Source organism: Pinus tabuliformis, chromosome 3_1, assembly GCF_031772625.1.
Source record: "Pinus tabuliformis cultivar Carrire ecotype Pingquan chromosome 3_1, CPIR1, whole genome shotgun sequence".
In the NCBI taxonomy this organism is placed as follows: Eukaryota; Viridiplantae; Streptophyta; class Pinopsida; order Pinales; family Pinaceae; genus Pinus; species Pinus tabuliformis.
In genome coordinates this window covers 79,402,072-79,474,160 of record NC_142301.1, presented here as the reverse complement: position 1 = coordinate 79,474,160, position 72,089 = coordinate 79,402,072, and positions in this window count along the sequence as shown.

The window sequence follows — 72,089 nt, the reverse complement described above, 5'->3', positions numbered from 1 at the left end:
TCATTTTGCAAGTTAAGAGCATAACACTTCATAAGTCAATTTAGGAGGCAAAGGAGGAATAAACATGTTAGCAGACATAGTAAGGGAATCAGCAAGCTGGTTCTTCATTCTAGGGATGTAAGAAATGCTGAAACTATTAAAGAACCCTTCAGCTTCCATACCTCATCTCTGTATGCTTTCAACCTTGGATGCTTTGCTTGGAAAGTTTTGTTCACCTACTGAATGATAAGGTCTGCATCTCCAAACACCATCAAACCTTTGATGCCCATTTCTTTAGCAGCGTTTAAGCCCAATATCAAGGCTTTGTACTCTGCTAGGTTATTTGTGACTTGAAAAGTTAACTTGAAAGATAAATGAATGCATTCTTGTGTGGGGGACACAAGGACTACACCTGCCCATGAAACTTCCTTAGAGCAAGCTCCATCAAAGAACATGTCCCAAATTTGTGGGCCTTCTTCCTCTATGATTTGGAAAAATGGTTTCCTAAGCTGCATGGAGGCCAACTGGGATTCTTCAATCTGAAGAATACATGATCCAAAATCAGTGTCGACAACATAGATGGGATGATTAGTGGGATTCCTTTCATCACTGAAGATATAAGCCAACTGAGCTTCTCTGTATAATCTCCTACTCTCACCTCCAAAAACTGGGACAGTAGTATAGGACATATCATTTTGCAATGTTCCAGCTAATCTCTTGATCCAACCTCTGGAAAGAAACGTGCCAAACTTGGAGGGTACATCTGCTACCACAATATCCATCATCATGCTCTTCATGGACAACTGAGACAAGGTGATGGCTAGGTCTTTGATTAGTCCCAAACATTTCACTTTTCTAGAGTCAAAAGAAAATAGGTCATGATAAGACTTGGTAATGTCAAGACCCAGCTCATCCATGACAATATTGGGCATTAGATTATGGCTGGCTCCTATGTCTAGAAGGCAGTTGTGAAGGATTTTGTTATGAATAGCTAAAGAGACATAGAATGATAGGGAGCTGTCATCACGATTTTCAATCATTGGGCTGAGAACAACAGCTGGTTTGTTGTCTTGCAGAATTACATAGTTAGTGGAGGCTTGGATGGCTTTAGGCTCAAGGGCCTCGAGGATAGATCTCTTGAATGACTCATTCTTCACTAGTTCAATTAGAGGTATAGGGATGCTTAGCTTTTGAATTTCTGATTCAAAAATGAAAGGAGAAGGAGACTTGTCAAGGCCTCTTACCTCGTGAGCTAGAGCTTTGAGGATGATGGGACCAACTGCTGGTCATTTCTACTTATTAGATTGCTATGTTGTAGGGACAATATCTCTTTGAACATGAGTTTCCTTGGCATTATTCATCTTCAACCTCAAATCATATCTGTGTTGATCATTAGTTTGCAGAACAGCTCCACCATCCCACTCTTGGCTGATCCGGTCCTTGAATAATGACTTTTCATAGGCAGCTAAGGTAAAAAAGGAGTCACTACCTTTTTTTCTAGACAATGGATCTCATCATCTTCTTCAAACTACTATTCTTCCATGACTACATTTTGGAAAGGGGTCTTCACCCTTTGGTCTTCATTGGCATCTTTTCTTCTTTGCAGAATCTGCAACTTCCCATTAGCTCTTCTATATGGATTTGGATTTCTAGGAGCAAAGGCATTAGGAACTCTTCCTTTCCTAGGGTGCTGCTCAACCTTTAATTTGGAGATTTCAGAGGCTAATGACTCTATCATCTTGGTCATTTTATCTATCTTGGGATCTGAAGATGATGAAGATTCGCCCCTCTATCTCCTTCTATCAAAATTCCCCTTGAGCTTCTCTGTAGCCATGATGTTTGATTCTACTTCCAAGGCTGCATCTTTCATACCAGCGAAGGTAGCACATCGTCTCTCCCTCACCAGTAGACATAAGTCAGAATCAAAGGCACTGGCATAGGTGAGTTTAGCAGAGGTAGTTGTGGGTTTTACTTCAGCTGGTATCTTGTTGTACATGCGATTAAACCTTTTATTAAAATCAGACAACAACTCACCATTTTCCCTCTTTAAGTTCCCAAACTCGGTGTGGTAGTAGAGTAGATCCTTCTTATCCCCCTAATGCTTTAGGAATGCATCATATAAAGCCTCAATATCTGCTATAGACCTTGGGGTTAGTTCTCTAAACCATTTTCTAGCCTCTCCATCTAGACTTTGGACAAAGACTCTCATCCATACATCAACTTCACTAATGTCTAGGTTATCAGCATAGCTATAGAATGATTCAAGATGTTCCTAAGCTATAACACCTTCAGTCCCAGTGAACTTAGGCATATACTTCTAATATTCTCCAGTAGGCATGGAATTCAAAGGAATGGGTAGCACTAGAGGTCCATACCTAGCAACTATGATTCTTTCCATTTTGGTAGGTGCTTGTGGTGCTGCCATAGCTGTGGTGGCTATAAGGGTACTGGAAGTCTGAATGACAGAGGGTTGAGGAGTGACTGATAGGACTAAAGGAGTATGATGGATAGGAGGAGAGACTTCCTTTGGGCTTACAACGAAAGAAGAACCTAAAGAATAAGGATCTCTATGAATCTCTGAGATTTTTTCTTCACTGCTAGTATTAGATGCCAACATGTATTTGTTCTATTACAGGATTTTCTTTAAGAGATATAGAATATTGTTTAGAGCTACTTGAACCTGATGCTCCTTTTTGCAATGCATTTCTTTCTTTGATGATTTTTTCTGATATTTTCAGGGTTAGGTATTGGGTCAGCTCATGGCTTTTGAGGATTTCTCCTAGTATGCCTCACAAATTGAGCCAGAACTATGGAGTGGAGTCGCCAAGAGGTTTGTCCTCCAGTAGAGTCACCAGATAGATTACTACAACCTAAATAGTGTCCAAAATTTGTCTATCATCAAAGCTGGATCTGTGTCGTCCCTCAGGGAAGTTGAGCTTTAGTCTCCTCTCCCCGGCAATGGCACCAATTATGTTAGCACTCTACAAAACTCTCCTAGGTTGTAGCTTGAAGATGCCTAGTAACTTATAAATCTTCAATCTCGTTCTATGAACTATTGGAATGGATTGGGGTTTGGATCAAGTCAGATGATTATTTCAACTCTGTTTTCACTCAAGACATGCATGAACACCCTCAACTTGACAAGGATTTCGACCACTAATGCTCAATAGTTTATAGATTCAATGAATAGATGGAGAATCCTGACTGTACCTGTAGATTCATACATAAACACATATGAATGGCTAGCTACAGAAAGTAAATGAAGCTTGCAAATCTAATTTATCAATGCAGAGATAAGATGACAGTTATCTAGCATTAGACACAGAAGAAGGCATGAATAACCTATTCAAGTGCAAGATTAGAACAGAGGAGAAGATGGCAATTGAACATGTAACAAAAAGAGAGGCTTGTATTACTAGAATGAAGATGAGACGCTGGGAGGAACATAGTATCCACAGTCTCCAAAAGTTGAACCCTTATTACTTCGAACTTTTAGCCATTTATAGGATTTTTATAATACTCTCAAACTCTCTGAGGCTCGAGATGTCTTAATCTATCCCCTCTATCTTCTAACTACTTGATGCCATAACTAGACAAACATGAGCTCAGAGAGCTCTGTTTCTAACAAACATGGTAATCAAATTTTGGTAATTTCTCCGCATTGTCAGGTGGTTTGCTCATGGGAATGATGTTCCATGGTCATTTATATTGGTTTGGCTACATCGTGATGTTTTTTTGCCCCTTTTGGCCATGCATTCTGTTATTTCAGTTCAATTGCCCGAATGTCAAAAACACTGACAAAGCCAACAAATTTCCTCCCTGGGTGACTGGTGGGAAGTGGGGTACAGGGGTCGTTGGATGGCATGGATCAGTAGTCAGGATGTTGGTCAGGTGAGAGAGGATGAACTATGGTGATCGTGAACGAGGGCCATTGGATTGGGAGGAATGGGCAGAGAAGATCAATCGCTAGAGGCTTGAAGTCATGGCCGGAGTGGAATAAGTCCGAGCCGTCAGATGTTAGATGGGTAGATCGAATGGCTATCAGGCAGAGGAGGTGCTTGAAGGAAGCTTGAGAGTGGTTTACTCAAGCAGAAATGGTTTATATCGGGCAGTAAGTGGTAAAGGTCGGAGCCCACCTGATTCCATTCATCGAGCGCCACATAGCAGTGGAGGAGAGAGAGGAAACCGCTTTATCGGGTGGGTATCCCTCTCTCTTGTTGCCCGAGCGATATGCATGATAGCCATTAGATCTGGCGGAAATGATCTAATTCTGGTGATTGGTCGAAGCGGGTGACTGTATGACGTTGGTCAAATGAAGTGTGGACCATCAGATCACTGGGAAGATTGACGATGGGGGACACGAAATTATGGGACGACCTTGTGAAATGTGCTAAGGGGCACATACAAACAGAAAGGTAAGGTTTTTGTGGGGCTTTTGTGCATTAGTGCATGTTTTCATGCACTCTGAAAAATAATAATACATAGGGGGGCAAAAATGGATTAATTCACGTAGGGCCAAGGCGAAAGTGAGTTTTCTTATGATGTGAGGGTTGGGTTAGGACATGAGTGAACGTGGATGGGAGTGGATGAGTGAGAAAAGTGAGGTGATGGACCGTATGGGAACCTCTCCACGACAACAAAATAGACCATTTCCCTCCTTTAGTCTTCAAAATAGTAGCACTGCACCTTAGGGCTAATAGGTACTTCAAGGTAGAATGATCTGTGTACATTTTGAAATGCCCTCCTAATAGATAATGCCTGAAATTTTGCAGCATGTACACCATGGCCAATCCTCCGTGCTCAGTTATTGAATAATTTTTCTCAGCCTTTGATAATTTCCTACTGGCAAAGGCTATACGATGGTCCATTTCTCCTTCGCCAGCCTGCACCCAACACAATGCAAGAGGCATTCACATGTACGTGAAACTCCTTTTTCCAATCAGGGAATACCAAGATCAGCGTGGTGACCATATTTTCTTTCAATACCTCTAAGTTACGCTGACATTATTTGTCCCAACAAAATGTTGCATCCTTCTTCAACAATTTCTCCATGGGCATAGTAATTTGAGCATAATCTTTGATAAATTTTCTATAATATCCTGTATGTCCCAGTGTCGGGAATATGATCCCCCAAGGATAGTTTTGGGACTAAAAGCCCATGTTTTGGGTCAAGTTTTGTAAACAAAGTGTAAAGTCTCCGCATTTTGTGGTCACAGAGCGTGAAGTTGTCATGAATCATAAAGGGTTGTCTGCCCTTATTTTGTAAAGTAAAGTCGGCTGTAAAGATCTACCCATGGTCTGCGGACCATGGGATTGTATAAAAAGAGCTAAGTAAGTAAGCTCTAAGTGGTAGTCAATAAGTTGTAAGAAGTATGAAGTCTTGAGTGATAAGGAGAAAAGTCTAAGTTTTGGGTCTTAGTGTAGGTAGAGGCTTTACAGCTGAGTGCGCAGAGGCCTAGGGTAGAAGTTCGCAACTGAGTGTGTGGACCCCTGCAGTTGTGTGCGTAGGGAAAATAGACTCTGTAATAATATGAAGATATCAATAAAGAGAGCATTTCTACAAATTTCGTGTATTTGTTTCTTGTTAATGCATCTTGTCATATTATGTATGAAGTTCATTTACAATGCTTATGTGATGTGTGAATGTATGTAATTACGTTGGTTAATTGAAGTAAGAATATTTTCTTACGCAGTGCTAACTGTGATTGTGTAATAAGATAAGTAAGAAACTTAAGATAGTTTGGGAATTTCTCCTTGAGAAAATCCAAACTTTTCCTACAATCATCATTCCAACAATATGTAGCATCCTTTTTCAATAGCTTTTCCATTGGTGTTGTTATTTGTGCATAGCTCTTGATAAACTTCCTATAGTCACCAGTGTGCCCCAACGTAGCATGTAGTTGTTTGACACTTCGTGGGGCTTCCAGATTGAGAATGACAACAATCTTCATAGGATTGATCATCAGACCTCGTTTGTAGACCACATGGCACATTACATATTTTGGTCAGTGTCATCTCTAGAATTTTGTTGAATGATTCTACTCTCCCATTCGCTTGCGGATGGTATGGTGTACTGTGCTGATGATACACCTGGAATTCCTTAGTGAGTGCAGTGATGGTCTCATTCAGGAAGTGTGTGCTACATTCACTCATTAAAATTTTTGGGCAGCCAAACCATGTCAACACATTATCAAACAAAATTTTCACAGCTGTCGCAGCCGTGTAGTCCTTAACCAGCTGTGCTTTCACCCATCGAGTCTGGTATTTTGTCGCGGTGATGATGTAGCATGCACCTGACTTCCCCTGAGGTTTGATTGGTCCTACAAAGTCGATTTCCCATTTTTCGAATGGCTGCAGTGTCATCTATGGATTGAGTGGCATCTCATCCCTTCGTGATGGTTTCCCAGTCCTTTGACATATGTCACAGGCCCGATAGTGTGCTTTCAAATCTTGATGTAGAGTCAGCCACCATAGCCTAGAGTGAAGAATCTTATGTGCCGTCACGCATCCTGCATAGTGTCCTCCTACAGCCCCTCCATGTGCTTCCGCGAGGATCTGTCCTCGCTCAAATTCATGTACATATCTTTTCAATATGCCATTGTTTCCCATTTTGTAGAGGTGCCTCGCGATGACAAAAAAGTATGTTGCGCCCACCACCAATTCCTTCTTCTGCTGAACTGAATATTCCTTTGGTGTAGTCCCTATGGTTAAAAATGAATTATATCTTCAAAGTGGCTGTCCCGATGTACACTGCAAAGAGTTGTGCATCAGTTAGTCCTTCTTCCAAATTTGTTGGCTCCTCTCCTGTCTCAATTCGTGATAAGTGATTTGGTCCTACATTTAGGCATCCTGACTTTACAATGACCTCAAAGTCATGTTTTTGAAACAATAGCAGCCATCTGCATATGCGCCCCCCTAACATAGGCTTGTTCACTAGGTATTTCAACGCGGAATGATCAGTATACATCTTGAAGTGCCTGCCAAGTAAATAGTGTCGATATTTCTGGACCGCGTATGCCATTACCTGTTGAAAAGTGTGCAACAAGAAATGCTTGTTGAGAATGCAACAAGATGATGGAGCTTAGTGAAAAGAGTCGCCTTCACTAAGTGGGACCGCAGGCAAATTATGGCGCAAGTTCTATTTTTTATCCCAGCTGGGTGATCACAGTGTGGGTGATCACAGTGTGGGTGATCACAGTGTGGGTGACCACAGTGTGAGTGATCACAGTGTGAGTGATCAAATTCTATTTTTAGACTGGCTGTCAAAAATAGAAAAGTCAAATATTATTGTCTCATAATAATATTTGGAATATAAACTTGATCTTATTCTCTTGGAGCACTTTAGGATGAGCTACGAATGTGGTACATGCAGATCCCAGAAGGAAATACATGGTTACCTATGGGATGACTAATATTTGCACGCAGGACTTCAGTTAGAACTCAAGTGAGTTGAGTTTAGTGGACTGGAGGTGCAGTTGATGGAGTTGTGTTCAGTTTAGCTTTGTTAAACTAGTTGTATTTAGTCTAACTGATCAATAGACTAGAGATGAGTTGGGTGAATTAGTTATTAATTAATTCACAAGTTATTAACTCATAATGAAACTATAGAATACATCAGTTAACTCAGTTGCATGTCAGTGCATGTTTAGTTCAGTAGGGACAGGTGTTAGAGGATCAGATTGCTATCAGTTGTGACTATAGCTGTGCATGATGATTTGCACAATAAGAGGGATTGAGTATGCCAATGAATTGGCCAATATCAAGAATTGTAGCTTGTGCTCACGTCCAATAGAGTGTGAGTGATTATTTGCAGGTCAAAAATGAGTTTGGTAAGCCATTCTCATCAGTTCTTGAGCAGGTATTGAGCTGGAGAGGCAAGCAAGTAGTGGAATAGATTTGGAGATCAGATCTGAGCTGTATTGTGTGTAACAGGTGGAGCTGGTACTGGATTGCTTGTGATAAGAATTGTACTTTGTAATGTTACATGATTCAATCAATATAATATACAGATAGTGTGGGGTTTTTAGCGAGATACTTTCCCCGAGAAACATACTGTGTTAATGAGTTTGATTGATGCTTCTATGTGTGCCTGCGAATGTTTCTGCTTCTGTAAATTGATGATCAACGTAGAGGAGATTATGTATTATACATGTTCCACTTATAATTGCATGATCAAGATAATCTTTGTGAATATGTGTTAAATTATTCAAAATTTCTACATGGTATCGGAGCAAGCTAGATAATTGTAGAAAAAGTTTCTACATGGTATCAGAGGAAGCTGATTTGTAGACAAAGTTCTACATGGTATCAGAGCTACTTGACCTGTAGAAGAGATTTTTATAGGATATCAAGCAAGTATTGATCATTAGATCTATTATTCAGGAAGTGTTTACATTTTATTTCTTCAGGCAAAGTCTGTAATCGGGCCAGGTAGCCTCTGGATTCATCCTTTCTTTGGAAGGTGAGATATCCGGTGAATGCCCATACAGTCGATCTCTGTACAAGAAATACTTTGTTCTCATGAATTATAGATCAGAAGCGGTTGAGTTTTGAGCTGGTGGAATTTTAATTTAATTCCAAAGCAAGAGATAAAACTCAGAAACATTAAGTGTGAGAATGGAGACAGTATGGCCCCAGTATCTCACGAAGTTCACCCAATGCCGGGATGAGCTGGGAAGTGTGGGGGTGACTGTCGGATGAGGATGGTGAGTCTAGCACTCCTTGACCTTCCTAAGAGTTGGCATATCTACGAGGACTCGGTGAATGGAAGGGAGAAACTGCCAAATTTGGAACGACTATGGTCGGATTTGATTGAGGAGGAGATTAGACGGAGCACTAGAGACGGTTCTTCATCCATGCAGGATGAGGAGAACTGTGCCTTAGCGAGTAAGGTGAAGAAGGGGAAGGAGAAGGGTTCTATTTCTGAATCTAGTTCTTCCAGTGATGGGAAGAAGGTTGACAAGTTGAAGGTGAGATGCTTTCGTTGTCATGAGATTGGTTCACGGGTCAGGAACCTGTATGCTCTTGAGGTTCAAGATGCATGAAAAGCCTTGAGTAGCGAGGCAACTGATGGAGACTTGGTGGTTGAGAGGGAGCGTATATTACCGCTCAACATGCAAAGCCAGAAGAAGTCTCAGACGATTGTGGATGAGCCACGATTGGTGCAGCAGCTTCAGGAGGTTGTGGAGGAGCCACAACAAGGGAAGCTGAGAGGAGATCGAGTAGAGACATCTACTCATCCAGAGACCTCCAGTAGCGGTAAACTTCGAGCCAGGTGGGCTAAGGGATCGCATGCAGCCATACCTCCAGGTAGGAGGTGGGGTGATGTGGATTGATCGTCTCAAGGAGGAGGGGCAGGATCCTTGAGGTACCCAACCTATTGGATGAGACCTTGCTACGGGAGCCCCAAATGTATAGTAGCAGGAACTGACTGATTGGGTAGAGACAGATGCGGATGGAGCGGCAGAGAGAGCGACAATACAGGGAATCCCAGGATAGCGCATAGCTAGCAGGCTGCAGAAATGCGAGAGGCACAAATGTTTTTCACAGTGCTAGGTGGCACAGAGAGGTGCGCAATGGTGCGAGATGCATGGAGATGTTGCATTAGCGTAGATGTCAGAGAGGGAGCACTTGTTAGCAGCAGGTAGAGCTTCAACATCAAAGGGTGTTTCTAGCCCAACAGGGAGGTCAGTTGGGAGGTGCAGTGCGGATGCAATGCTGGGAGATAGAACCAGCAGCAGCACAGATGCAGTTAGAGATCAAAGTGACAGAGGCTAGAGCAGTCAGATACTGAAGAGCACAAAGATGCAGAGTTTCAGTCGACAGAGGCAATAGCAGTCAGAGACTTTGATGACAGAGCAAGTGGACCGGCTAGATGTGTTGCATGGAGAACATTCTAGAGTTACATGATCGGGTTTATGAGGAAGCCTTTCTTGTTGAGAGGGAGTGTTGAAAAGTGTGCAACAAGAAATGCTTGTTGAGAATGCAACAAGATGATGGAGCTTAGTGAAAAGAGTCGCCTTCACTAAGTGGGCCCGCAGGCAAATTATGGCGCAAGTTCTATTTTTGATCCCAGCTGGGTGATCACAGTGTGGGTGATCATAGTATGGGTGATCACAGTGTGGGTGACCACAGTGTGAGTGATCACAGTGTGAGTGATCAAAGTCTATTTTTAGACTAGCTGTCAAAAATTGAAAAGTCAAATATTATTGTCTCATAATAATATTTGGACTATAAACTTGATCTTATTCTCTTGGAGCACTTTAGGATGAGCTACGGATGTGGTACATGCAGATCCCAGAAGGAAATACGTGGTTACCTATGGGATGACTAATATTTGCATGCAGGACTTCAGTTAGAACTCAAGTGAGTTGAGTTTAGTGGATTGGAGGTGCAGTTGATAGAGTTGTGTTCAGTTTAGCTTTGTTAAACTAGTTGTATTTAGTCTAACTGATCAATAGACTAGAGATGAGTTGGGTGAATTAGTTATTAATTAATTCACAAGTTATTAACTCATAACGCAACTATAGAATACATCAGTTAACTCAGTTGCATGTCAGTGCATGTTCAGTTCAACAGGGACAGGTGTTAGAGGATTAGATTGCTATCAGTTGTGACTATAGCTGTGCATGATGATTTTCACAATCAGAGGGATTGAGTATGCAAATGAATTGGCCAATATCAAGAATTGTAGCCTGTGCTCACGTCCAACAGAGTGTGAGTGATTATTTGCAGGTCAAATACGAGTTTGGTAAGCCATTCTCATCAGTTCTTGAGCAGGTATTGAGCTGGAGAGGCAGGCAAGCAGTGGAATAGATTTGGAGATCAGATCTGAGCTGTATTGTGTGTAACAGGTGGAGCTGGTACTGGATTGCTTGTGATAAGCATTGTACTTTGTAATGTTACATGATTCAATCAATATAATATATAGATAGTGTGGGGTTTTTAGTGAGATGCTTTCCCCAGGATACATACTATGTTAATGAGTTTGATTGATGCTTCTATGTGTGCCTGTGAATGTTTCTGCTTCTGTAAATTGATGATCAACGTATAGGAGATTATGTATTATACATGTTCCGCTTATAATTGTATGATCAGAATAATCTCTGTGAATATGTGTTAAATTATTCAAAATTTCTACATTACCAACCCCTCGTGCTCAGTAGTAAATTAGTTCTTTTCAGCTCTGGACAGCGACTGACTCGCGAACGAGATCGGGTGATCCACGCCTTCTGCGCCTTCTTGTTTAAGTACAGCTCCTAGTGCGATACACGACACATCAACATGTACATGAAATTCTATGTCCCATTTTGGAAAGACCAAGATGGAAGTGGATGCCATTTTCTCCTTGAGAACATCCAAACTTTTTTGACAATCATCATTCCAACAGTATGTAGCATCCTTTTTCAATAGCTTCTCCATTAGAATTGTTATTTGTGCATAGCTCTTGATAAACTTCCTATAGTAGCCAGTGTGCCCCAATGTAGCGTGTAGTTGTTTGACACTTCGTGGTGCTTCTAGATTGAGAATAATAATAATCTTCGTAGGATCCACCATCATACCTTGTTTGTAGACCACATGGCTAAGCAGGTTTCCAAAGGGGAAGAGGAAGGTGCACTTTTTCAGATTCAGCGCAATCTGGTGTCGTCAGCAAGTATCCAAAATCAAACCTAAGCTTGCTGTATTGTGTTTAACTAACCCGAATACAGTCCAATCGTCCAGATAAACCTCTAAGAACTTGTGGATGTATTCCTTGAATGTGGCCACCACTATGCGCGAAAATATCGCTAGCGCGTTCTTCAGTCCAAAGGGCATGACAATGTATTGAAAAAAACCCCATTCGGTTGCAAAGGTTGTCTTGCTCCTATCTTCTGGCATGATCTTGATCTGATGGTACCCTGAGAATCCATCCATGAATGAGTAAGCTTCCTGACCCCCAACATTCTCCAATACTTCATCTGTAAACGGTGTCAGGAATGGATCGTGAACATAGGCATCGTTGAGCTTCCTGAGGTCCACACATATTCTAATTTTTCCCTTCTGGTTTTTCTCTTGTACTACCGTAGGACTCACCCAATCGGATTCTTCCACTGGTTCGATAATTCTAGCTGCAAGCATTTTGTCTAGTTCCTCACAGACCTTTTCTTTATACTTCGGATTCAAATAGTAAGGTCGCTGCTTAACAGGCTTCGCGTCTGGTTTGAGAGTGATCTTCATCATCCCTAATTCGTCAATGATCCCCTTTAAGTCCGTGATTTTGGTCAGGAATAAATCTTGATATTTGTGGAATAACTCGGCGACCTTATCTACCGTAGCCTCATCCCAATAGTCCCCAAGTGTCGCGTACCTTGGCTCCGTGTCCATACCAATGTTTACCTGCTTTGTTTTTAGCAGCACAGTGATGTTGGGGTCCTCTAACTTCCCGAGTCCCTTCTGTTTCTAAAATACTAATATTTCGGGGGTCATCACCGTCCTCCTCTACTTGCATGTTATAACATTCTAGGGCACTACTTGGTTGGGTTGCCCATGCTGGTTGAATGACTTGTCGTGGTTCCTATGGTATTCTAAAGATGGTGGCTTTTACGGCTTGTAGTGCATCATCAATAGTATCCGACCATCGGTCTTCAAATGAGAATGTTAGCAAAAATCCCTCGCGCAAGACATCCCATTCACCCGTACCATGTCGGAGTTCCGTCTCAGTATACCAATTCATGGGTATGACATCCAGGGTATGGTAGAATAAGTATATCCATTCAAGCTGAGGTTCTTCTCCATAGGCCTTGGTCCATTTTGTGAGGTGTGTGCATGGGTCACCTTGTCCATCGTATTTATCTTTTATCCATAGTTGGGGTTTCCCAAATTATAGGCGCATCATCCTTCTACATCTGCACCAGTTTTCAGAATTTCCTTAATGTGTTCCCCACCAACGTGCAGGTGTCGCGTGCAATGCCCACTTCAACGCATTGAACCGTTGTTGTTTCGGTACTGTGATTTCAAAATTCTCCAAGAATTCATCCACCACTGTTAATTCATCATATGTTGGCAGATCTCGAGTCTGGGTTGTTATGCAACACAGTGATCTAATCATCATGTTGTAATTCAGTGTTGTCACTTCGTTCAACCGATTGTGCCAGCGTTCGTCTTCGTCGTCTGAGTTTGCGGTGCAAGAACTCGTGCGCTCCCACGAAATCCTTCCAACTGTAGTTAGATTCACCCAATCCCCATCTTGCGTAGTTATCTTATAGATACAATCCATCTCATCGTTGCTTCCATCATTGCACACTGGTTCGGTGTAGTGCGCTCCTTCGGCTGGGTCTAGTGGAACTACTACGTGTAGGGACTTTTTCTCGAATATCATCTTCCACTTATTTAGGTTAATGAATCCATTCATATCAGTGGCCCAGTCTATTCCTAGCAATGTGGGATAAGGATTTTTGTCATCAACAATCTCTATTACTTCAAAGTCTGTCTGTGTGCTCGCACCTTCGATATCAACGGTTACCCCCTGCAACCTCCCCATGGGAAAAATCTTTTGTTGGTTCGCCATTCGTAATTGAATAGGGGACCATTGTAACTTGAGCTTGCCCATACATTCCCATGTCTATTTTGGTAACACGTTCGCGTTGAACCCCAAGTCTAGGATTACCTGGTCCATCTCATATTCGCTAATATGTGTTGTCAATCTCATTTCCCTCTCGGTGCGCAATGGATGTTTTCATAGTTTCCAGACTACGCACGGTTCCCCTGATCATGCACACCTGGTGATCAATTCTTGTGGTCCCTTAAATTCCTTATTATCACACAGTAGTTTCATGCATGTCTCTAAAAAGGTAGTAAGCATAGAAGGATCCATCCCTGACTCTCGTTGATCCTTACTCCCTAAAGTAGAGGCCTCCGCGACGCTCTTCTTAGGTTCCATGAATGTCTCTTTTGCGCCTTCTATGTCAAACTTAGGATCCTTTGTAGGAGCCTTGTGAACCCATGCATCTTCCTCAGGCTTCTTCCCCTTATCCTCCCCTATGGTCGCACCACTTCTGAGTAACATATTCACATTTGGGTCTTCTACGCGCGGTTCAGATCTCATCATTTGGATATTTTGAGTCAGAGTAAGCTGGAGTACCCCTTTCTCACGCATCTGTGTGATCAATGCAGGACAATCCATCATTTCATGATCAAACTAATTGCAATATGAACAAGACATTCTTTTTGGATTAGTACAATCGTGAGTGTAGTGCCCTGGTCCTCCACAATTATAATAGATTAATTGTCTGCGGCCCCTTCCTGGCCCCATTCCTCCTCGTCCTCGACCTCAGCCCTAAAATCTAGCACGTGCCATTCCTACAGCCGGGTCGAGGCCTCACATTTATGTTTGCATTCTATAGGCTGGGGTCTGCTCCATCATCAACTCATAGCTGCAACATGTACGCTCGTCATGACCCACTGACCTACAAAAATTACAAAATAGCTGCTGCAGAGTCTGTGTATACTTCTGCAACAGATGGCAATTGTTTGTTATGTGTTTTCCTCCAATCTGATAGATTGTGCACCATAGCGAGGGTGTCGCACTCAGCCCTGCTTGTGCCTTTGGTCTCAGTGGCATTGGCCCCCATCCTACTAAGCAGTTCACAAATACCAGATAGTTATCTTTATTGTGGCCCTGACCTTTGCATTTTATACACCACACTTCCTCGTGTGCCTCCAGCCGTGGTGCCATATCTTGCTTCAAGCTCTGCATTTCCAGGTAGAGATTCTGTAGCTACTCATGAATCTGTTAAACTCCTAGCCATGGATCTTGTATCGGTGTTTCATGCAACCTCATCGCCATTTCCAATGCTTCGGCTTGGGTTGAAAGCTTCTTCTATGACAGCGAAGTCCTCAGGTGGGGTGTCAAAGACACCACAAACCACGTGTGGTGTTGTGCATCCGTTAGCGTCATATTAGCCTCGCGAATCGTACTTTTCAGCCGCTGATCCAGATCCCAGGGGGTCTCACCTAGAAGCATCACAATCTCCTTAAATTTGATGATTGACTGCGTCTCTGATTTCGGCTAGCTAAATTCTCTATTCAGCATTCTGGATCTCCGCTATTCCTACAGTTGGGTGATCATTTGAGTGCTTGATATACCACGTCAATATGCGATCCTGCTGTGTGCTCACCAATGTAGCCTTCTTAATGTTATCATCCGTAACCCCTTGTTCTTCCCACACTACGCTTACCACGAACCAGAACTGATCTGGGTTCTCATTTCCTACTCCTTTGAATACGGGTAGCTTAATTGCGCTCACCATACTGAACTGCTGGTTTGGTGGAGTTGGTGTGGGAAAAGATGGAGGAGAAGGAGGTGACATGAGTGGTGGCATAAGTGGAGATGGTAACTATGGAATGCGTTGCCTTATCAAACTCACCACACTCGTCAGAGAGACCCAAGTGAGCTCTTCCTCACTCTCTCGTGAAGGTGAAATTAAGGGGCTATTTCCTAATTCCCATCCACATCACATCACATCAAAAGCATGACAAAATTGTATCATCACAATAATTTCTTCAAAGCCAAATCTCATAGAAAAATTATCTCCTTACAATTAAACATAATCCAGCCCTTGATCACTTAGATGAGTGGTAAATTTATAGGAAGATGAAGGAGGTTTTGTCATTATGGTGGCATTGAATGGCCTTCCATGCTTAGAATTAGTTCCATGGAGGAAGGGATGAGAGGATAGGATTCACTTTAACTCATTACTCATCCATTTTTGAGTCCATAGGAGTTGATAAGTGAGGGAAACTTCTAGATGTCTCCAAAAGATAAGAATATTCCCCAAACCCTATGTGAATTTCGCTCATTCTTGCCCAGCATAGGTGAAAGGAAGCCTAAGTGCTCTGCAGAGCACCCCGGTAGTGGACTTAACTTTTCTGCAATGCACCTTCATAAGGCCTTACCTAGGCTGGTCCCTCTAGAGGCTATTTCTAGATGTCTTCAAGTCATGAAACTATTTGGGAAGGAGGCATTCAAAGGGGTGACTTGTTTAGGGCATGAAGCAACTGAAATTAGGGTTTGATGAGCCCTAGAGCACTGATTTGGATGTTGGGATTTTATGTGCTCAAATGGATCTGTGACAAGGAGGTGTAGACTAGGAAGGATGAGTAAGGGGTCCCCAAGAAGGTATAGTTATGGTTTGGTTGGGTCTGTAATATGCATGGGATGATCCTTGCATACCCTGATGGTAGGGTCTAGGCCCAAGAGGTATCCTTTGGTTGATGTAGCAAAGCTACTCAGTGACCCCTTCAACTCCTTGATATACATCTTTGAGTCTAGGTAAGGGAGGGAACTTATCTGTGGAGTGGTTTTCTTCATAGACTGAGAAAATCTCAATACAGTTCAATGGGAATTCATTCCTAGGATGCCTCCTGGTGCATTTAGGACAAAAGATGGCCAAGGATCTCTTTGCTTCCTCTTGCTTCCTTTTGATATTCATGGTATCCAATTGCAAGGCAAGGGTTTGCAACATCTCAGTTTTGAAGTCCTCCAACATATTTCCAATTTCACCCTTGATAGATGAGTTGGAAGATGATGTATTGGCCATAGGTTGACTACTCCTACCATTTTTCCTAGTTGCCCTAGAATGGTTTCTAAATATAGGCTTGATATCCTCATAGGGTAGTTGGTAGATATTTCCTCCTATTAACAAATGCAAGGTATCTGGGATATCCTCCCTTACTCCTCTAAGTAGGACCAACTTCAGTGACTCAGGGTCAAGTGTGCACCTGGCCCTTTTGTAACTGAGTTGGAATCTTTCTTCATAGTCTTCTAAGGATTCATCCTGGTGTATGGTCAACCTAAAAATATCTTCTTTAGTGTCCTTTTAGCTACAGTAGTCCCTATATTTGTTGTCCAGGTAAACCCATGAACCAATGCAATGATGCATCCTTGAGGGTAGATGGAAACAATTTTAACTTTTTCTCATCCTCTATATAGTCATAGGTTTGGCGTATAACAAAAAAATCAAATAGAAAAGTGTTAAGGTCATCTGTGGTCAAGCCATGGAAATGAGGTAGAGAAGAGGGGCTTATATTCTTCATTTTAGTGTCCCCATTGGTTTCCCTAATGGGGAAGGCACCCTCAATTCTCTCTCTATCTCCTCTGTCATCTTGGTTTTCAGCCATTGGTTCAGTAGGAATGGGTTCTTCCTCTTCTTCTTCCCCTATAGGTTCTTCAAATATGTCAGGTTTCTCACCTAAAGGTTCTTCCAATTCACAATCACCGAAGAAGAGAGAAGGTTGACTGTTGGATGTAGTGGGGGTATTTGGCAAGAATTTTCCTGAATTATCCCTATTCCTATGAGGCATGAAAGGAAATGTTTTTGGGTTGGTTTTTGTAAGATTTTCTTTAAAGCTGGAAAGTACTCTACAAAAAGGAAATTGTTGATTAAATGAAAAACTACTAACAAAATGGAAACTACTTGTAGAATGAAATTTCTAATTGAATGGAAAGAATTTTGACATAAAGAAAACTACTTGCAGAATGAAATTGCTTAATTGAATGAAAAACTACTAAAAAAAGGAAATTACTTTCTAAATTGAAATCTCTGATTGTAGAACAGAAAGGAAAGCAGATAAATGACAAATGAAAGAAAGAAACTAGACTACTCTTGCAAAAATAAACTAATGGAAGAAAATTGAAGACTAGAAGTAGAAGAAAAGAAAATTAGAGACTAGAAATAGAAGAAGGAGTAGTAATTCACATCCTACTCTGACACCTCCCCAACAATAGTGCCAAACGTGATGAGCCAAGGTATTGCAGCAAAAATGCTGCAACTCTTAGGGCTACTAGCTTTACTTATCAACCCGGGGTTCGTACGAGCTTGGAGGTGACAGTGTTATACGCACAAGTAGAAGTGAAGGTACTTCCTGTTGTCATTGCTCATCTGGCAAGAGACCCCAGGGTTTCCAAGTTAGACTTCTATAGGGTAAGAAAAAGCTTGATTTTGATGGAAGAAGAACAATTCTATTCTAAGGGAGAGCTACTCTACTGCAGTAATGAAGAAAAGAACTTGTAATGCTAACTCACACTAGACCCTAACTAACCATCTAAACAACTATGTGAAGTAGAATTGCTAAAACAACACTAATCTAATGCTGCTATCTAAGTTGCAAAAGTAAAAAAAAAAAACATCAAAACTAGACAAAGGGGTAAGCAAAGGAAACTAAGCTAAGTCTGTGTTTAAGCGGAAGAGCAGTCAGAGATCAAAATTGGTCAAAAGAGGATGTAATGAGCAACAATGCATAAGAGTCATTGGATCAGGTGGGTGAAAGGTAAATGAATGGTTGAGATCGGATTGTAGGAGGGTACATAGATAGATGGGCGAATAGGGTTAACTAACAGGATGAATGGTGGAGATTATGTTGTGGCAGTTGAGTGAATAGATGAACGAACACGGTTAACAGGAGATGGATGACTAAGATTATATCACGGAGGCTAATCCAAGAGATGGAAAAACATGATTAATTGGTAGATGGACAGTGGAGATTAGATTGTGGGAAAAGAAACGTGCAAAAACGGTAGCGGGTTTGTGAAGGTTGTAAGTTGTATTTTGCATGCCCTCAAAACCATAAGTTGTATTTTGATATTTCACGTGATTAGCCTTACCAAGCGACACGTAGCACGAGAAAACCACTTTTCTCGCATGCTCTTTGCCGAATAACAGTTGTGCAAGTGTTCGTGCGAGATTGCGCAACAACCGTTGGATCAAGCAGGGCTGATCAACGGTGGAGATCAGCCAAGCTAGTTGGCGATCAGGTGAAGAAACATCTATTGGATCAAGAGACAGATCGACGGTGGAGATTAAAGAGAGAGAAGAAAATGTGCAGAAATGATGGAGCGGGTCTAGAGGGCAGTAAGCTGTTTATCACGCGCCCTCAAGGCTGTAAGATGTTTTCTAAATTTTACGCAATTAACCTCCCTGGGTGACACGTATCATGGGGAAACCACTCTTATTGCGTGCCATTAGGTGGATAATGATTGGACAAGAATCCATGCGATATCGCGTGATAGCCGTCAAATCTATCAAGGCAGATCAACAGTGGAGATTTCACCAAGCTATTTGGCGAGCGGGTGTGCATTAGCCATCAGATCAGACAAGGAAGATCGAAAGTGGGGATTTTGAGTGCATAAAGTCAGTGTTGAAAATGAATTGGGTGGTGATTGGTCAGGTTTTGCTGTGTAAGGCAATCTACGGATAAATCTGATTACAACGTGAATTAATAGCTTTCGCTGAGGAATTTCATGCTGAAGGAGAATGGGTGTATGAGTGAGGTCTTAGACAAAGGATGAAGGAACAAATGACTAGGAAATGAATGAATGACCATGAAATTAACCATGTAACCACATTAAACAACAAACTCCATGCAAAACTAAAACTCTATGTTTTTGGGGTTGCTGGAGGGTTCCTTCCTCACATCATGGTCCCAGAGGGAGGAGGTGAGGCCGAGACACCTGTGGGAAACCTTGTGGATCTCTTCCTTGCTAACCTACTAATTGAATGAAAGCATAAATGAAGCAAATTGAAACACAACTAATCTACTCTACACTACTGTAATGCGACTACAACTAGTTAAGAAAATGAACAATTAAATAATAAACCTCTGTAACGGAAATGCAACTACTTAAAAAAATAACCAGTTAAACCATGAATCATCTACTCTATAATGTGGTGATGCAAATGCAAATACTTAAGAAATAAACAACCAAACCATGAAGCTATGCTATTTTTTTAATGGAAATGAACTACTTAAGCAAATGAACAAGAAACCATGAATATGTAATACTGCTATAATGAAAATGCATCTAATTAAGCAAATGAATAGAAAACAGGAATCTATGATAGCATAACAATACAATAAAGGGGAGCTTTGGCTGCTAGGGTTGAGCCCTAGCCCAAGAGCTTCAACACTCTGAGCTAACTCAGTGATGGCTCAAAACAAAACTCATCTTCATTATAAATCAAAAATTGTTACAAGACTTGCAGCTTGAAAAGAAAGTAGAGTTCTACAGTCAGAGGTATGAATTCTTGCTAACTCTTTGTAGCTAAAAAGAAATGAGGTCCTAAGCCTCTCTACTTATACATCTAAAATCTCCAATGAATTCCTTCAAAATTAGGGAGGCACAACTCCCAATTCAATGATATACTCGTGCTTTCCCTTTTACTAGCTCAGTTGCCTTCTAGTAGGGAGACTTGGCTCCCAACTCAAGATAAAATCATACTTTCACTTGCTTGGCTACCTTCTAGTACACATGATTTGGCTTGTTTTTCACTCTCACTTGCTTGGTTGCCTTCTAGTACTCCTGATTTGGCTGTTTGCACCTTCACTTGCTTGGTTGCCTTCTAGAAGGGGGGTTGTTTGTACTTTCAGCTGATGGAGGGATATTCGAATGGAGGGGCAGTAAATGAGGAGGATTTACCTCCTGTAATTCCTCTCCCTTGTCCCATTTGATTTTTTACCAAGGTCTTTACCATAGTTCCTTGCTTTTATCTTTTATCCCTGCATTTTCCTTGCTTTTATCCTTTATTCCTGCATTACATGCACATTAGACCACAAAGAAAAATATCCAACTCTACTCATCTCATAAACAAAATATAATCAAAAGTATGCAATAAGTTGTGAGAATAGTTGGTTTGACTAAGCTAGGAGGTGAATTAAGGTCAATTAAGGCTCATATAATTACTCAATGATGAGGATCATCAGTTAGAAGGGATAAAAGAGGCTCCAAAAAGCTGTCAGTAGGTGTCTTGGCCTCACTTCTTCCTTCTAGGATCATGATTTGAGGAAAAGACCCTTATGCAGCCCAAAAAGACAAATTTCCATTTCTTTCATGATATTTAGAATTTGTTGTACTTAAACTAGCATTTGATAAGTTTTGCAAAGTAGGATTCCATTTCCATCTCTTCTATCTTCATCCTTGTTTTTGGGTGTGGAATCCCCCCCAAGGCTTGTTTTGGGGCTTAAAGCCCAAGTTTTGACCAATTCCATTGTAAGGACTCTGCGATTTGTGGGTGTGGAGTGCGAAGTCATAATAGAGTCACAAGGTTGTCTGCCTTTGTTTTTGTAAAGTAATGTCGGTGTTACACAGTAATTTGTCACTGTCTCCCCGTCAGTCACCCTACTGTGTCAAGAATTCAAAATAATCAAGTTCATGCCTTCTGAACTGGCCAAAAACCCACTTTTTCCATAGTTTTCCTCATCAGCGCGTCTGTTTCTAAAATACCCGCGCTGACTGGCGCTTTATAACAAACCGCGTGCGCTGCCAGCGCGGAAGCACACGGCTTTTCCGCGCTGATCGAATTTCATGACCAGCGCAGCCTATGTTTGTATCAACCCGCGCTGACCACAGCTTGACCGTTATTACCTTGCGATGTCAGCGCGCCAGCCCAGTTATGCACCCGCGCTGATCCAGTTTGGGCGAATTTGTTCCAACAGCCAGCCTTCCAGATAACTACAGGCTTGGTTGTTGGCCTTGTGAATGTCGCCTCCCTTCTATGGCATGTCTGTTCGACCCTTTGCAACCACTTCCTTTGGAGATAAGCTCATCCTTCCACCATTCAAGGAGACTCCTTCTCCTATATAAACCTCTACCATTACCATGAGCAGCTAGTTGGATATAGTTTGGAATAGCTTGGGTTGTGTGGAGCTTATAGTGCTCTGATTGCTGCTACTATAGGTAGTTGGTGTGATAAGTGTGGAAGTGCTTGATAGCTTAGGGAAGGTTGTGTTTTGTTGCTTGTGTGAGAGAGAGAGTTTCTTGTCTTGGGAGAATCATTTCCAAAGGTGAATGCTTAAGAGACTTGCTGACTGGCCCCTCCTGAGAAGGATATCGACGTCAGAACACTTGGTTGTACTCTTCTCTGTATTTATCATTAATAATAGATGACTACTATTATGGTTCCATTCTCATTTGTCTCATGATGGTTAATGTGAATTACATCCTTTCTGACTGATGTATAGTTGCTTTTATTAGATTTCACGCTTGTGTTTGTCTTCTCTTCGTGTGTGCAGGTATCTATTCGCGGAGATCGCGGAGGATCGTGACCAGCCAGAGCGAAGGAGCGAAGGTGGCATCTCTTCATCAAACAACAACGTTGGAATCCAAGTAGGTGCTTTTTGCCTACCTTTTTAATTGCAATTAGGAACTTGCGTAGTAGCATTGATTGATTGTTGCTAGACCCATTCTGGGCTAGTAGGGATCGCCTCTATCCGTAGAGGGGATTTACCTCTCCAACAATTTGGCGACTCCGCTGGGGAGTTCAACCTTTTGTCTCTTGTGTCCATTTTTGTGTCTGAATTTGATTGTTCTCTCTTTTCGAGATTGGGGTTTGTTTCTCTGCTTTTTAGACTTCTTGGTTCAGTCTGGGAGGTGTATGAATTTTTTAAAGAGTTCTGGCCTTGGTTTGGGAGTTTTGGCTTGTTTTTGCCTCTTTTTTACCCTCAGCGCGGTTTACATCAAAACAGTTGCGCTGACAGCGCATACTTGTTTCTTTAAACCTGTTGTCATCGCGCTTGTACGTATAACAGTCGCGACGGTTCTGAAAATTGAACCAGCGCGCTTTATCCGTGTCCTTCCGCGCTAACAGTGCCAAGTTGCTACGTGTGACCTAGTTTCAGCGCACAGTTGCTGAATGCTACCCGCGCTGATCCTGTAAAATTGGAATTGTCTTAGTTTTACCTCCTGAGCCTGTGGTTTTGACTTTCTCCAACTCTTTCTACTTGGTTTGTGGCTTGATATTCATTGTTTGAACTGTTGCACACTCGCTTGCGAAGCCTTGTCGAGCGGATTTCATTTTTGTGACCCGTGACCTAGTGCCATCGCCTAGTTTCCACTGGACCGACCTTGTCTTGTTCACTTGTTCGCAAAAGTTCGTTGCTGCTTGCCTTTGCTACGACACGAAACCTTCCTTTTTTGCTTTCTTTGCTCGGTTGTTTAGGTGGTTGTCCTCGAACCAGTCCTTCGGTTGTTTCGGTCACTCCTCACCACCCAGACATAGATCACAATTGCTTGGGTTCAACCAGCTCTTTTCACGCTTGTTTTGTGTTCCATTGAGTGATTTTTTGTGTTCTTTACTCGGTGTTATTGTCTCTCAAAATTCATTGCAAGTGCATTATGTCATTGAAAAGAAAATCGAACTAAAATCTTTTGCATTCGATAGTTAATCAAAGAAAGAGCATTTTGTTGATTTGCATTCTCAAAAGAAAAGCCTCATTTCTTTGTCATTAGCTGCACTAGGTTGTTTGATTGTTTGATTTCGTTTTGTTTGATTGAAAGCTCTTAACCCTCTCATAGTTAGAATTCATCGAACAAAATGGTGTTCTTTGGCATATAGCTTGCATCTAGGTAATTGTGAGAGATCACACGATAGAGCCTGAAATCGAAACTTAAGTCCAAGATCAACTATAAAATGTACCGAATTAACCTAAAAACGCATTGGAACTAAACGCAAACATCTAGAGTTCTAGGTTAGAGACGTGTTCCGGCGTCTTTAAACATAGTCACTATTGTTTCACATTACGGTTGGGTGATTCCTCCTTCTGTGACTCGATAGTGGTCTAACACGGACTGTGCTCCCACGTACCATCGCGTATATAGGGAGACCCCACTAGGCTTTTATCCTTGATCCATAGGAAGCCGAGTCTGCCGCCTTGTGAACCGTAACGCACTGAACACAGCATTCAGGAAGATTGACTGCAGTACGGAAAGTCCTTGGTTCTCATACGATTGCTAAGGTGTATAAGCAGTTTTATGGATCGCTTGGTAAACCCTTTACCTAGAGTCTCCAGAGTAGTCACTTTTGATCCTTTTCGGACTCCCTAAATGAAAAGGTGTCAGTGAGCGTCTTGTCACTTCGTGCTCATTAAACATTCGAAGGAGACTAGAGTCACCTTTTGTCCTTTTCTCGACTCTTAAAATATGAAAAGGTCAAGTTGTGTCTATGCGTCTTAAAATTAATTCGGCCACGATAACATTTCCTGATTAGATCTTGTGTGCGATAGTTTTGAGTAGGGTTTTTATCGTTAGTTTCCCTTAGGTCTTGTTTGGGGTTTTGTCATCCTGGCTGACCCGTCAACTCCTGTTTCAAGTGATCAAGGTTTTCCATCCTCTTCCCCTCCTGAGGTACCAGTTGTAAGCGATACTCTTCCGATTCTCCCGAGTATCCAGCCTATCAACGTACGTGCCCCGGGCGACGAAGATTACGAAGAGGATTGGAACCCTATCTGGGAGCCAGGCGAGGACGATTTTCCATCCACCCCAATAAGTGTCTCGTCGCCAATGTCGACTTCCCCCATGGATGAGACATTTTCTAGTGCAGGCGAGACGCCTGTGGTGTCAAATGTTGAAACTCCCATCCCAGCTACTTCTCCACTCCCTCCAAGGTATTCGTCAGTGAGGGATAGAATAGCTGCCAGAATGCCTTCTACGACTATATGGGATCCTAGTCTCATTTCCACCACGGGACCTTTTCCGTCGCAACCCCCTAATACACCCGTTACCTCAGTTCCCACAAATCCAACCGTTTGTGTAGCGTACTCATCTCCGGTCGTCAGTCCCGTAACAACGTCATCATCGAACTCTGATCCTGGCTCTCCTCGCGGGCAAGTGAGTAGTGGCCAGCCGGAACTCTCGACTAGAGTCATTTACCCTGCACAGAGTGCTCCGCCCTCTTCTGGTGCATTTCCAGGAGCGGGGCCTTATGATGCCCAAGGGCAACCCATTGTGGACCCAGCTTACCAAGGTCCACTCTTTTATTATGACTCTAATGGTCAGTACCTCGAGCACGTTCAATCTGCGCCTCTTCAACAATTCGTTGAAGTCTCGGTACCATTAAACATTGTTTATGATCCCGTCACTCATGTTTTTCATGGGGGCCAGGCTATTCCTGGACAGCCTCAAGGACCACCCCATCTAGGCCAGCCACCTTATGTGCAAGCCCCTCAAGGGCAACCACTTTATGGCCAGCCTTACCCAGGACAATCTGGGGGCCCACAAGGACAACCCTACCCGGGACAACCTTCGGCCATGGGAGGTCCATCCTTTTCCTATCAGAGTCAACCTTCTGGTTATCCGGGGCAACCCGGTATCCAGCAAGGTTATCCTTCTGGACAACCAGGGCAGCCCTACGTTCAGCAAGGCCAACCTGGTTTCCAGCAGGGATATCCCTCTGGGCAGGGGGGGCAACCCTACGTGCAGTAGGGCCAACCCTCTGCTCAGTCTATGCATCCTCCTGGGCAAAGGGGGCAACCCTACGTACAGCAGGGCCAACCTAAGGCTGGCCAGCTTACTGTTCCACAGCAAGGCCAAGCCAGTGTCTGCCCTAATCCTCCATCTAGACAAGCTGGCCAGCCTCAGGGCCAACCAGCCGTCCAGCCAGCTCGACCATCTGTTCCGCAAGGACAACCCTTGGTTGTGCAAAGACCACCCGGCACCCAGCAAGTGCGTCCTTCTGGGCAAGCAGGGTCGTCCCAAATCCAGCCAGGTCAACCTTCGGGCCAGATGATCGTAGCCCAACCCGTTCAAGGACATCTCTCTGGGCCTCAAACTCAAATGAATTATCAAATGCAAGCTGGGCCACGGCCTCAGCCTTCGTATCAGACACAGCCTCTTTATCAGGCTCCATATGGGACCCAACAGACTTATGGTTACCAGCAACCCCAGGGGCAAACTCAGTTTACCCCGTATCAAAATTACCAACAACCGCAGGTCACTCCGTACCAAAATTATCAGTATGCCGCACCTGCCGGGCAAGTTGCTAGTCAATGGGGTGCTGGGGGGCAGAACCAAGGTCAAATGACCGCATACGGACAAAATCCATATGGACAAAATCCGTATGGCCAGAACCCCTACGGGCAAAGTCCTTATCAACCTGGTCCTTTTGGGCCAGGCCCATCTGGACAGAGCCCATGGGGGCAACCACCGCCTGGGTGGAATCCTGGCGCTCCTTCTGTCCCACAACCACAGATGTCCTTCAACCCGCAGTTGCCATTTTTAGCGACGTTGGAACTTCCTGATGTGTCCAAGCTGACAAATGATCCAATTCTTCACAATCCGTATTGGCCACCTGTTCCAACTAAAATACCTGGTGATTGTCCAAAGTTTGATGGTAAGGCAGGGGAAGATCCTCAAGCTCATGTAATGACTTATCACCTCTGGTGCTCATCGAACTCATGGCTTGATGATTCTATCCGGCTTCGCCTCTTTCAAAGAACTCTCACCGGTTCAGCCGCTAAATGGTATATCGAACTTAATCGCGGAACTTTCCAAGACTTCAATTCCTTGGCTATGGCATTTCTTACTCATTTCCAGTTACCCATTCGGTACGAGACTGGGACTCATCTTCTCACGTCTCTCAAGCAGACTACGGCAACGCATATCTCTGATCACATCCATGAATGGAGAAGGCGTCGTCGGTTGATCAAGTTCTGGATACCTGATCAACTTCTCACCGATTGGTTTACGACTTCCTTTGTCCCCGCGATCGCGCGAGACATCGCTATGGGAGCCTGCGTAACTGAAGAGCAAGCTATTGCGCGAGCTCAGTACCTCGACTTGGTGTACTCTCAGTCAGGTACTCTTTATGATATTTTGCCAGATGCCCCAAGACCTGGACAGACCAAAACTCCACCAAAACCATCGGTTGATGGAGTCATTGGTTCTGTGAATTCGTCGTCGAAGAAATCCTCCGCGAACCCTGGAAAGCAAAAGCAGAACGCTTCTAATGAAAACGCTTCTCAGGGCCAATCGAATTCTGGAAGTACCTCAGAGGTTAATGCCGTTCAGTCCACCGCGGCGGACAAATCCTCGAAAGGGAAAGGGAAGGGGAAAGGAAAAGCGAAAAATGAGAATAAACAACCCAAGCAGGACTCTTCTAAAAATTCATCTGAAGATGGAGCTAAGCGAAAACCTAAGTATCCTTGTCTCATCTGTGACGAGGATCACTACACCAAAGACTGCCCTAGGTGGTCCGAGGTTAGTCGGTTATTGAAAGGCGCTCCTGGACCTCCTGCTGTGTTGAAAGAGCCTTTCCCTTCTCAAAAGACTCAAATGGTGGCTGACCCATCTCAATCCTCTTCCTCGTTCGGTTCTCAAGTCTTTATGGCCGAGACGATCCCCATCCATATTTCCACTCGAGCGAAAGATTATCCTTCTCATGCCGGGAAAGAGCCAGAGGTTCCCTCCAGCACTCCTCCATCTAGTTCTGGTCCTCTACATATCGAAAGACCTAACACTGAGACGATCCCCCGACCCCCTCCCAAAGGAGTTCTCCGGAAGTCATCTTATAACCCTAATGCTCGTGCTGCTCAGCACTATAGCATTGTCGAGAACTTAGCTCAGGCTCCGTCTGCTATGTCCGCGTTAGAAGTCCTCCAGAGCTGAACCTCACAGAGGAAGTCCCTGCTATCAGCCATTGGTGGCATCGACCCGGCAGATTCAGATTTGATTACTTTTGATCTCGAGGGATTTTCCCAGAGACTGCCTCACCAAGTAGCCTTCCTTATACAGGTCATCATTAATAGCAAAACGGTTCATCGTACTGTTATTGATGAAGGTGCCTCAACCTGCATCATGTCTGTTGCTTGCTGGAAGGCTATTGGTTCTCCTGCTCTGAGTCAGTCTCCCACGACGTTAGAAGCCTTCGATGGAAGAGAATCCCGCCCTTATGGTATTCTCCAACGTTTGCCCATTTCTTTAGAAGGTAAGACGGTAGAAGTAGAGGTGGAAGTTGTCGATGCAAATCTTACTTACAACCTCCTCCTCGGCCGCAGCTGGACATATGCCATGCAGGCCGTGGCTTCCTCCTTGTTCCGTGTCATCCGTTTCCCTCACCAAGGGAAGATTGTCACGGTGGACCAGCTCTCTTTCTTCGCCTCTTCCTCTGAAGGTAATGTGCCGTTTGTGGAGCATACCTCCAAGTCGTTAGAGAGTGTGGGAGCCGGACTTTTCAAAGATCCTGCTTTAATGGGAGTTTTTCCCCTCCCACCTCCCAATCTCGCCTCCATCAATATGATCTCTGTACGTTCAGATCCATGGGTCCTTCCTCCCCCGAATCAGGAAGACTCTTGGGGCGATATGATGCCGTTGAGTCCTGCCGAGCTCAACTACATCGAGATTGTCGCTGCATCGGCTCCACCCCCTGAACCTGCTCTTCCGAGCAGTGTCCTCGATTCATATGGTCATGTTCCTTGGCTCGGAGAAGATGATACTTCGGACCCGTTGAAGGAAGTTTTTCCCTCTGATGAAGCTATCATAGAGACCATGTCTCTTGAAGAGCCTCCTTGGTCAGATTACCACCATCGCTCTTCATTTCTCCCTCCTCACCAAGGCATGATCGCGTGTCTCGAGCGGTTTGCTCCATGTCTCCCATCTACGCCCCTGCAGACACCTATTCAGATCTATCAAGTATCTTCTGAGGGCAACATGGGAAATATTACGCAAACCCAGCCTATCGACATCTCTGTCAAACCAGGGATCGTCGAGCATATCCATATCGGAGTCACTTGTACTCCTGAGGAAGTTCAGCTTTACACTGACTTATTTCGTGAATTTCGTGACGTTTTTGCATGGTCCTATGAAGAGATGCCCGGCATCGATCCCAGCATCGTCGTGCATGAGATACCCACGTATCCTGGGGCCAAGCCTGTTCGTCAGCGCCTACGCCCTGTGCACCCCCGAAAGGCCGCCGCTATTAAAGCAGAAGTTGAAAAGCTTCTCAAGGCCGGTTTTATCTACCCCATTCCACTGACGGATTGGGTCTCTAATATAGTCCCTGTGAACAAAAAACAGGGTACTATCCGTGTTTGTGTCGATTATCGTGATATCAATAGAGCTTGTCCTAAAGATAACTTCCCTACGCCCTTCATTGATCAGCTTATTGATGACTGTGCGGGAAGCGAAATTTATTCGTTCATGGACGGTTTCTCTGGGTACAACCAGATTAACATTGCACCCACTGATCAACACAAGACGGCTTTTATCTGTCCTTGGGGCACTTTTGCTTACAAAAAGCTACCTTTCTGTCTTAAAAATGTCGGCGCTACCTTCCAACGTGCGATGTCATACGCCTTTCATGACATTCGAAACATCGTGCAACCTTACCTGGATGACCTACTGGCTCATTCAGCAAAGCGTCAGGACCACCCATCACATCTTCGCGCAATTTTTCTCCGCTGTAGACACTATCGTATCAGGCTCAATCCTCATAAGTGTGTCTTCTGTGTAGAGTCTGGCCGACTTCTCGGGTTCATCGTCTCCCGAGAAGGTATCCGTTTGGATCCTCTCAAAGTCGAGGCCATTTTGAACCTTCCTCCCCCTGCTTCTTTGCAGCAATTGCAGAGTTTGCAGGGAAAAGCCAATTTTCTTAGACGGTTCATCCCGAATTATGCCGAGGTGGCCAAGGGTTTCACACGGTTGTTGAAGCGAGACACACCCTTCCATTGGGATGCCATCGCTCAGGAGTCTTTCGAGCAACTCAAGCATCTTCTTGTCTCTGCTCCGTTGATAAGACCTCCGAACTACCATCGTGACTATACTCTCTATTTGGCTGCCGCCGATACCACCATCGGCATGGTTCTCGTGCAGGATGATGATGATGGCACCGAACACGTCATTTATTACCTTAGTCGCAACCTATTGGATACAGAGACTCGTTATGCCTATGTTGAAAAGTTGGCATTGGCTGCCGTGTGCGCCGTCCAGCGATTCCGTCACTATATCCTGTTGCGCACTACGACCGTGATTTCCGACTGCAACCCTATGACGTACATTTTGTCGCGTCAGCTACTGGGGGGCAAGTACTCGAAGTGGATTGTCATCCTCCAAGAGTTCGACTTGGAATTTACTGCTGCCAAGTCAAAGAAGTCTTTGGTCTTTGCTGAATTGCTGTGTTCTCTGCCATCCTCTTCTGCACCCCCTGTTCCTGAAGAGCATATTCCGGACGAAACATTGTTTTTGATCAGTACCCTCGACCCTTGGTATGGGGACATCATCGTGTATTTGCAGACGTCTTCCTTTCGTCCCAACGTGTCGAAAGACGCTCGACGAAGGATTCGTCACCAATCCCAACCCTATCGCATTATTGGCGATACCCTATACCGCCTCGGCGCCGACTCTGTCCTCCGCCGATGCTTGACTTTAGAGGAAGCTGAGCGAGTGTTGAATGATTGCCACTCTGGTGCTTGTGGCGGTCATATGTCCGGGTATCCTACTGCTCAGAAGATCCTCCGTGCTGGTTATTTCTGGCCCTCTATATTTAAAGATTGTATCCTTGCCGTTCGTGCATGCCATGAGTGCCAGGTCTACCACCGGAAGATGCGCGCTCCTCCTGCACCACTGCACCTTGTTGTTACCGTAGATCCCTTTGCCAAATGGGGCATTGATTATACCTCTTGTAACCCTCGCTCGGCCGGGGGGCATGGGTTCATCATCGTTGCCGTGGATTATTTCACTAAATGGGCCGAAGCGATGCCTACACTGACGGAAGACGGTCACACAGCGGCGCAGTTTTTATTCAATCATGTCATTACTAGGTTCGGGGTCCCTCAAGCCATCGTCACTGATCACGGAAAACATTTTCGTAATCATATGATGACGGAATTGACAACCCAGCTCGGCTTGCGTCAGGATAGTTCGACACCGTACTATCCCCAATCCAACGGTCAAGTGGAAGCCGTGAACAAGGTTTTGATCACGATGCTTCAGCGCACCGTCAACACACACAAGTCTAATTGGCACTTAATGTTATTCCCTGCCTTATGGGCCTACCGGACCTCGGTGAAGGACGCCACCGGTTTTACTCCTTTTCAGTTGGTTTATGGACTGGAGGCCACCCTTCCTGTCGAGTGTGAGATTCCTTCATTGAAGTTAGCTGTCGAGTTACTTCCCAACACCACTCCGGTGGAGGAACGGCTTCTGTATCTAGAACGGTTAGACGAGACCCGTCGTTTAGCTTCTCTGGCTATCGAAGCGCAGAAGAAGAGAGTCAAGGCTCACTTTGACCATAATATTCAACCTCGTTCCTTTGTTGAGGGAGATCTAGTACTGCTCTACGATCAAGCTAAAGATAAGCTGGGGGCAGGAAAACTCGAATCCATGTGGTTAGGTCCCTACATTTTGAAAAGAGTTTTACAGAAAGGGGCATATGAGATGATTGACTATGAAGGAAACCCTCTTGACAAGCCCCGTAATGGGCTTTACCTGAAGAAATATTATGCATGATCTCATACACCTAGTTTGTACATACATGTGTTTGAATAGGTGTGTGATGCATGTGTGATTTCGTTTTGCTTTGGTGTGAAGGCGTGCTTGCCTCTCATTGTGCTTTCTACTTCTTGTGCAGATGTCTAGTGCACCTTATGTCGGTTTCGCTGATGGTGCTTCCCGCAGCACTTGCAATTTGTCGTCTGCAGCATGGGCAATCTATGATCCTCACGGAGAGCTGTTAGATCTCTAAGGTGTGTGCCTGGGACGTACCACTAACAATGTGGCCGATGACAGTGCTGTGATTGAACTATTACCTGAGGCAATTGATCTCGGTGTTCGTACATTGGTGGTGAACCTGGACTCCCAGCTTGTTGTTCATCAGCTCAACGAACGTTATTCCGTCAGAGACCAACGTATCCTAAGGTTGTATCTACGTGTAAGATTGTTAGAAAGAAATTTTGATTATATCACATATCAACATATTCCGAGACGATTAAACACGTTGACTGATGCATTGGCAAACCATGTGTTAGATAGGCATTTGCGGAACAGATAAACATTATACAAGAAGACATAGAAAGCATAATGAGACCATAGGCATATGTAAATAAATTTTCCAAGCATAGTTTGCATGCGTGCTGTGTGTGCTTTTAAGCTTGCATTTAAAAAATTAAAATACATGGGTCATGTGTTGTGCAACTGATACATAAGATTACATTTGTATTAGACATTTCGCATAACATACAAAACATCATCACATGTAATAAGATCCATCCAAAAATCGGTATGTATATATATATATATATATATATATATATATATATATATATATCTATATATATATATATATATATATATATATATATATATATATATCGTGTGGCGCACTAAGGCGCTCAAAAATAAATGTATGTGTCAAAAATGGAATCACTGTCCTCAATACATCCGAGACATACGTCTCTCAAAACATCAGTGGAAGTAAACCTAGGCGACTACTGAGCTGGGTTATGCTCTCTGTAGCACACAGCTGCTCGTGCTACCCGCCTCAAAAGGCGGTGCATCCTGGGTGCCACCCCCACTGTGTGGATCTGATGCTCTATAGGGACCTCCTCGACCCCCTGGTAGTCTGGTACCCCCTCCAGCAACCCCTCAAGGTTGCGAGCTATAGCCTCCGTTGTGTCAACTCCTGGAGGAACTAAGGCCAAGGCTCCAGCTCCTTGCCCCTCCCTCCGTGCTGTCGGGGCTAGGCCAATAGGTCTCGTGGGTCCCACATCTGCACACCGTGACATCTATCAAGACATGTACATAAAAAACCAAAAACATCAAAAAATATTAAAATGAGATCAAGTGACATACCTCCATCATCCCAATGCTCTCCTGCGGGCAGTGGCATGTCAGGATCGTTGCGGAAGTCCATACCCGCATATGGCCAGTCCTCGACGATGACGACCTGCCGCTCCAACCACTCTCTGAAATACACCCCCCAAGCCACTGGGCGACCACCACCTCCACGTGGCATGACGCGGGCCCATCGGCTGGCCCTCGTCTCCCGAGGACCTCTAGGTGGATCCACAGCCATCGTCTGTAGCTGTAGGACCGGCACCCGCTCCAGCATGAGCGGCAGAAGAAGCGACCCATATGCGAACTGCTTCGTCTCTTCGCGACGGCAGTTGCTCAGTTGCCTCTTCATGCTCGTCGTCACAACAATCGTCTAGTTAAAAATGGTGGGCTGTAGGCACTCCAGAGCTAGCAAAAGTTGGTTCTTCGAGGCCTCATGGTTGGCCAAAGAACCCGCTACCCGTGTCACTAGGAAGAGTATAATGCGCAGAGGCATGTCTCGCACTGTCAGAATACCAACCTTCCCGCTCTGTGTCTTGACAGCTTCTGGGCATACTCTGGCCATAAGCTGATCAAGACTCTCGCCGCTGGGTCGCTGCCCCTCCAGGAGGGGCATCTGGCCCCGGCGCGACAAACCAATCAGGAAGTAGATATCCGAGGCATCAAACTCGATATCCTAGCCGCGAATGGTGAATTTCCCATCTACGGGGTTCCAAGCTCTGATCAGGAACTCCAGCAAGTCAGGTTGCGCCCTCAGGCACGGAGTCAGGAAGAACTTTAAGAATCCGCATGCCCGCATTGCATTTCGGCATTCGGCAAGTGCATACGCGGCTATATCCTCGTCATCATGGGCTCTCTCTTGCCAAACGAAAGCCATTTTGCCCTGCAAGACCATGAAGAAACATTAGAATGCTGTTTGTGGAAATTTGTACGTTCATTTTGTTAAAAATAAATTTTTTCCGCGCCAGCGCGACTGTTTTAAAAACAGCCGTGCTGAAAATGGCGCCTCTGTGTTTTTTCATTGGGTCAGCGCGGAAGCACACGTGTTTTCCGCGCTGACCCAAAAGGTGGTACGTGTAATTTTAAATCGATCAGCGCGGTCCCGAGCGGGAAACCCGCGCTGACCGAGAGCGCATCAACGCTCAAAAAATTTGCCCAAACGGGCCAAATCCACCATGGAATTGCTACAAAAAGGAACCAAAATGCAACGCAGGGAGAGGAGAACCTACCTGGAAGAAGCTGCCGGATGAATGGTGTCTGCACGGGCTAGAAATCGCTCCGTCAACTTTGCAGCTCCTCAACGTTCTTCACGACCCAAAATGGTAACAATGGTAAAAAATGACTTTTACCCCCCTATTTATAGTAAAAATTCATAATTGATCATGTTTTCTTATCTATATGGGTTTTTGTCACCTTTTTACCATGGATTTAGCGCTAGTATCGCCGTATTATGCCTTATGCATGTTTTAGTATGTTTTTTACACATATCGAACGGATTTATGCGGGTGGTGTTCTTGTGCAGGTTCAGGTAACCGGCGTAGTCATAACAGTTCTTCGTGCACTTGGTCCCAAAAAATGTCGTCTTTAAGCTCTTTTCCGACATGAATCAAGAAAAGATGGCCGAGCCTCCTTTCAGCTCGTTAAAAGGAACGAGAGGCGGCCGTTTTAAGCTCTTTTTCGACCGTTGAACTTAAAAAGATTGTCGGGTGTTTGTCGTTTCACACTCGTTATTGGCTCTAAAATGACGTGCTTCCGACCGCTTTTTTACTTTTTCGGGCCGAAGGCACTATTTACAAAAAGTACTCCTCGATCGTAATGGTCGGGCGGTTCTTTCAAGCATTGTTTTATACTTTTTCGGGCTCGAGAGACACAACGCTACGAAAAAGGACCCCCTGGAGTCTCCTTTTCCTCTGTCTTTTCAGACTCTCTAAACAAGAAAAGATGCCGAGTTTTTCCTTTGTCAGGCTCGTTAAACACTTGATGACATCGGGCATTGTCGAAATGACACTCTCCAAGCATATGCTATCCCCGTCAAGCTTGTCATCCAAAAATAATCGGGGTACCTGCCAGAAATGGTGGGGAAAACAGAACTGTAATAATTGTCGTGTCGGCAGTATGTCGCTCTTGAACATGGCACTGGTCTGCATTCGTGTCGGGTGGGGATTTCTCATTTCGTTTTCACAATTGACCTCCGTGGGTATGGGTTATCCTATTTGGCCTCTCATTTTCTCATTGCCTCGTCATCATACCCTCTGCTCATTTGATGTCAAATACTGCCAAATCCACTGTCGTGCCGCCGATATGTTCAAGAGAAGTTGACCTCTGCACTTGTACAACCTTCGCTTATATCTCACACAAACTATTTTACCTCTGTCTCGTGTCGATGATGTGGGAAACATTATGGCCCACCTTCGATCAAGGTCACTTCCCGTCGACTTCAGCTCATTATCCGGGAAGGCGACTTAGAGACTCCCTTCAGGTGCCTTGGAGCCTGCATGCCTTAATGGCAGGTTCTTCGTGTTCGACGCGAGGTTTACATCATTGGCCTCCGATCGAATGATTCCGTGGGTGTTCGACACCAGCTCATTGATTCACATGCCACGGATTGTACCTATAGTACCTTGAGGGCCATTGTCATTATTGGTGGTACCTCTCGCGTCTGTTAACAGTTTTCATCATTGACTGGTAATCAGACGATGTTCATGCATGTTCGACTTCAGCTCATGTATTCACATGCTTGGACTTGTACTTTGTTCGGGTCGGGACAGAGCGCAAGACCCTGGATCTATGTCTGTTATGGTCCAGGTTGCGATTTTGTGGATGATCATTACATGACTCATTGATGGATGGCTGCGCCCATACCTGAGTCTTCATGGATGGCTGCGACCATACCTTATTATCATCATGGTCTCTTTAGCTGGGTGGCTGCGTCCATTCCATAGACCTTCTTCACATGTATTTTGGATGGCTGCGCCCATGCCTAGACTGCATGTACTTGATTATCAGAGATATTCGGTCCTTCCCGGTGGTGTTCCAGTTCGGCGAGTTTTGTAAAGCATTTCACCCCTCCCACTCTCTCGGTCTTCATGCTTTAGGGGGCATCTGTTACATAGTAATTTGTCACTGTCTCCCCGTCAGTTACCCTACTGTGTCAAGAATTCACAATAATCAAGTTCATGCCTTCTGAACTGGCCAAAAACCCACTTTTTCCATAGTTTTCCTCATCAGCGCGTCTGTTTCTAAAATACCCGCGCTGACTGGCGCTTTATAACAAACCGCGTGCGCTGCCAGCGCGGAAGCACACGGCTTTTCCGCGCTGATCGAATTTCATGACCAGCACAGCTTATGTTTGTACCAACCCACGCTGACCACAACTTGACCGTTATTACCTTGCGATGTCAGTGCGCCAGCCCAGTTATGCACCCGCGCTGATCCAGTTTGGGCGAATTTGTTCCAACAGCCAGCCTTCCAGATAACTACAGGCTTGGTTGTTGGTCTTGTGAATGTCGCCTCCCTTCTATGGCATGTCTGTTCGACCCTTTGCAACCACTTCTTTTGGAGATAAGCTTATCCTTCCACCATTCAAGGAGACTCCTTCTCCTATATAAACCTCTACCATTACCATGAGCAGCTAGTTGGATATAGTTTGGAATAGCTTGGGTTGTGTGGAGCTTATAGTGCTCTGATTGCTGCTACTATAGGTAGTTGGTGTGATAAGTGTGGAAGTGCTTGATAGCTTAGGGAAGGTTGTGTTTTGTTGCTTGTGTGAGAGAGAGAGTTTCTTGTCTTGGGAGAACCATTTCCAAAGGTGAATGCTCAAGAGACTTGCTGACTGGCCCCTCCTGAGAAGGATATCGACGTCAGAACACTTGGTTGTACTCTTCTCTGTATTTATCATTAATAATAGATGACTACTATTATGGTTCCATTCTCATTTGTCTCATGATGGTCAATGTGAATTACATCTTTTCTGACTGATGTATAGTTGCTTTTGTTAGATTTCACGCTTGTGTTTGTCTTCTCTTCGTGTGTGCAGGTGTCTATTCGCGGAGATCGCGGAGGATCGTGACCAGCCAGAGCGAAGGAGCGAAGGTGGCATCTCTTCATCAAACAACAACATTGGAATCCAAGTAGGTGCTTTTTTCCTACCTTTTTAATTGCAATTAGGAACCTGCGTAGTAGCATTGACTGATTGTTGCTAGACCCATTCTGGGCTAGTAGGGATCGCCTCTATCCGTAGAGGGGATTTACCTCTCCAACAGTCGGCTTGAAAGATTTTCCCATGGTCCACAAACCATGGGATTGTATAAATAGAGCAAGGCTATAAGTGTAGAAAATATCAGATAAGGGAATAAGGGAGAAGTATGATGATTCTAAGGGATTGAGTTGAAGTGTAAAGTGTGTCTTTGGGTCGTAGAGTAGGAGAAGGCTCTGTAGCTATGTGCGTAGAGGCCTAGTAGTTTGTAGCTGAGTGCGCGAACCCCTGTAGCTGAGTGCGCAGGGCCAGTCGAGTTTGTAACCATGGGAAGAATTAATGAAGAGAAGTTTTTATCATATTTCTGTGTATATTTTCCTATTTTATGTATTATTTGGTATATTTTGCAAGTGTATCATTTATTTGCTGTGCGAACTGATATGAATGTGCTGTATAAATAAATATAACATAAGGCATCCATTTATCCGAAGATAACTAATTGCTGTAAGAAGATAAGTAAGATCACTGGTGTGACTTAGGGAAATAGTGTAGAGCATTTCTCCAGCAGTGCAAAAGCCCCACAACCATAGTTAGGGTTGCGCGAAGGTGAATATATCAGGGCACAAAGGCCAGGGAAGTGCATGAAGTAACCTGCACGCAGGGACTGACAGTTGGACTGAATCAACGCCTCAGACATCTCAAGGGTGTGGAAACCTGGTTCCAACCCCCGCCCGTGCCCCCCCCTCCCCCCAGTACTACTTCAGGTGAGACCTCAGTCCACGCTCCACAGACTGTTGCCAAAAGGGCCAGTAGTGCAGGGATTTGTTTGGCTAATTAACTCCAAACCTGGGTCAGGCCCCAATAAGCCAACAAATGGTTCTATTGTTAGGACCAAGATCTGCATAGAGATGTCTAATGTCATATCACTGGAATTCAACTAAGAAAGGAATTGAGTATTGGTTGGACAGGAAGATTCAGTAGTTCGCGGTGTAGGAGTACAGGAGTCTACAACTATCAAAAGAAGAGTGGTTACATGGTTACCTGTGCATAGAGATCCATGAAATTTTCTTCGCATCTTTCCCTACAGAGTTGTACGAGTGGATCGTGAAGCTAGCAGATAGCCAAGGAAGGTGCAAGCTCAAAAACCTATTATGTGGACTCCAGAATTGGTGCGTAGATTGGAAGAACCCGAGGATAAGATCGCGTGTGCTGTTGATCACTGGCTTGATTGAATTATAGGAGGATTCATTACTGAATTCGTGGTAGATACTGCAGTCAGCTATAGCGAGGCAGAGCGATGCTTCCTCAAAGGACCACAAGGTAAGTACATTAAGTCTTTGAACACTTGGATTAAAATGCTACTGTGTGAAAAGCAGGTTATGTAAATAGATTGATGTTTGGGGCTACACAAAGTGGGAGAATATATAGAAAAGAAGGTAGTGTAGAACTAGAAGCTAGCCCCTTGATTTCACCTCCACAAGTGGACAAGGAAGAGCTCACGAAGGTCTCACCAAGAAGTGCGATCAATTTGATAAGGCAGAGGATTCTGCGCATACCACCCCCACCCACACCAATGCTAGTTTCACCATCTTCACCCCCATCTTTGACCATACCACCTCCCCCACCCCTGTGAGTTAATATGGCAAGCACGATAAAGTTTCCAATGTTCAAGGGAGTAGGAAATGAAGATCCAGACCAGTTTTGGTTTGTGATAAGAGTTGTATGGGAAGCGCAGGGAGTCACAGATGACAATATAAAGAAGGCAACATTGGTCATATCTCTGTAGGATCATGCGTTGACCTGGTACATTAAGCATTATAATGAAAATCCAAATTCAGGGATCGCGGATATCCAAACTGTGCTAAAAAAGAATTTAGCAGGCCGAAGTCAGAGGTGCAGTTGATCATTAGGTTCAAGGAAATCACAATGCTACTAGGTGAGACCCCTTGGGAGTTGGATGAGAGACTGAAGTGCAAAATTCATGAAGCTAACATGATGTTGACGGATGGAAAACACGCGAATGTTTTGTAGCATCATTAATGCCACATTCAAGGAACGCGCTGTCACATTAGAGGCTAACAACTCAAGCCGAGGCCTAGGAGATCGTGATGAGACTGCATGAGACCCTGATACAAGATCCCAACCAAGGAGTTTAGTAGATTCACGTGCAGTTTGTTAGCCTCCTGTTCCAACAGGTGTTCATCTTTCATGATTGACATTTTTACATGCTAAATATGTCATACTTTGCATGCTGCAATGCTCCATATTTCCAAAAGAGGTAAATGAAGAGACCATGAAAGTGTGCCAGTCTAAATGCCACTACTGTATCCCAATTTTGATGAGTTTTTCCATTATTGATGAGTTTTCAGTAAAGGGAAGGCCAAACAGCTTAATCTTGGCTTCCCTAGGTTTCAATTTCTTGTTTTACAATATAGAGAATCATTATCTGTCCAAAGAGTTTAATCTTGGCAGATTTGTAGATAGGTAGAGAAATAAAGGAGCCCAACTGATTAATCTGGGCCCTTGGAAGAAATAAGTGTAGATTTAGATAGGGGGACAACAGAAAAGAAAAATTGTAAAGAAGGGTCTGCAAGTCTAAGTGCACCCATGCAAAAATAAGAAAAAAATGTTAGGTAAGTAAGCTGGGTAGGTAGTTTTGAGGTTGCAGAATGTTGAATCATGATCAATTTTGGGTTTCAAAGTGACATTGTACTTCAGGTCACAAGTACAAGGCAATTTTCATTTGGAGGAGCTCAAGTGAGGCATGGCTAACTCCCCTTTCTTCTTATTCCCCAGATCACTCACTAATTTCCCTGAAGAGGTCAAGATCTGCTTGATACCTCCTAGTTTCATCATCTTCCATATCATTTGCCTTGGTAAAGTTCTGCTTTAATCAAGGAGTGTTAATACTTCCTCTATGAATCATTTTCTCCCCTATTAGCCTAAGATTCACATACTTAGCGCTTTCTTATCACTTGTCATATTAACTACTAATTTTACTATGTAGCTCCCTATCTATCTCCCCTTCCCCTACTAAAACTATGTTAATAAACTCCCTTATGTACATATTCCCATCCCTTGGCATTATGGCCATATCTATCAAGTCCGGGAAATAGTAGTCCATCTGGGGCTACTACTAACTGTTGTAGAGGTAAATCCTCTCTGCGGACAGAGACGATCCCTACTAGCCCAGACCGGGTCTAGCAACAATCACACAATGCTATCACGCAAGTTCCTAATTGAAAATAAAAAGTAGATGGTGAGAACCTACTTGGATTCCAATGCTAGTGTTCGTCGAAGAGATGTCGCCTTCGTTCATTTGCTTTGGCCAGTCACGATCCACACGATCTCCGTGATTAGATACCTGCACATGCAAAGAATAACACGAAAACAAGCGTAAAATCTAGTAGATACAATTATATATCAGTTAGAAAAGATATAACTCAACATCAAACATGAAACAATGAGAGTGGAACCATAATGATAGTCATCTATTATTAATAAGTAACAGAGAAGAGTACAACCAAAGTTCTGACGTCGAATCCTTCTCAAGAGGGTCCAGTCAGCAAGTCTCTTAAGCATTCACCCTTGGAGGTAGATCTCCCAAGACAAAAACTCTCTCTCACACAAGTTTACACAAGAAAGAAACACTTCACAACCTTCCTTAAGCTTTCTAGAAATCCCACACTTGTCACACCAACTACCTACCAAATTCACACACTAGCAGCAACACTCCAAGCACTATCAATTCCAAACTAGCTGCTCATGGCAATGGTAGAGGCTTAAATAGGAGAAGGAGTCTCCACAAATGGTGGGAGGATGAGCTTATCTCCAAGGAAGGTGGATCAAATGACAAAACAGACATGCCAGAGAAGGGAGGGCAACATTTACAAGGCCAACAACCAAGTCTGGAGTCATCTGGAAGGCCGGCTGTTAGATTAAACTCGCCCAAACTGGATCAGCGCGGGTCCATAACTACACTGGAGCGCTGACATCACAGCTGAATAAAAAAGAAGGTCATGTCAGCGCGATCAGGTATGAATAACAGACGCGCTGGCACATGAAATTCGACCAGCGCGGGAAACCCATGTGCTTCCGCGCTGGCAGCGCATTCCGTCTGTTATGGAGCGCCCGTCAGCGCGTTTATCTTGACAACAGTCGCACTGATAGAAAAAAATTTGGCAAAGTGGGTCATTTGGAAACATTAGAGAGCATGAGCATGATTAACTTGGACTCATGACACAGTAGGAAGACTGACAGGAAGACAGTGACAAATTACTGTGTAACAGATGCCCCCTAAAGCATGAAGCCCGAGATAGTGGGAGGGGTGAAATGCTTTACGAAACTGGCTGAACTAGAACACCACCAGGAAGAACCGGCACGCATGTACAACTGATAGCTCTGATAATCGATTACATGTAGTCCAGGCATGGGCACGGCCATCCAAAAGACATACGAAGGAGGTCTGTGGTATGGACGCAGCCACCCAGCTAAAAAGACCATGATAATAAAGGTATGGTCGCAGCCATCCATGAAGACTCAAGTATGGGCGCAACCATCCATAAACGAGTCATGTAATGATCATAACAATCCACAAATTCACAACCTGGATTGCAATAGACAAAATACAGGGTCTTGCACTCCATCTTGACCCGAACAAAAGTACAAGTCCAAGCATGTGAATGTGGGAGTTGAAGTCGAACATGCAAGAACATCGTCTGATTACCAGTCAATGATGAAAACCGTTAACAGACGCGAGAGGGGCCACCAATAATGACAACGGTCCTCAAGGTACTATAGGTACAATCCACGTCGTGCGAATCAATGAGCTGGCATCGAGCACCCACAGAATCATTCGATCGGAGGCCAATGATGAAAACATCGCATCGAACATGAAGAACCTGCCATTGAGGCATGCAGGCTCTAAGGCACCTAAAGGGAGTCTCTAAGTCACCTTCCTGGATAATGAGCTGAAGTTGACAGGAAGGGACCTTGATCAAAGGAGGGCCATAATGTTTCCCACATCATCAACACGAGACAGAGAAGGATAAGATATTTTGTGTGAGGTATCAGAGGAGGGTTGTAATCTTGCAGAGGTCAACTTCTCTTGAACATATCGGCGGTGTTACACTAAAATTTGTCACCATGACTATTTGCAGTTAGTATGGCTCCATCAACTGTCATACTATCCTCCTTGGCAAGTCTTATACCTCTGTTCCTCATGTCAAACTCCAAGAAAGAGAGAAAGTCCTTTAAAAGTCAATTAACTCTGGTTATGCAGTTTCTCTTAGCCTTACCTGCGTGTATGCACCCCAAGTTCACAATACCTGCGTACTTGTACACTCTGTCTGTAAAGGGGTGGGTGCGTACCCCTGTAAAGGTCAAAAGGCGGGAGTTTCACTTCAAAAAGTTACTTGTGGTCAAATCTAGAGCATTCTAGAAGATGGTTTGACGTGTATTGAGCGCCTCCAGATGGTTCATGCACCCCAAAGAAAGAGGAACTTATCCCATGAAGAGGGGAGCTATCCCATTGAAAGAGGGGCTTATCCCATTCATGGTGGACCTGATTAACTTCCTCCAAAGCAATATAAATATAGGCATTGGGCTAGAGGGAGGAGAGGTTGAAAGCTGAAGATTCATAAGGGTAGATGCTGCTGGAATTAGGACTTCCTTGTAGAAGCTTGTGAGGAGAGATTCCCATCCTTTCTTGTTTCATTTGGAAGTGGGTGAGCTGATCAGAGTAAAGGAGAACTCTTGCTGGACCCTGGGAGGGACCTACACAACACCAAGGCTCAGGTTGTAAGGTTTCTTTTGTTTCCTATTAATACAAATAAGTCCATTCTTCTCAACAATTTGTTATTTATGAGTTGTTTCATATACTCCTTGGTCTGTATGTTAAATATGTTTTATTTTATGAGTTATTCAGGTGCTATTTAATCGTTTGCTTGTTAGTGAATGCAGGTTTCGAAGAGAAGGAGGAGCTCATCCGGATCGACGAGGCTGGACTACTACAATAGCGTTGGACTACAGGTAGGATCTAAACACTTGATTACTTATATTGTAAATGCATATTTAGAGAAGGATAGTTCTTAATTGTCTTGTTTGTCACTAGAAAGCCTTAGCTTCTAGGGAGGTTGGTTTTGTCCGCAAAATTGACTCTTTCTGCATGACAAAATGGCGACTCCACTGGGGAATCCATGAATGTCTTTGAGTTCTTTTTGATTTGTTACTTTGATTTGAGAAAAGTCGATTTCATTCTGGTTTTTGGCTAATTGACTGTGAATTTGGGTGGAATAGCTTAGGGTTAAGTTAGATTTTATTTTTCTTGATTTTGAGAGTAGTACGCACCCTCTACGTTAAGCACAGTGCGTACCTGTACGCACTTTTGATGTGTACACAGAGCGTGGCCGCACCTGTGCAAACAGGATGCCTGCGTACCCCTGTCAAAAGCTTAGAAAATTTCCATTTTTTCCTTTTTCTCCTATTTGATTTTGTTTATAGCCTATTTTTGCTGCCCAGATCCACTGTTCACCTGTCAGAAGCTTTCATCTTGGCTAACTTCATTGAAATTCCTGCTTTAGGCTTTTATCAATTGGGTGTTTTGAAGCTAAATTGTGTATGAGTGTTAATCACCTTTGAGTGTTTTTATTTTTTGATCTTTGGAACTCTCACCCAATTTTCTCGACTTGCACTTGATTGGTTCTTAGGTTACATTAGAATCATCTTGTGTTTGAGAATTCTCTTGCATAGATCACATTTTCATAATTAGAATTCTCATTTTTAGAATATGAATGAAAAATGTGCATAGATTACATTTGCATACTATTCAAGTGAATTGTGCATAGATGACAATTGCATAGTTTACATTCAAAAAAATCAATCATAGATTTAGATCAGTTTTCTTTGATTTGAATTTACACAAAATAAAAATAAAAAAACTATTTTGGAGTTGATTTGCATTAGTTTTTCTTGATGAAATTAGTGCATTAGAGAATTTGTTATTTTTTCTCTTAGTGATCAATTCTTGCATTGTTGGAAGTGAATGGAAACTCTCTCCTTACTTTAGTTAGGATTCATCGAATTGAAAAGATTACATTATCATATTCGATTGCATTCAGTTGAGTCGGGTCATAACACCATTGGTTTCGTATCCATTTACCCCTTTGAGTAATAACAGCCTAAATAACACAGCGCTTAATTAAAATTCATCTAGTAATATTTTTATTTTCTAGGGCTCTGATACACCAACATAGCTTAGGCTAGTGTCTTGGAGTAGGAGAGTAATTAACTCTCCAAGACAGCAAAACCAAACAAGTAGCTCATCTTGTGGTAGGATAAATCCAACTGTTACATTTATGCTCTGGGAAAGATCCTCTTAAAGGAGAAGCACGAGATCGTGTCTGAACCAGTGAGGGGATCAATCCTCCTTCATTGGGAATGACGCCAGATACGCACGTACTACAAACGGTAAACATCGAATTAACCATTGTCGAGGAGCCTGGGGTCACTTGTCGGTAAACCTTGGATTATTGTCAAGGAGCCGACAAGGGGATTGAGCTTGTTACTCTGCCCTTGCGTGCTATCGGATCGTAGACTGTTCCCCCAGGTTTATTTGTTGCTGTTGGTGACCTTAGTGACTATTATCTTTAGGGTTCTACCCAAGGTGACGGTGGAGGGAAGATCCCACTGTACCTGGAGCAGACGTCGGCTAGACTCACTTGGATTTTCTGGGGGGTTCACTTCACTCGAGACGGTTAAAGTGGAGGAACTTGGTCTAGTCTATTCATTAAGCATGTTGCCGGGGTAACTGTTCCACCCGCCATTTCTGTACTGAATTCTGCGATGTTGGATTTCATCACCAACTAGTGTTTTCGGTCCGGAAAGTTACTGTTTGTGTGTGGTTTGACTCTTAGATTTGATAGCACGTGTTAATTTGTTTGTTTTTACTTTTAGAGACCATAGGTGTGAATTGTGAATTTTAATTGTTAAGTGTGAATTGAGAATTGTTAATTTTAGTTTTAAATTGTTAATAAAATTCACTGAAGTTGAATATAATGGAAAATGTTCCGGAATTTACCAACCTAGGAACCCCTCCTAACGAGAATCCTAGTACTTTTCCTTACTTTGGAAATGTTGGTCCTCCTTATATGGCTACTTTTTCATTACCTGGATTTACAATAGGTTTACTGATATGGTTATTTTCAACTTCGTTGGCCCAAAATACTCCAATTGTTCCATCTCAACCGAATGTTTCACCTCAACAGAGTTCACCATCTCAACATCACCAACCTTCTGTTGACCCTTTACCTTCTTCGCCTAATTTTTCTTCCTCCATTTCTTCGTCTTCGCTTGGTAAAAGACTCGATGCTAGTAACTAGGTGTCTAAGAAGAAGAAGAAAGGGAAGAAGAAGAAGAAGAAGAAGAAGCAAGATAAGAAAGAAGTCAACCAACCAATCACGACTGTAAGTGTTGGTTGTGTTGAGGAAAACTCTGACATGCATCGTAAACCCAAATACCCTTGCAGGCTTTGTAAGGGTGACCACTTCCTTGTCAATTGTACTGGTATTCCAAAGGTCTTGGAACTATGGTCAGAAAAATCTCATCAACTTTCCATTGATCCATCAACCAGTGATAGTCAGGTTCCTGGGAAAAAGGGTAAAGTTAGGTTTCCTTGTAAGTTATGCAAAGGGAGTCATCAAACTCAGATTTTTCCTCACATGGATGAAGCCTCAAAATTGTTGGAAAACCTTACTGTTCCACAGCAAGAATTTCCAACTGGTTACCGTAAACTTTCTCCCAACCTACCGTCAACTGACGGAGTGATTGATCTACCTTCAAGTACGGTCAATCACACTCTTCCATTGGAGAGTGAAACTCATGTCACTCAGGTTGATGATCCATTAGTTGATCAAGTGGTCGATTCAATTTCACATTCGGTCGATCCCACTTTCCCTTTAGAGAGTGAATTTAATACCGCTCATGTTCTTCTTGTTACATCAGATTCTTCTATGCCGGGGGGCATTTCACCTGTTTCTACAGAACCCCCTCCAAGTACTGAGGTCTTTTCCTTTGATTGGAATAGACTGAGAGAACCTCGTCTTCCTTCCTCCATCCCTTTCCAAATCATTGTCAAGGCTAGTGGTAGGGACATACATCGTACTCAGGTAGATGAAGGTGCTTTTGTTAGTATTTTATCCTCAACTGTTTGGAAAGCTTTGGGTTCCCCTCAGCTTGCACCTATTACACAGAATCTGAAAGCTTTTAACAGAAACATTAGTGAACCTTTAGGGATCCTTCCTAAGTTTTCTATTACCTTGGAAGGTAAAACTGTCTGTATTGATCTTATGGTAGTTCGAGGTCCCTTGGATTTCAATTTACTCCTTGGGCGAGACTATGTTTATGCAATGAAAGCTGTCGTATCGACACTCTTTTGCGTGATGTCTTTCCCTCACAATGGCCGTATTGTGACTATAGACCAGCTTTCGTTCCCTAGTCCTGTTTCAACTACAAATAATATGACACCCCTAAATGTTCCTGATTCTAAAGTGGTATCTACCCTAGCACAGGTTAATTATGTGGCAACTGGTCCCATGTTTTCAGTTACCAATGTAAGTGAGCCTCTCACTGTTTGCTCATCTTCCTTTGATTTAGATCCGGTAATTGACATGGAAAACTCTATGGGATTACTTGAACACGATGTTCTTATCCCTTTTGAGTCCCTTGACATGTGTTTCTTCCAGAGAAATATTCTTCCTTCTGATGAAGACCTCTTGGAAGCCATGATCAAGGTGTGTCCAATGACATGTCTTTCTTCCAGTTGGAAGCCATGATCAATGATTGCGAGGATAGTTTATTCCTGTATCAACCTCGTTAAAAAATGAAACAGGCTAGCATGAGGATAGTTCTTTTACTGAGTCAACCTCATTAAAAAATGAATCAGGTAGATTTTAGGATATGTAGGTAGATTGTAGAAAGTAGGGCGAGGATAGTTTGTTCATGTCTCAACCTCGTTAAAAAATGAAATAGGGTGTTTCGAGCATAGTTCCTTGTCTTGTGTCAAGCTCTTTTAAAAATGAAACAAGGGTTACGAGGAAAGTTCCTTTTACTTTGTCGACCTTGTTAAAAAATGAATCAGTGAGTACGAGGATAGTTCTTTTCTTGTGTCAACCTCCTTAAAAAATGAAACAACTCCCTTTTCGAGTTGAATCTTTTCAAGAACTTGAATGTAAAACTTCATTCCATCCCCCTGGTTGAATGCAATGAAGCCCGGGGGGCATGTACCTCGCTTTGCATCATTATGCTGGGGGCATGCAAACTTCTGGAGCATAGTTCCTTGTCTTGTGTCAAGCTCGTTAAAAAATGAAACAAGGAGTTTTGAGCATAGTTCCTTGTCTTGTGTCAAGCTCGTTAAAAAACAAAACAAGGGTAGTTTAAGTAGGTAGATTGTAGAGAGTAGTTATGAGCATAGTTCCTTATCTTGTGTCAAGCTTGTTAAAAAATGAATTAAGGTTTTTTAGAGTATAGTTCCTTGTTAGGTAGATTGTAGAGAGTAGTTATGAGCATAGTTCCTTATCTTGTGTCAAGCTCGTTTAAAAAATGAAGCAAGGGTTTGAGGATTTTCCTGTGTCAACCTCACTAAAAAAATGAAACAACTCCCACGAGTCCTTCCAAGGTAAATACAATGAAGCTTGGGGGCCATGTACCTTGATTTGCGTCATTATGCTGGGGGCATGCGAACTTATAACAAGCATAGTTTTTCGTTTCAAGCTTGCGTAAACATGAAACTGGATCCGAGCATAGTTCTTTTCCTATGTCAAGCTCGTTAAAAAATGAAACAAATCCTCCTCTAATTGAGTGGAGAGTTTGACTAGATCTCTGTTGTTGGGAAAAGTATCCAATACGGAATGACCCTATCCCACTCTAAGGGTGATAGTTCCTTAGCAACAATCAAAGCAAAGCTATCTAAGATTTCTTCTTTATGAGATGTAAAAGAGGAGAGAAAGAGATCCACTAACCGATGTCTTCCGCTAATGGTTGATCCAATCTTCTCTCCTTGCTGCTTGCTCCCAGCTCCTTGCTCTTTCACGGGCCCAGCTACACCAAGATCCTGCAAAATGACAAGAGAGGGAAACTACAAGAAGCATACATTCATAATTGATTCAAGGATTAGAATAAATCAAATACACAGGTACAACAATACATCATTGAAACACAGGCATATAGAAGAACCTCAAATGATTTATTAATGGAAGAAGTAAGGTTCAGGAAGTGATACAACCATAAGAGGCCCAATCCAGCATCACCTTCCCAGCAGAAAGAAATCTCCTCTTCATCTCCTTCAAAGCAAATCACCTCAATAGTTCTAAACTCAAACCAATAGCAATTCCTTACATTCACAAAGTTCCCAGCCTCCAGATCTCATAGGAGAGAGATCCTTATATAGAGTTTTGGAGAGAGCATGAGTCAGCCTGAGATGTGACTAGTGTCCTCTCCTACTCCAGTTCTTCTTCAGTTCTTGAGTCCACTTGGAGATCCTTGCTTCCACTTGGAGTTTTAGAACCTCTTACTAATCACTATGCGAATTCCTTGATCCAAGTGTCATTTTGGAAGCTTCCTGGGCACTGACACATTGAGGAATGAGGCTTCCACTTGTCAAATCTCGCTCAACGCAGGTAGCCTTTGTTGGAGTTGACATTCAATGCAGGTAGACCACGGAGCAGTTGACATTCAGTGCAGATGCTCAGTGGAGCAGTTGACATGATCCAGAATTGACTTGTTTTTGAGTAATTTTCAGTGGAGAACTGATTTGGATTGCTGTGGTTTGTTGACCTTGTTCCTCTAGGGGTAGGAACAACATGTTTAGGGACTTCGGATCCCTTAGATTATGGACATTTCATGCTTCATGCTGTAAGGCACAAAAATGTTTATAACAGTTGCCCCCTAAAGTATGAGGTCGTTTATCGGGTGAAATGCTTTATCAGGAGGATCCGAAGTTCATTCAATCTCTGGGAGGTGACCTGTAATAAAATACAATACAATACATTATTTTTCATACTGCTTTCATGATCTAGCTGAGGCGGGCATTCCCATGCTCAGCTTTATAAATACATTTTTCTGTACATAGAACAGACAATCGTCTAATGGTAGACTGATAATTTTCTGATGAAATTATCATCCTTTGAGTAGGATGATCATCTGCTGCACATGTCAATGTCTTTATTTCCTGAATATATATCGCAGCCCGGATGGATGAAACTAGATCCGGGGTCTTCAAACTCGTCCGATCTTCACTCTAAGTACAAGTCGATCCATGTGAGAATTTCTTGGAGTCGAACATGGAAAGACATCGCTTGATTACCAGTCAATGATGTAAACTGTTAACAAGCGCGAGAGGAATCACCGATAATGATGATGACCCTCAAGGTACTGCAGTACAATTTACGTGGTGTGAATAGAGGACTTGGCGTCGAACACCACGCAAAATCTTTCGGTCGAAGGTCATTGACGTATACCTGTTGCCGGAAGTGAGAAACTTGCCATTGAGGCATGCAAGCTTCAAAGTACTGAGGGGGGGTGTTCCTAGATCAACTTCTTGGATAATGAGCTGATGTCGACAAGAAGCGATCCGTCAAAGGAGGGCCTTAAGGAATCCCACATCAGTGACACGGAACGGAGCTAATGATTGTGATGAAGGTGAAAACGATCTGTGAAATATGATTCAGGGTGGCGGTCATGAAAGGATGAAAGATGATGTATGGTAGTGGATGGGACACGGTTGACTCTTTCTGAACGACATCTCTTGAACATATAATGACACTGATACGATGGATCGGTAGCATTACCCCAAATGTGGATGGTATGGCGAGACCATGGTGATGAGACCGGTGAATGAAACAACCCAACCCGATGTGGTACGGAGGAAAAGTGTCATGTTCAAGAGTGACTTGCTACCATTAAAGCTTTGAGATTCTCCCAATTTTTCCCCAGTCATTTTTGACCAGTACCTCTTTATTTTTGTCAAGCTTGAGGAGGATAACATATGCTTGTTCTATAACCTGCCCTTCGGGCAAGCCCATCGCTACGTTTTAACGAGCCTAGCAATAGGGAAACTCGTTCTCGTCTAAAGACAAGTTTGTCGCTATTTAATGTTTTTAACGAGTCTAGCGACAAAGACAACTCGGTCCTTTTCATTTTTAGAGAGTCTGAAAAGGTACGTAAAGTTAACTCCAAAGGTCCTTTTTCATCATCTAATCCCTTAAGTCCGAAAAAGTATAAAACAATACAGAAGGGATGAATGTTCGATAGTTTTATTGAGCCGAACTAGACAAGCGCTCGATCTTTTTGTGCAATAATCCCTCAAGTCCAAAAAGATTAAAATCTAGAGGAGGGATAGCTCTTCCGGTCGCTTTAACGAGCTGGAAGGCCAAAACTCGGCAAACTTTTCATATTTTACGAGTTAGATGAAAAGAGCTCAAAGAAGACTCGTATTTTGAGGAACGAGTGATAAACAGGGATAGCAGCAGATTCCAGGTACAGGTTGGAATTTTCCAATCACGGTAGTGTCACAAGGATGGCTAGGTGAAATCACTCTTCACAACTGTTCCTCAAAATAGGTAAACAATCAAGTGGAGGTGAATGATCGGCCAAATGGAAAGTGGAGGTGACGGTGCAAACACGACCAAGGCTTTTATGGCTGATGAATTTACGATCTCAAATGGTTATTTACCGGTTCATTTTTTCTAGATGAGATTGAACTCTGGGGGAAAGCTTGCTCACAGGTGCATTTATTTTTTAACGAGCATGAACTCTTGCTAAAACTGCTCGATTTGCATTTATTTTTTAACGAGCATGAACTTTGCTAAAACTGCTCGTTTATACTAGTCATAAGATAAGAATGTCTCCTGGGAGATCGCTATTTTTTATGGAGCTTCATCTCCCGATGCTCTGCTCCATATCCTTTCTTTATGCAAGTTTGGTTACGACTAATCCAAAAAGCAGATAAATAATCGCTCCTTGCTTGCACTCCAAAAGGTTTGCATGCCCCCAGGTATAAAGTACAATTTCAAGGTTACCCCTCTGGTTTCCACACCTGTTTTTCTTTGGGTGTTCACAGCTACTTGTCTCCTTGCTAGTCTAGTTTTACTGGGACTATACAAGATCACAAGAGAGCAACTACTTGTTTTTTCTCGTTAGTCTAACTTTAATGAATCTTTGCAAGATCGCAAGAGAACAGCTACTTGCGACAAGAGAACAGCTACTTGCGACAAGAGAATAACACTACTCAAAGACAAAACATTTGTTTTACCAAAAGCATACCTCTTTCAGGTTACCCAAAGATTGCTTCGTTAATCTTTCAAACAAAACATTTCTTCGGCAATGTCTACCGAAATAGACAAAGGTGAATGACCCTTGTCAAACACATAACTTTGACAAAAGAATCTTGTTCCAGAACAACCCCTCTTCCTTCTTTCGGACGGGGTACAGACTAGTCATATTCTTCTGCGGAAATTCTATCTTATACCCAGGGTCTTTTCTGCCCGAAGCAGACCAGGATGCATGCCCCCTGGGTTCCAGTCCTATTTTCCGAATCACTCGCACTCATCGGGAAGAAGAACTGGGGGTGGAGACATTTCTTGATTGAATAGACCATTCAGGGTTGGTATGTGACTATTTGTGATGCGTGATCCCGGAAATGAAAGTTGGTCTACGAGCTTGACCATTCTTCCTTCGTGTGGAAAACACATTACTCTAAAGAGTGAGGAGACTACTGCTCCCATGCAATATATATAGTCTCGTCCAAGGAGTAGGTTATAATCCAAGGGTCCTTGAACGACCATCATGTTCATTTGAACGGTCTTCCCTTTCAATGTAATGGGCACATTGGGGAGGATCCCTAATGGTCGACTGGTTCCTTTATCAAAACCCGAGAGATTTCTTATCTCAGGCAAAAGCGCCGGGGAACCCAGTGCTTTCCAAGCAATAGAGGAAAGGATACTCACAGATGCCCCTTCATCAATGATAGTTCCAGCCATTACGATTCTGTATATTTGGACTATAATTCTGAATGGTATACTGGCTGGCAACCGGGGTCTGCCTAGTTGGTTCCAATCAAAGGACACAACCAGGTTGCTTGGTGGTGGGACCGAATACACGGCCGGATATGACCCTGACAATGTTCCTTCCTGCGATAAAGGAATGGGCGCATTGCCCTGATGCTCATCAGAGTCGGTGTTGATGAAAAGAATTTGGATGGTGTCATCCTTATTCTCTCCAGTGAGGGTGTCATTTGAAGATGAATCTTCAGTGACGGTGTCATTTGAAGATGAAGCTTCTGAAGGGAGAACTGGGTCAACTGCCGTTTCGACTTTTGGACTTTTGTCCGGTCTGGATTCAGTAGGTTTATTTTCAATGACTGACGCTTCAGCTGACCACTTGAGCAGGCCAGCTGTATTCTCAACAACGAAGGACTTGGCACGAGTTTTTTGTATCCAGGAGGAAGTCGTAACGGTGAAACCGGACGATCTTCCAAAACTCTCTTCGCTTCGTCTAAGAAGGGACAACAGTGGATGGCGTGATCGCCTTCACACAGTCTGCAGGGGGATCTTGCTCCCCCTCTTTGTCTTGAACCTTCACTTTCGCTAGTTGACGGTAAGCATTCAACATGGCTATCAGAGGTTGATGCTCCCGAACTGTGCAAACGAGGGGACCAGTCCCTTAGTATCTGGGGAATACAGGGACAATCTCTATGGAAGTGGTCTCCTCTACATATGACACATGGCGATTTAGGCCCGGTCTATGATGTGTGTGGATTTTTGTCAGATGTCTTTTGCTTGCCTCCAGTCGCCTTAGGCTCCTTCTTCTTCTTCTCTCTCTTCTTCTTCTCCTTCTTCTCCATGGGAGCTAGGCTTTTGCCGGCTCTACCTTGCGAAGAGGAAGGATTGGAGGAAGAGTTATAGGAAGTAGAAGGCTGGAGGGCAGCTCTAGACTGATCTAACTGTTGACTCGACTGTTCAGGAACCGTGGTGTTCTGAACTACACTGGTTGAGAATAGCCAGACTGGCAGGCCAATTGTCAGTCCTAGAAGCGACAAAGTGGCCATGTGGGGTGCACCAACTTCTCCCCAAGAGGAGAAAGGACTAGGATTTCCATCATGGGGAATTCCTTGGTTGGTGTGTTCCATGTTCTCAACCTAAAGATCAACGCAGGAATAGGAGGTGATTATGTTCCGTTTAAAATAAATTTTATAACGACGCTTTAGACACAACTTGCTTTTTCACTTTTTAAGAGTCGAGAAAAAGCTAAAGATGACTCTAGTCTCCTTCGATGTTTTAACGAGCCCGAAGTGACAAATGCTCGGATGGACTTTTTCAGTTATAGAGTTTGAAAAAGGCCAAAAGAAACTGCTCTGGAGTTCTAGGCAGAGGGTGTGCCAAACTTTTCGCAAAACCACAGAATACGTTTTACGGTACGGGTGGTCGATCTTCGTGAATGCTGTGTTCACTGCATTGCGATCAGTAGGGCGGCCGACACGGTTTCCTATGGATAAAGGCTTTATTCCTATAGGGGTCTCCCAATATATACGCGACGGTACGTGGGAGCACAAGTCCGTATTGATACTTATCGCTTCACCGTGGAGGAATCACCCAACCACTCAACACTAAGATATCACGTTTAACGACGCTGGAACACATCTCTAGCTTAGACCTCTATGTGTTTGCGTTATGTTTCAAAGCGTTGTTATGTAAATTCAATTTATTTTAGGTTGATCTTGTTTAGCAGTTTGCCTTTATGGATCACCACGAGATGTATGGTACAACTCCTAAATGCAGTCTAAAGATGAGAAGCAAGCTTTTTCAATCTTTTCAACTTATGAAAATCTTAACTACTGAGGGAAAAGAAAGACATCATCTTTTCACACAGATCATAGAGCACACACTAATGCACTTTTCCCTAAATCAACATGCAAGCTGTCAAAATGCTAATGCACAATGCAAGTATTTCTTTTCTCTTTCTTAATGTTGATGTATTACAAAAAGAAAGCTGTTGTATAACTTTGAATTCAATTTCAAGTGAAAGCAAACAAGCTTTTGTCTAAAATCAAAAGACACCTTAAGATTTACTTGTTTCAACACTAGAAATACATAAACTCAAACCATATGACGAAAGCAAAAGATCAATCAGCTATGAACAGCAAACAAACTAACTCTTAGGATCAAAACAACACTTATCACAGGTCTAGATCTAAGAGGCCACAACAAGACTAGTTCACTTTCGTTATGGGAAACTGCAAATGATGTAAGAAATACAAAAAGAACAAATACAGTTTCTTTATACAACCGAGGTGGAATAGTGGCAAAGAAAGGTGGTTTCAGATAGGTACATTGACTGGTAACAGGCTGCAAAAACAAGACTGAAAACTGGGCAACAGAAATCAGAGAATCCCAGTTGCACAAGGCCTAACTGGTTCAACGCAACCTCAACACTGTCAGTTTGAAATTCAGCGCAGGTAGCCTTCACGGGACCTGCGTTGAAATGCAGACTGCCTTCACTGCAGTTGCGCTGAAGGAGAAACTCTCGTTTCTCTTAGGTTCCGGGTCACAGATTGCTCAAAAATCAACAGTTTTTGGCCAAATCAAGGCTATCAATCAAGTACACACTAGAGGATGATTCAAAGGAGGATGAAGACTATCACTAAGAGCTGTTCAGAGTCCTTGTGGATCAGCTCTTCAAATCATAAACATGCCCAGAAACTGAGCTAGAGTAGCTGCCCTCTACTTTGCATTGGAGAGATCCAAATGCAGTTCGATTCGGTACTCCCTGTGTTTATAAAATGAATAGCAAGAAACACAAACAACCAACAAGATACGTTCCCCAGTGGAGTCGCCAATTTGTTGTTGGGAAAAGTATCCAATACGGAATGACCCTATCCCACTCTAAGGGTGATAGTTCCTTAGCAACAATCAAAGCAAAGCTATCTAAGATTTCTTCTTTATGATATGTAAAAGAGGAGAGAAAAAGATCCACTAACCGATGTCTTCCGCTAATGGTTGATCCAATCTTCTCTCCTTGTTGCTTGCTCCCAGCTCCTTGCTCTTTCACGGGCCCAGCTACACCAAGATCCTGCAAAATGACAAGAGAGGGAAACTACAAGAAGCATACATTCATAATTGATTCAAGGATTAGAATAAATCAAATAAACAGGTACAACAATACATCATTGAAACACATGCATATAGAAGAACCTCAAATGCTTTATTAATGGAAGAAGTAAGGTTCAGGAAGTGATACAACCATAAGAGGCCCAATCCAGCATCACCTTCCCAGCAGAAAGAAATCTCCTCTTCACCTCCTTCAAAGCAAATCACCTCAATAGTTCTAAACTCAAACCAACAACAATTCCTTACATTCACAAAGTTCCCAGCCTCCAGATCTCATAGGAGAGAGATCCTTATATAGAGTTTTGGAGAGAGCATGAGTCAGCCTGAGATGTGACTAGTGTCCTCTCCTACTCCAGTTCTTCTTCAGTTCTTGAGTCCACTTGGAGATCCTTGCTTCCACTTGGAGTTTTAGAACCTCTTACTCATCACTAGGCGAATTCCCTGATCCAAGTGTCATTTTGGAAGCTTCCTGGGCACTGACACATTGAGGAATGAGACTTCCACTTGTCAAATCTCGCTCAGCGCAGGTAGCCTTTGTTGGAGTTGACATTCAATGCAGGTAGACCATGGAGCAGTTGACATTCAGCGCAGATGCTCAGTGGAGCAGTTGACATGATCCAGAATTGACTTGTTTTTGAGTAATTTTCAGTGGAGAACTGATTTGGATTGCTGTGGTTTGCTGACCTTGTTCCTCTAGGGGTAGGAACAACATGTTTAGGGACTTTGGATCCCTTAGATTATGGACATTTCATGCTTCATGCTGTAAGGCACAAAAATGTCTATAACAATCTCATAAATGTTAAGTTGTATATTTAGGTTAGTTATTTCAGTTTTTGCATAATTTTCTTACAGTTTTAGGTTGAGTCTTTCAAATGATCTCATAACTGAACCTTCATTTCTTCCACCTAGTTGAATGAAATGAATCTAGGGGGCATGCGCTCTAGCAGTTATGCTTAGGGGGCATCAAGCACAGTTTTCTCTCTGTTTCAAGCTTGTGTAAAAAATGAAACTACTTTGAAGCATAGTTTTTCTCTGTTTCAAGCTTTTGTAAAAATGAAACCTATCTCGAGTCAATTTCAGTTACTTTCAAGACTCGTTAAACTCATGAAAATACCGAGATTATTTTGCTATCTTTCATTCTTGTAAAACAAATGAAAATGCCGAGTTCTTTCCGTCTTTTCCTGCTCGTAAATTAAATTGAAAGTCGGCCATATGAGTACATTTTTATCATTTTTTCGAACTCATTAAAACTTACAAAAAAAATGAAAACCATGAGTACATTTTTATCATTTTTTCGAACTCGTTAAAATTTACGAAAAAGTGAAACCTTGGAGTTCTCTTTTAAGCTCTTTTCAGACTCTCAAAATATGAAAAGATTGCCGAGCGTTTCTTTTACACTCGTTAAAACGGAATTAAAAGACGGTCCTCTTATAGCCCTTTTCTGACCGTAAAAACACGAAAAGATTGCCGGATTTTTGTCGTTTCAAATTCGATATTGGAAATAAAACGACGTGTCCTTGGTCGCAAGATCAAGCGGTTCTCTCAAGTATTATTTTATACTTTTTCGGGCTTGGGAGACACAAATTTACGAAAAAGTTCAACCTTGGAGTCTTCTTTAGTTTTTTCAGACTCTCTAAAATTGAAAAATGCCGAGTTTCTCCTATACTGGACTCGTTAAAATTTCACAGTAAAGGACCTGTTCGATTACAAACAGGAATGGACCACTCCTTCTTAGGGTCCGAATCTAAACTAAGTTGGACTCATCCGAAGGATGAGCTTATAATCAAGCATATTTTATCCTCCTCAAGCTTGTAAAAAATAAAGAGGTACTTGCCAGAAATGGTGGGGGAAAAGAGAGAAGAATGAGCCTACTTGTTATCCTTTGTCACAGAAAAACCTTATCACCACTCTTGAACACGACACTTTTCATTCACCTGGGTTGGGAATGTTAGGATATTCCGACACATAGGAAATAGTTAAGTTCAACTTGGTCTAGTATAGAGTTAGGTAAAGTGTGTTTCTTTACCGTTGTACATTTTGTAACTTACAATCTGACGGTCACGATATGTAGTGATCCGACGGTTCACTCTCTCCTCGGTATTACCGACACTTGATCCGTGGCTTGACACCCGATTGGTCCATGAGTTCTATTTAAAGCGCATGGAGGGTCATTGTTCGGGTAATCCGTGCATGAGAGAAGCTTATGTAAATTTTCATTCATTTATTAATAAATTGCCTGCAGTAGCCACGTTGGCGCAGGCCGTGGACTGTTTCCCTCTTTGAGGGTTTTAACCATGTCAAAAAATACTGGTGTATTGATCTATGATCTAGTTGTGAGCGGTGTCCTTTTGGTGTTCTTTCTGAGGAACTTACCCTGTAAATTCCTACATGGTATCAGAGCTATTTGAGGGCCGCGTCCGTTGGTGATCCAAATCTGAAGCCGGTAGAATTGCTTCCGACTGTCGTTTCCTAGATCTGCTGTTTCTGACTGCTTTCGGGCCGAGAGGACTGCTCTGTTGCATTCGGAGCATCTGTTCCAGTGAGGAACCCCTTTCGTTTCACGCGAAAAGGTTTCCGGTAGCCCTAGCTGCGTCATTTTTCAGATCGGGAGGTATATAGTGTTTATTTGCAGTTTACTGTTATTTTCTCTCTGCTTATTTCGGTTTCGGTTTATTTAGTTTTTTTTTAACTGGATCTATACCTTTCATTTCTGCGTATGCTCTTTGCCCTGCGACTCTGTGCGATCTGGGGAAATCAGAAACAGAAAGGAAGGATTTTTCTCATGCGTATGCTCTTTTCCCTACACCTTAGTGTGATCTCGGAAAATCAGAAACATTGAGAAAAATATTTAGTTTTTCGGCTAAAGCTAACTTTGAGCCGCAAGGTTCATTTTTGAAAATATTTAGTTTTTTGGGTAAAGCTAACTTCGAGCCGTAAGGTTCGTTTTTCTTTGCATATTCGTGTTGGGTTTTGTGTTTTGTGTTTTGTAGGGAAAAAGAGCTTTCTCAAGGCAAGCACGCAAACCAAGGCCCCCCCCCCCTCTCTCTCTCTCTCTCAATTTTTTTGTATAGATCAATTGGTTCAAAGCTATTTTAAGAGAGTAGAGGTCTTGGGTTCAAGTCTCCATTTTGTGGGGGCGGATTTTTTCATTTCCGCACATTCGTGCACTTTGCCGGCAACTTCAACAAATTGTTTTCAAAAATCCATAACTTCCTCATCCGGAAGCCTTTTTCAGAGCCGTTTTTTTTTAAACCGCCTAATTTTTCGAGATCTATCCATTGGAACACTTACTTTCAGCATATTCAGCTTGATTTTTTTTTTTTTAAATGGAAAGTCCATGCCAAGTCATTCTTGACAACACTAACTTCTTCCAATGGATATTCTACATGGAGGATTTACTTAGAAGTAAAGGTCTCTTCAGAATTGCCATAGGCCAAGAGACGAAACCAAAAGATGAAGACAAGGCTGCTAAATGGGAAAATAGGCAAGATCAAGCACGTGGTTTGATAGGGATGTCTATTTCTCTAGATCTTAGATTCCATATTGCAGAACTTGATACTCCTAAAGAAGCATGGGAACAAATCACTAAAGTTTTTGGGATTAAAAATGAAATTAGAGCCCATCAACTTGAAAATGAGTTGCTTACATTGGATCCTAATAATTTTTCTTGCATTGAAGATTTCTTGTCCAAATTCAAGACCCTTAGATATCTCTTGGAAGGTGTTAAGGTTAAGAAAGAAGATAGTAACCTTATTTATTCCATCCTTACTAAGTTGGGACCAGCCTACTCTGTATTTGTTTTCACCTTCCATTCTACAAGGGAAGCTTTCATTTGTCAAGGAAAAGACTACAAGGCCCCTTCCTTTGACTCTTTTTGTGATTCTTTAATAAGAGAACAAGAAAAACTCTTACACCTTGGTCTTCTTAATCTTGGAAACTCTTCCAAGAAAGCGTTAGCCGCCCAGCAGCAACCGAATTCAAAGAATTCTAAGAAGTCATATCCTAAAAAGAATGGTCCTAAACCAAACAAGGGTCCTAAGCAAACTCATCCTCAAAATGAAAGATCATTTCGGCAAAATGATAAGACCAATAAAAACAAATGGAAGAAGACTGATAGACATTGTAACTTTTGTAATCGAGATGGCCACTTAGAATCTAAATGCTTTAAGAAGATGGAAGCCTTGGAAGCCGCAATGAAGAAACATAACATCCATGTGGAGCATTCTTCAACTTCAACTTCAACTTCATCTTCAGGAATGGCACTTTCTGCATGTCGTTGTCAATCATCTCAGTCTGGTTATGCATTAAATGTATCTTCTTCTTCTCATTCTCATGAGTGGCTCATTGATTCTGGAGCCTCTTATCACATGGCCAAAAACAAAGCCATGTTTTCTTCTTTAAATGATTGTAACACCAAAAATATATATGTTGGTGATGATAGATCTCTTAATGTTGTAGGGACTGGAACTGTTCATCTAGACAATGGTCAGTTTAATGATGTATTATGTGTTCCAACCTTATCCTGCAACCTTCTATCTGTATATTAGATAACTCATTCAGGTGAAGGTAAAATTGTTGAATTTTCACCTCATGATGTTGTAATCAAGGATCTAAGAGATCCTAAACAGATTCTAGCTACTGGTATTGCTGATGATTCCACAAGGTTGTATAAGTTTCACAACTTTGGGTCATCAAATCTTCCCTCAGTATTTGTTGCTCATAATGATGAAGTGAGCAAACTTTGGCATGAGCGATTTGGTCACTTAAACTATCGCTCCCTTCAGCATCTATGTAAAGAAAATATGGTGACAGGTCTTCCTATGGTATCTTGCAGAGATGGTGTTTGTTCCGGATGTGTACTCGGAAAACATCATCGGGACAGTTTTGAAAAACGTGCCTCTTGGCACGCCTCAGCCCCTTTACAGCTTGTGCACAGTGATTTATGTGGTCCACTTCGTGTTGCTTCATTCTCTGGCTACAAGTATTTCTTAACTTTCATTGATGATTTCTCCAGACGCACTTGGGTATACTTCTTAAAACTCAAGAGCGAAGTATTTAACACATTTTTGGCCTTCAAAGCCTTTGTTGAAAAACAATCTGGACATCAAATTCTTAAGCTAAGAACTGATAATGGTGGAGAATATGTTAAAAACACCTTCATCAACTTTTGCACCGAAAATGGAATTGAAATGCAACATACTGTTCCATACACTCCACAACAAAATGGTGTAGCTGAAAGGAAAAATCGCACCTTAAAGGAAATGGCTAATTGTATGTTGCAATCTAAAGGACTCAGTCTTAGTTTTTGGGCCGAAGCAATTAATTGTGCAAATTATATAATCAATCGCACTCCTACTAAGGTTCTAAAGAATATCACTCCAGAGGAAGCTTGCAGTTCCATTAAACCAGATGTAAGTCACTTTCGTGTTTTTGGAAGTGAAGCATGGGCCCATATTCCAGATGAAAAGCATAAAGCTTTAGAACCTAAGAGTGAGAAATGTACTTTTTTTGGATATTCTGAAGATGTAAAAGGTTATAGACTTATTCCATTTAAGTCCAAAAATGTTATCATTAGAAGAGATGTAAAATTTGATGAAAATAAATCTGCCTGCGAGCCTAGTCCGGCGGATGTGCCACCTCTTCCTATCTCTTCTACTTTTAAAAACATTTCTTCTTCAGATGATGAAAGTGAGGATGAAAATCCTCCCCAGGATCTTCCTTCAGCTCCTCAACTTCCAAGATGGGTCCGTGCTACTCGGGATGCAGCAGGTGATCTTGCCGGTGATCGTACAGATCAGCGCCGTACACGTTCTCAGTTTGAACGAGCCTCTTCTTTACTGGCTCAAGCTCCAGTAAATCATGATCCTGACACTTTTGCAGAAGCTTCAGGCCATCCAGATTGGGAAGCAGCTATGAATGAAGAATATCATTCATTGTTGGCAAATGATACATGGGATCTTGTTCCTCTACCAAAGGGACGAAAACTTGTAAGATGTAAATGGGTTTACAGAACCAAGTGTGGACCAGATGGCAAAGTTGATAAACATAAAGCTCGTCTTGTTGCTAAGGGCTTTTCACAGGTTGAAGGCATTGACTACACTGAAACCTTCTCCCCAGTTGCCAAAATAAACTCTATCCACCTTGTTCTTTCCCTTGCTGCCTTTTTTAAATGGGAAGTCCATCAGATGGATGTTAAATCTGCCTTCTTGCATGGGGACTTGCATGAAGAAATCTATATGGAACAACCCATTGGCTTCATCCAAACTGACTCCAGCCTTGTATGTCGACTTAAGAAATCTCTTTATGGTCTCAAGCAAGCTCCTCGGGCTTGGTATGCCAAAATGGATAGCTTTCTTTTAGAATCTGGCTTTTCTAGGTGTCATTCTGACAATACTGTCTACACCAAGAAAGTGGGCAACTCCCTTATCATCCTTGTTCTTTATGTTGATGATTGTATCCTTACTGGTAGTGATCCCAACCTTATAAACCATGTGAAGTCTAACCTTAAAAGGAAATTTGAAATGACAGACTTAGGACACTTACACTATTTTCTCGGTCTTCAAGTCTTGCAATCCAAGGAGGGTAGTTTCCTTTCCCAGTCCAAGTATGCTTGTGATATTCTTCGTCATTTTCACATGGAAGACTGTAAGCCAGCCCCTTCTCCCTTTCAGTCTGGAGTCAAACTTTCAGTCTCTTGTACTTCTCCTGAAGTTGATGCTACCTTATACCGTCAACTTGTAGGAAAACTCTTGTATTTAACCCATACTCGTCCTGACCTTTCCTTTGCTGTTGGCCTTGTTGCTCGGTTTATGCAAAACCCCCGTGAAAGCCATTGGAAAGCAGCTAAAAGAATACTTCGTTATGTTCGAGGTACAGTTCAGTTTGGGATTCATTACAGTGCCGAAGCAGCTCCTCTATTGGTTGGTTTCACTGATTTTGATTGGGCTAGTGACCCTGATGATCGGAAGTCTACTGCCGGTTATGTCTTCACTCTTGGTTCAGGACCTATTACATGGGCTTGTAAGAAACAAGCTGCCATTTCTCTTTCGTCAGCAGAAGCAAAGTATCGTGGTGCCGTGGAAGCTAGTAAGGAAGCCTTGTGGATTCGTCAGATCCTATCAGAGTTTGGCTTTGAGCAACAGCATCCAACCACACTTTGGTGTGATAATCAAAGTGCCATTCAGCTATGCAAAGATCCAGTCCAGCATCCACGCAGTAAACACATTGAACTACACATGCACTTCATCAGAAAGCTCATTCATGACCATGTTCTTGAAGTGCAATATTGTTCAACAGATGATCAGGTTGCAGACATCTTCACAAAGGCTCTCACAGAGGCGAAGTTCACTAAACTTCGATATATGCTTGGAGTTCAGGAAGTTGTCACTAAGGGGGGATAGGCTCTAGTGCCTCCTTCCTTCTCCTATTGTGTCATATTTGTAAATCCTTCAATCCTATCCCAAGTTGTTCTTAAGGGGGGATGTTAGGATATTCCGACACATAGGAAATAGTTAAGTTCAACTTGGTCTAGTATAGAGTTAGGTAAAGTGTGTTTCTTTACCGTTGTACATTTTGTAACTTACAATCCGATGGTCACGATATGTAGTGATCCAACAGTTCACTCTCTCCTCGGTATTACCGACACTTGATCCGTGGCTTGACACCCGATTGGTCCATGAGTTCTATTTAAAGCGCATGGAGGGTCATTGTTCGGGTAATCCGTGCATGAGAGAAGCTTATGTAAATTTTCATTCTTTGATTAATAAATTGCCTGCAGTAGCCACGTTGGCGCAGGCCGTGGACTGTTTCCCTCTTTGAGGGTTTTAACCACGTCAAAAATACTGGTGTATTGATCTGTGATCTAGTTGTGAGCGGTGTCCTTTTGGTGTTCTTTCTGAGGAACTTACCCTGTAAATTCCTACAGGGAAATCCTTTGCCTAAAAAGTTGATCAAACCACTTTGAAAGTCTTCAACCGTTTCTGGGTATTAACTTTGGGTCAATTGTCACCAAGCCATCTGTCGTGTCGTTATGTGTTCAAGAGGTCGCTGCAAATAAACCATTCATATGCAAAATACTTGTCATCCATTTTGACCATGCCTAAGTCAGTCCTTACAGCAACATTTCTTCAACTTGATCTATGATTTCGTGTTGTGGGCTTGCCTGCAATGGGTCACTTTCTATCAACATCAGCACATTATCTAGAAATATGACTTAGAAATCGTCAGTACCTTGAAGTCTGCATGCATCAATGGCAGGTTTCTCGCCTTTGACGACGGTTTACATCATTGACTTTCGATCGAAGGATTCCGTGATATGTTCGACATCAACACATTCATTCACATCTCATGGATTGTACTGGGTACTTTGAGAACCATTGACATCACTGGTGGTCTCTCTCACACTTGTTAACAGTTTACATCATTGACTGGTAATCAAGTGGTTTCTACCATGTTCGACATCAACTCATTTATTCGCATGGATAGAATCGTACCAATTCGGGAAGCGGAAATGAAGACCCTGGATCTAGTTTCCACCATCCAGGCTGCGAGGAGTTTTGTATTCATTATATAGTAGACTAATCATAAATAGATGGCTGCGTCCATACTGTGTCTACATGAGTCTATGATTGTGATGTACTGCGAAATCATTCCTGTATCAGAGCAGTAGTTAGTTTGTTAGTTAAAGTTTTCAATCTGAGTATGGGAATGCCTACCTCAGCGATGATATGATCTTATATATGTATTTTGTGTTGAATATTTGCAGGTTCTGACTGGGCTCTCCACAAGATAGTCCTTGAAATGATAAAGTGCTTCACCCTTCTTAGATGATATGAAACCTTAATCTACTACAGGCTTCGCACTTTAGGGGGCAATCTGTTACACTAAAATTTGTCACCATGACTATTTGCAGTTAGTATGGCTCCATCAACTGTCATACTATCCTCCTTGGCAAGTCTTATACCTCTGCTCCTCATGTCAAACTCCAAGAAAGAGAGAAAGTCCTTTAAAAGTCAATTAACTCTGGTTACGCAGTTTCTCTTAGCCTTACCTGCGTGTACGCACCCCAAGTTCACAATACCTGCGTACTTGTACGATCTGTCTATAAAGGGGTGGGTGCGTACCCCTGTAAAGGTCAAAAGGTGTGAGTTTCACTTCAAAAAGTTACTTGTGGTCAAATCTAGAGCATTCTAGAAGATGGTTTGACGTGTATTGAGCGCCTCCAGATGGTTCATGCACCCCAAAGAAAGAGGAACTTATCCCATGAAGAGGGGAGCTATCCCATTGAAAGAGGGGCTTATCCCATTCATGGTGGACCTGATTAACTTCCTCCAAAGCACTATAAATATAGGCATTGGGCCAGAGGGAGGAGAGGTTGAAAGCTGAAGATTCATAAGGGTAGATGCTGCTGGAATTAGGACTTCCTTGTAGAAGCTTGTGAGGAGAGATTCCCATCCTTTCTTGTTTCATTTGGAAGTGGGTGAGCTGATCAGAGTAAAGGAGAACTCTTGCTGGACCCTGGGAGGGACCTGCACAACACCAAGGCTCAGGTTGTAAGGTTTCTTTCGTTTCCTATTAATACAAATAAGTCCATTCTTCTCAACAATTTGTTATTTATGAGTTGTTTCATATACTCCTTGGTCTGTATGTTAAATATGTTTTATTTTATGAGTTATTCAGGTGCTATTTAATCGTTTGCTTGTTAGTGAATGCAGGTTTCGAAGAGAAGGAGGAGCTCATCCGGATCGACGAGGCTGGACTACTACAACAACATTGGACTACAGGTAGGATCTAAACACTTGATTACTTATATTGTAAATGCATATTTAGAGAAGGATAGTTCTTAATTGTCTTGTTTGTCACTAGAAAGCCTTAGCTTCTAGGGAGGTTGGTTTTGTCTGCAAAATTGACTCTTTCTGCATGACAGGCGGCATGACAGTGGACTTGGCAGGATTGACATTCAAATGATCAAGGGTCACGGTGACAAGTCAATGAGCAGACGAGAAGTCAAACAGGGTAACCCAAACCCACAGAGGCCAGTGTAAAACGAGATGAGATGTCCCCACCCTGACACGAATTCAGGCTAGTGCCATGTTCAAGAGCGTCATACTGCCGACACGACAATGATTATGATTCCATTTTCCCCACCATTGCTGGCGAGTACCCCAGTTATTTTTAACAAGCTTGACGGGGATAGCATATGCTTGTGAGCGTCATTTCGACGGAGTCCGATGTCATTAAGTTTTAACGAGTCTGACAAAGGAAGAACTCGGTGTCTTTTCCTGTTTAGAGACTCTGAAAAGACAGCAGAAAAGAAAACTCCAAGGGGGGTCCTTTTTCATAAAGTTGTGTCTCTTGAGCCCGAAAAAGTATAAAACAATGCTCGAAAGAACCGCCCGACCAGTATGGTCGAGGAGTACTTTTCGTAAATAGTGGCTTTGACCCAAAAAAGTAAAAAAACGGTCAGAAGGACGTCGTTTTGGAGCCAATAACGAGTTCGAAACGACAAACACCTGGCAATCTTTTTAGTTTAAATGGTCGAAAAAAGAGCTTTAAAAGCGACCGCCTCTCATTCCTTTTAATGCGCTGAGAGGGGGGACTTGGCTATCTTTTCTTATTTTACGTCGAAAAAGGGCCTAAAGACGACGTTCCGGGACCAAGGGTGTATAGAACCGTCGTAATTCCACCGGCATGAGAATCTGCACAAGAAACACCGCACGCGTAAATCTGTTCGAGATAATACAGACCACACGCATAAAAACATAGTAAAACTATATTGGCACCAAGCACATGGTAAAAAACATCACAAAAACCCACTTTTATGAAAAATAATACTTAATTATGAAATTTTACCATAAATAGGGGGGGGTAAAAACGTTTTTTACCATTGTTACCATTTGGAGCTGTGGAGGACGTTGTGGAGCTGCGAAGTTGACGAACCAAATTCCACTCCGTGCACACATCAACCATCCCGAAGTCTGTTCCAGGTAGGTTCACCCTCCTATGCGCTCCATTTTGAAGTATTTTAGCTGCATTATAACGGTGGGAAGTGCTGGTTTGGGTGAATTTTTTGAACTTCAATTCGCTCTCGGTAAGTGCGGATTTCCTTATCAGGTCCGCGCTGATTGAAAAATATTTACACAGACCACCCTCGGATCAGCGCAGAAGAGTGATGTACTTCCGAACTGACCCAAGAAAAATATCAAAGGGCGCCATTATCAGCGCGACTGTTTTAAAAACAGTCGCGCTGATGCCGCGAAACAAGTTTTTAAACGAATTGAACGTATAAAACTTTATGGACAGGGTCCTAATGAATTTTTGTGATCATGCAGGGTAAAATGGCATTCGTTTGGCAGGAGCGAGCCCATGATAATGAGGATATAGCGGCATTTGCCGATGCTGGGTGCCGTAATGCAATGCGGGCATGCGGGTTGCTCAAATTCTTCCTAACTCCGTGCCTGCGAGCACATCCTGACCTTCTCGAGTTCTTGATCAGAGCCTGGAATCGCACTGATGGGAAATTTGTGATTCGAGGCCAAGACATTGAGTTCGACTATACATATATCTATTTTTTGACCGAGTTATCACGTCGAGGAGAGATTCCCATTCTAGAGGGGCGGAGACCCGGCGGTGATACTCTGGATATGTTGATGGCCCAGGTGTGCCCAGAGGCACGCAAATCGCAGAGTGGTAAAGTAGCTATTCCTACGGTGGAGGACATCATCCTTCGAACCATACTCTTCATGGTGACTCGGGCAGTGGGCTCCTTGGCCAATCACGAGGCCTCGAAGGCCCATCTCCAATTGGCTCTCGAGAGTTTAAATCCCACCATATTCAATTGGGCAGCAACAGTAACAACCAGTATGAAGAGACATTTGAGCAACTGCCGACGTGGTGAGTCGAAGCAGTTTGGCTATGGGTCGATTTTAGTCCCACTCATGCTGGAGTGGGTACCGGCGTTACAGCTACAGGACATGGTCGTGGATCCACCTAGAGGCCCCCGAGAGACGAGGGCCAGTCGATGGGGCCATGTCATGCCACGAGGAGGTGGCGGCTGACCAGTGGCATGGGGAGTATACTTCCGAGAGTGGCTGGATCGGCAGACTATTTTTGTGGAGGACTGGCCATATGCTGGCATAGACTTCCGTGGAGACCCAGACATGCCGCTGCCTGCTGGAGAGCATTGGGACGATGGTGGTAAGCCACTTGATCTCTTTTTGATTTTTTATTTTTGTTGATGTTTTTGATTTTTCATGTACATGTCTTAACGATGAATACTATGATATGCAGATGTAGGACCGACGAGACCCCTTGGCTTAGCCCCAGAGGCACGGAGGGATGCACAGGGCATCGGAGCTCTGGCCTTAGCTCCTATGGGAGTCGATACGATGGAGACTGTGATACGGAACCTCGAGGGCTTACTGGCAGGGATTCCAGATTACCAGGGGATAGAGGAGGTCCCCATAGCATCTCAGATCCATACAGTGGGGGTAGAACCTAGGATGCACCGCCTTTTGAGGCGGGTAGCACGAGCAGCGACAGATTATAGAGAGCATAACCTACCCCAGTAGACATCTAGGTCTTTATTTCCTACTGATGGTTTTTGAGAGACGTGTCTCAGATGTACCGAGAACACAGGCCTTATCTAGACATATACACTTATTTTTTGAGTGCCTTGGTGCGCTATATGATATATATATACATATTCCTATGGTTTATTATTGTGCTTTTATGTGCTTGCTTGTATGATGTTTTGATTATAAATTACGCAAATGTCTATCTAATACATGATTAGCCAATGCATCAGTTAATGTGTTTAATCGTCGTGGAATATGCTGATATGTGATAAAGTCAAAATTCCTTTCTAACAATTTAACATGTAAGTACAGCCTTAATATGTGACGGTCTCTGACGGAATATCGCCCATTGAGCTGTTGGATGACAAGTTGCGAGTCTAGGTTAACAACCAATGTACGAATATTGAGATTAATCGCCTCGGCTAATAATTAAATAACAACACTATATTCAACGACATTGTTTGTAGTACAACCTAAACACACACCCTGAAGATCTATCAACTCACCGTGAGGATCGTAGATCACCCACGTCGCAGAGGACAAATTACGAGTGTTGCGGTAGGCACCATCAGCAAAACCAATATAAGGTGCACCTGACATCTGCACAAGAAGCAAAAACACAATAAGAAGAAATCACGCTTTTCACACCAAGCCAAAAAAACATAAAAACATACACACACACACACACATGTATGAATTGAAATGCATGAATCAGGCATAGTACTTTTTCAAGTACAATCCATTGCGAGGCTTATCAAGAGGATTACCTTCGTAGTCAACTAGCTCGTATGCCCCTTTTTGCAACACTCTATTTACAATGTAAGGGCCTAGCCACATGGGCTCGAGTTTGCCTGCCCCCAGCTTGTCATTTGCTTGGTCGTATAGCACGACTAGATCTCCCTCAACAAAGGAACGAGGATGAATGGTATGGTCAAAATGAGTTTTGACTCTCTTCTTTTGAGCTTCGATGGCTAGAGAGGCTAAGCGACGGGTCTCTTCTAACCGTTCTAGATAAAGAAGCCGTTCCTCTACCGGAGTGGTGTTGGGAAGCAACTCGACGGCTATTTTCAACGAAGGAATTTCACATTCTATGGGAAGGGTAGCCTCCAGTCTATAAACTAGTTGAAATGGAGTGAAATCGGTGGCATCCTTCATAGAGGTTCGGTAGGCCCACAAGGCGGGAAACAACATCAGATGCCAATTAGACTTATGCATGTCAACAATGCGTTGAAGCATCGTAACCAAAATCTTGTTAACGGCTTCAACCTGGCCGTTAGACTGAGGATAGTACGGGGTTGAACTATCATGTCGTAAGCCTAGTTGGGTTGTCAACTCAGTCATCATGTGATTACGGAAATGTTTTCCGCGATCTGTGACGATGGCCTGTGGAACTCTGAACTGAGTAATAACATGATTGAACAAAAACTACGCTGCTGTATGACCGTCTTCATTTAATGTGGGCATCGCCTCGGCCCATTTTGTAAAGTAATCGACGGCAACGATAATAAACCCATGCCCCCCGGCCGAGCGAGGCTTACAGGTTGTATAATCAATGCCCCATTTTGCGAAAGGGCCTACGGTCACTACAGGGTGCAGCGGGGCCGGTGGCGCACGCATCTTCCGCTGGTATATCTGGCATGCATGACATGATCGAACGACAAGAATGCAATCTTTAAAAATAGAGGGCCAGAAATAACCAGCGCGAAGGATTTTTTGAGCTGTGGCATATCCGAACATGTGACCACCACAGGCACCAGAGTGGCCGTCGTTCAAGACTCTCTCAGCTTCTTCGAGGGTAAGACGTCGGCGGAGAATGGAGTCCACGTTGAGACGGTACAGGGTGTCCCCTATGATACGATAGGGTTGAGACTGATGGCGGATCCGCCGCCGAGCATCTTTGGATACAGCGGGGCGGAACGAGGACGTTTGTAAATAAACGATAATATCCCCATACCAGGGATCGAGGGTGCTGATAAGAAAAATAGTGTCGTCCGGGATATGATCTGCTAAAAGAGAGGGTGCAGAAGGAGATGGCAAAGAATAGAGTAATTCAGCAAAGACCAGAGACTTCTTAGACTTGGCAGCAGTAAATTCCAAGTCAAACTCTTGGAGGATTACGATCCACTTTGAGTATTTTCCCCCCAGCAACTGACGTGACAAAATGTATTTCATTGGGTTGCAATCAGAAATCATGGTCATGGTGCGCAATAAGATATAATGCAGGAAGCGTTGGACGGCACAAACGACGGCCAATGCCAACTTCTCGACGTAAGCGTAGCGAGTTTCCGTATCCAAGAGGTTGCGGCTGAGATAATATACGACATGTTCATTGCCATCATCGTCTTCTTATACGAGAACCATGCCGATGGTAGTATTGGCAGCGGCTAGATATAGAGTATAATCACGGTGGTAGTTCGAAGGTCGCAATAATGGAGCAGAGACAAGGAGACCCTTGAGTCGCTCGAAAGACTCCTGAGCGATAGCATCCCAATGGAAGGGTGTGTCTCGCTTCAACAACCGTGTGAAACCCTTAGCCACCTTGGCATAGTTCGGAATGAAACGTCTTAAGAAATTCACTTTACCTTGTAGGCTCTGCAACTGCTGCAAAGAAGCAGGGGGAGGAAGGTTCAAAATAGCCTCGACTTTGAGGGGGTCCAAACGGATGCCCTCTCAGGAGACGATAAACCCGAGCAGTCGGCCTGATTCCACGCAGAAGACACACTAATGAGGATTGAGCCTGATACGGTAGTGTCGACAACGGAGAAAAATCTCGCAAATATGGGAGGGATGTTCTTGACGCAATGAGTTGGAAGGTCATCTAGATACGGCTGCACAATGTGCCGAATGTCATGAAAGGCATAGGACATTGCACGTTGGAAGGTAGCGCCGGCATTCTTTAAACCGAAAGGGAGCTTCTTATAGGCAAAAGTGCCCCAAGGACAGATAAAAGCGGTCTTATGTTGATCAACGGGCGCGATATTGATCTGGTTATATCCAGAAAAACCGTCCATAAACGAGTAGATCTCAGTTCCTGCACACTCATCAATAAGCTGATCGATGAAAGGTGTGGGGAAGTTATCCTTAGGACAGGCGCGGTTAATGTCACGATAATCAACACAGACTCGAATAGTACCTTGCTTTTTATTCACAGGGACTCTATTAGAAACCCAATCCGTGAGTGGAATGGGGTAAATGAAACCAGCCTTGAGAAGCTTTTTGACTTCTGGTTTAATAGCTGCGGCATTTCGGGGGTGCACAGGGCGTAGGCGTTGACGAACAGGCTTAGCGCCTGGATACGTAGGTATCTCGTGCACCACTATATTAGGATCGATGCCGAGCATCTCTTCATAGGACCAAGCGAAGACATCACGAAATTCGCGCAAATAAATCTGTGTAAAGTTGAACTTCCTCTGGAGTACAAGTGACTCCAATATGAATATGCTCGACAATCCCTGGTTTCACAGAGATGTCGATGGGTTGGGTCTGCGTAATGTTTCCCATATTGCCCTCAGAAGACACTTGGTAAATTTGAATAGGTGTTTGTAGAGGCTGGAATGGGATACATGAAGCAAACCATTCGAAACATGCGATCATTTCCTGATGGGCAAGGAGAAACGAGGAATGGTGGTGATGATCTAACCAAGGGGGCTCCTCAAGAGACATGGTCTCTATGATGGCTTCATCGGAAGGAAATATTTCCTTTAATGGATCCGAAGTAGCATCATCTCCAAGCCAAGGGAAATGAACATATGAGTCAGGAACACCGCTCGAAAGAGCAGGTTCGGGAGGGGGAGCCGATGCAGCGACGATTTCGACGTAGTTGAGCTCGGCAGGACTCAACGACATCATATCGCCCCAGGATTCTATCTGATTGGCGGGAGGAAGGACCCACGGATCAGAATGCATGGAAAACATGTTAATAGGGGCAAGATTCGGAGGCGAGAGTAGAAAGACACCCATTAGGGCGGGATCCTTAAAGAGCCCAGCTCCCACACTCTCGAATGATTTGGAGGTATGCTCCACGAAAGGCACATTACCTTCAGAAGAAGAGGCGAAGAAGGAGAGTTGGTCCACTGTGACAATCTTCCCTTGATGAGGGAAACGAATGACACGGAAAAGGGAGGAGGCCATGGCTTGCATGGCGTATGTCCAGCTACGTCCAAGGAGGAGGTTATAGGTGAGATTAGCGTCAATGACTTCGACCTCCACTTCTACCGTCTTTCCTTCCAAGGAGATGGGCAAGCGTTGGAGGATACCGTAAGGATGAGACTCTCTTCCATCAAAGGCTTCTAACGTCGTAGGAGACTGGCTCAATGTAGGAGAACCAATAGCTTTCCAGCAAGCAACAGACATGATGCAAGTTGAGGCACCTTCATCAATGACTGTACGATGAATCGTTTTGTTATTGTTGATGACCTGTATAAGGAAAGCGATTTGGTGGGGCAGTCTCGGCGTATAGCCCTCGAGATCAAAAGAAATCAGATCCGAGTCAGTCAGGTCTATGCCACAGATGGCCGATAGCAAGGACTTCCTCTGGAAGGGGCAGCTCTGGAGGACTTCTAGAGCGGACATAGCAAATGGAGCCTGAGCTAAGTCCTCAACGATGCTGT